Below are 72,089 nucleotides of genomic sequence, written 5' to 3'. Positions count from 1 at the left end.
TGCTGGGTGGTATACCTTGCAACCTTCGACTCCTCTGAGATCCTTCTCCTCCGAACCGCTGCCCCCTTCTGTCTTCTGCTGCTCTGCCGGGACTGAGGGCATCTACAGGAGTGAAATCCTTTGAGCCAAGACTCTATATACTGCGGGAACTGAATGGCAAATGCTGCTAAAACTGCTTGGAAATACCTGAGTCACCCCTGACCTGCCTGTGGAAACCTTTCACCTACCATCTCTGTCGTTCCTGAAGCTCTCAACCTCTTGAGGCGATGTTGGAGCAAACTTCCATCTTCTGTGGAAGAGAAACCCCCTGCTGCTGCTGCTGCCAGTTGAAGCCCAAAACTTATGTCCTCCTTTGATGATGGATGTCATTCTTTCCCAGAGAGTTCATGGGCAAACATGTATGCCTTGCAGATGCAAGATGGACTGCTAAGATATCTACTATGCAAACCATGTGCAACCCTATATGCTGTGCAAGAATGCAGATGGATGGGTTACTAATGCATACCTAAGGGAAAATCCCTAAGGGTGGCCTGCAAGATTTTGAGAACTGGGTTTAACTGTGCGGAAGCGATTAACATGATGTCTGACTGAATGACTGATGGAATGAACATGATCTAAGGCTGGTTACCCTGTAACGCTCTGATACCAATGTGGCATGTGAGGCTTCAACTGTAGTAAATGAAGCACTGGTTTGGGAGCCCCGAGAACTCCACTCTCTAATCAATCCATCCCCCCCTATCCTAGGTAGCTGAATGACCTTATGAAGGGAGGAGATGTCAGACACCAACACTCTGACCAAAGGTAGCCCAACTGCTCTGGCCACCACTGAAGCTGTTGTGGGGCCAGTCTCTAGTACCGAGCCCACCAATCAGGGATTTAATATTCACGTGATCACAAGATTTTTTATGATAATAACACATGTGAACAAGTTATTCACATGTTCTCATGTTACCGTTCACAAAATAACAGGTCACTTGCCATTTGGGAACCCCTTAAAAGCTTGGCTACACATGGGAATAAGCTATTCACATGTTCTCATGTTACCATCTTCACATAATAGCAGGTCAGTGGCCGCCTAAGAAGATTTTTTATGCCCGCCGACAAAGATAATTTTTTTAGGCCCTTGTGAAAGCTTTGTGAATTTAACATGTGATCACAAGATTTTTTGTGTTATTAACATATGTTATTAACATGTTCACATGTTTTTGTTTACGTCAGTGAAATCCCTGCCACCAATGCTCCTAGCCTAGAGAGGAGTGGAAGATACTCCCGGCAGAGTCCAGGGAAGCAAACTGTAACATGGAAAAGGCACTCTCCCTGCTCAGCCGCTGCTGCTGCGTCAAAGCCATGCTGCCAAGGTCTGAAAAAAGCCCGAGCACCCCTGATGTCAAGGGGACTCATGGCCACGCTTTGGGCGGTCTCAAACTCAATCTGGTAGTAATGACCACGGCCCAGATGCTGTACGTCTAGGATCTTGCCCACATCTGCAAGAAGGCGGGCCTGGAGAAGATCTCGGATCTCCCCTCTGCTGGGGCGAGTGCCAACTATACGGCAGATGGTGGAATGTGCCTGAAGGCGTTCCACCTCTGCGAGACGAGGCTCGCTTCCTCTTCCGGCGAAAGAGAAAGCCTGATGGGGGTGTCCTCAGGGGCGGGCGAGGGGGCTGCAGATGAGTCCCTCTGAGGCAGGGAAGGAGGAACCTCCATCAGAGTTTGAAGCTGTGTCGAAGGTAGAGCGGAGACGGAGAACCTGCACGAACCGAACTGCACATGAGGGTGGGGGAAGGCAAAAAGTAAAAAGGAAAAAAAAATAAAAAATCCCTGGGTGGGGGCGGAGAAAAACAGAGAGAAGATAAGGGGGGGGCAGAGGCGGCAAAGACGGATCCCAAGGGGGGGGGTGAAAGCAGCACGAAAAGGGCGAGAGAGGGGGAACGAGAGCTGGCGAAGGGGGGGAGCGAGGCGCTGAAGAGGAGGGGGTAGGCGCAATGGCGGAGAGCTACGGGAGGGGGGGCGATGGCGAAACGCAGTGGAGGGGGGGTGCTTCAGCGCAAGCAAGCCAGGCGAAGGGGGGGCAGGGTAAACCTGAGGGCAGGCGAAGGGGGGAAAACGCAATGGCGGGCAGGGAGGTGGGAGTGCAGACAGAAGCGCGAGCAGGGGGAGCGCAGAGCTTCAGCGAGCGATTCTCTTTCTGTTGATGATGATCCTTGTGACAGAGACAGATGTGATACCCAGATGCACTCTTGGTTTGCCTGTTTTGCGATTCTTTTTCCTCCGAGTGGTCCTTTTTCTATTGGAATGTAGGGTCTTGTCCACTAGATTTGCCTTTGCATCCCTTGTTCGAGATGTCTCATCAGTCTGCATTTCGGCATTTCGTGTCTGTGATATAGTCGTGACTCTAAGTGGCACGACATCCTCATTCTCTAATGAAGGTGGCGATGGAATTATCTCTACAAAGTTGAGTGAGACCTTTGGTTGAGAGGTGCCTTCCTCATGTGGTTTCATCAAAAACAATCCTTTGGAAAGTGTTCTACACAACACCCTAGACAATATCTTTCAATTGGTGGAAACTGTGGTGCTATTGTATTGGATCGAGCTGGTTGCCTTTGGCGATGTGGACAATCACGAGCCCAATGGGCTTCTCTGCACTCATAACAGGGGCCCATTAGTTTGGCTTCTACTTTCCTTTGCTGCCATTGACCTGAGGGGGGCCTGGAGTCCTAGGTTGGCAGCCGCCTAGCAACATCAAAGAATTTTGTTCCCCCGGAGCCTCCAGTGCTTGGCTTGGATATGCGGGACTTTCAAAGAGATTTTCCTTGGATGAATATGATGCATATTCCTCCTCCACAAATCTTGGGTTTACCAAGTCTCTACATATTTGAATTGTCGTAGTCAACAAACCTCACAGGAGCTGTCCGCCGAGGAGCAGGATGTTGAACTCCAAGTAGAGGTCGTGCTTGCTCTTGTGCCATCGGTGTCTTATGTTCAAAATTAGTATACTGTTGATGCATTTGTGGATCCACTACACCCCTTTGCTGCTCACGCTCTTGTCTCATTCTTGCAATGTGATTACATTCCTGTGTGGTGTGGGTATAATTCCAAGCACAGGCTTGGCACCACTTCTTTGTGGGTTGGTTTGTGACTAGAGGAGAAAAGGCATTACATTCTTTGGTTTTATGGTTACCGCCACATGCTCCACAAAGATGAGGACCTGTAGGTAGTACACTCCTCATTCTCTTTTGCTGTTGTTGTGGATGCATGGGTGGGCGTTAGGGTTGTCCCAATCTCCTTAGTACTAGGTTAGCTATCTGGTCTGGATTTACTATTTCGCTAGACCCTGAACTTTGGTCATCACCCACTGATCTGTAGGTTACACCTCAGGGCCAGTACCATCTTGGAATTTGAAGTTATCTGTGAAATCCATAGCATCATGGCAACACTCATTGAAATTTGTATGCTTCTTTGCATAGAGATGTGTATGCAATGTTGAATTTTTGAGTCCTTTTAAGAAGAGAGAAATTAAGAAGAGAGAAATTAGGAAGAGCAAAATTAATCGACTCTGGGTGGGCTTCTCATCTTCTAGGCAACGATTAATGTACTGCTTCATCCTATTTACACAATCTCTAACACTCTCAGTCTCACCTTGCTTGAAAGAGTAGATGTTTGCTATACTGTGTCATGCTGAATCTCCATCAAGGAAAAAGCAACAATGAATCTCTCTTCCAAAACTCGTAAAGAAGATTTGTCTGAAGCCTCTAGTGGCTGAAACCAAGCAAGAGCCTTTCCCTCAAGAGTGAGCCCAAATCCTTCAATTTGCGTATGCTTGTCAGTCACTTGCTCAGCTCAAACTGCTTGCCTAAATGCTGCTACATGGTCATATGGATCTCCCAACCCTTCTTACTTCTTTACCAGTTTCTGAAGAGTTGATGGCCTTACTCGTCTTGAATACTCATCAGCAGGCCTACGGCCTCTCACTCTCAGTGGTTCCTCTCTTTAGTTAGGTGGTTCATATGCATCCCAAATTGGTGTGGGTCCTGTATTACCTGCCTCACCAACCCCCTCCAAAGATCTTGTTACCTCCATTTTAGGAGGTGCATTTATGGGAGGCCGAGTTGGTTCCCCTACCCTTTGATTGTCATAGTGAGAGAAACGTTGCTATGGTGTGATCTGTGGTCGCACTTTTGGTGTAGGATAATATCTTGGTGCTAGAGTTGGGGTACTTGCAATGGTCCACTTTGATGTTGAGGGTCCCTCTCTAGTGAACTCTCGTAGGTGAGGAGCAACAGTTTCTCCAAGAAAGGCTGTCTCTCCTGGTTTAGCTGTATTAGTTGAGAACACTTCCATGAATAATGGTTGTCCTCTCCACGTGAGCTCACGAATCTCCTTCCAATCTAAGGTTCGGTATTCATTGGCCATTTATCAATGATTTGGTTCTTGTATCCTACAAGCTTCTCGACTACCACCACAAGTGCTAGAGGAAGATCTAGCTCTGGCAATCTAGTTGTGGCATAATATCCTTCTAAAGAGTCCTTATAGACCTCTTGAAGTGGGTCATCTTGAAAGACCTTTGTTACTGAAATTTGTCGTACAAACTCCCATTGGTTCTCAGTCCCCTGATCCATTTTGCTCTTGCCTTTCCTGTCCCTTTCCAAATTTAGATCTACAAAAAGTAAATCATCTATGGATGGCTTTGAGGACTGGGCATTGGATGGTCCAGGCATGTCCGGCTCAATGAGCCAATCATCTCTAGACTCCCTTGCTCTGGAAGGCTTCGATAAGTCTAGGAACTCACTCTTAGAGAGTCCTCCTAATTTGTCTACATTCTCTGGATGATAGGTGACTTCGTATAGCGAACACCATCTCCGCCCATGTACATGTTACCCTAGTCATTGACTAGAGGTGCTCTATCAAGCTTTGAGAAAAAGTTTGCAATCTTAACGAGATACTGTTATTGTGGATCCCTAAAGATCTCAGCTCCTTGAGCATTCATGTAGACATATTGAAGTCTCACATTGAGTGGTAACCCCATGATGTCGGCTTCAAATGGATTAAAAGATCTTGTGGGTGTCCTATTTGGGGCTAAGGGATGACTATTTGACGGCCCTAGATTGTCCATAGACAATGAGCTAGTTGTCCTGGAAAGGGTATCAGATTAGGATTCAGAAAAGGTTTCAGCAATATCTGCCAAGTTTCCTACCGATTCGGTCCCACTTTCTTGCGTAGGTACTCTAGAAGGTGCCCTAGACCCTATGGCAGTGTCTATATGACGTCCCGATCGCAAGTGCATAAGGTCAAATTTTAAGGTTGTTTTTTTTTTAATTTTTTAATTTTTAATTTTCCAAAAAAATCCAAAAATTTTCAGGTTGGCTCAAACTTTGCCAGAACCCATTTTGAACCCCCCCAAAAAATAAGCGTATTTTTTAGGATCAAAAATTGCCTAAAATTTACCAGTTTTCCATATTGAACTCACTATGGGAAAATGGTTCCGGGACCAAAATTTTGACAATGGGTGTTTTCTAACTTCTCTCGAAAAGTTAGAAAACCTCCCAATTTTTTGTGGCAGAAAATGAAAAATTTTCCACTCTTTTTTTTGGTACCCCTTTATCCGGTGCGGTGGCGGTCTTTATGGTGAGGGTGTGTAGGTCTCTTCGCGCGGTGCGCTGTTCACGCACAGCCACCTTCTTTTATTATTATTTCTTTCTTTCTTTTTTGAAGTACGTGTGCAGTGAACTCAATGCGTGTGCAGCTGTGAGATTTGCAGCACCGAATTCTCAATGCGTGTGCAGGGAACTAAATGCATGTGCAGCTATGAGATTTGCAGCGAATTCGAAATGTTCAATCTTCATGTGTGTATACAGATTTCAGTTTCTCTACAGGTACAGGTTTAACAGAGAACTAAAATGCACAAAATTAAAGATGCTGAAAACTAATCTAAGCTAAGAACAGAAAATAAAACGAACATGCAAAAAATTGGAACTGTAAAAATTAACCTCAGACAGTAAAAATCATCCTCAAACAGAATGACAGAAATGTAAATTAGGCCTCTCTCTTTTGCACACAAATTGAAATTGACAGGTTTAGCGCTTACCTCCAATCCTTCTCGTGTGTTGAATCCTTGTCCTTACCTCAAGGGAGAGGCGTAGCTAGCCAATCGCACTCAAATTGCAAGACAATAAAGAGAATTTAACAACAGATTAGTCTTAAATAAGTACTAAAATTACTCCCAAAGTCGATTGGAACCGATTGGAGCTTAACAAGGAGTGGTAGTGTGTGTATGGTGCTCAACTACTATAGGCACTCGTTCCTCGACAGCGGCGCCATTGTAGAGCGGTTCTCTCTACCGTGCAATATAGTGCTCATAGAGTACTACCGATCAACAAATGTGTTGAGAAATACAATGTCAATCCAAGGACTCGACCCGATTAGTGCATGAAGGCTTATCCCTTGCGGGAGAGCTCAAATACACAAATCACCACTTGACGATTCAACCATTCAACACCTCAATCAATCTCTTAAACCCACTACACTAATCAAGAGAACAAGCAATGCATGGTAATATCTTAATCCCATTCAAACATTGATTAAATCTCAGCTTTCCCTAATGCCAGCAAATCTATAAGCATGCATCTACTAACCCACAAGCTTAAGCAAGCATAGAATGTAATATTCACAAACCCACAAGCTCATAGAGAGAGTCTATCCATGAATAACTCATTGCCAATGAAGTGGGCAAGAGCTTGCATCAATGGAGACTTCACACACACACACTACAAGCATGCAGCATACACAAGAGAAAGAAAGAAGCATTCAACTAATCATAGATTAATCTACTTCAATGATGCTAAAACAGATTAAAGAGAAAGAAGTGGAGCTATACTCATAGGAGCTTGATGCTCATTAGAGTACAATAGAGAGAGTTAGAGAGTTGCCATAGCTTGAGAGCTCAAGAGCTTCACTCAATAGCTTATGAGAAAATGGCCCAAAAACGTACTCTTTCTTTAGCTAACATCTCTTGCTTAATACACTTAGAACTCTCATTTAGAACCCACATTCGCCCAAAACGATTTACATTGCACTTCAGCACAAAAATATGGAAAAATTATGTGCGTCTTTATGTTCCCATGGCTACAATCCTGCTCTCTCGCATTAATTGCTTTCGGCCTCCTTCCATAATCCGTGTTCCCCGTGGAACAACCATCTTCTTGATCCAATGCACATCTTCAAGAATGTCGCCTCTAACATTTGGGAGCACTTGAGAGGAACACGTGACTCCTTGCTTTTTATAAGAGAGGATCTACAAAGCATAGAGAGGATGCAAAGAGCTTGGCCACAAGAGGGACCAAATGGGAAGACAATTCTATCTCGAGCACCTTCGATATTGACAAAGAAGGAGGAGAAGTTGGTGAAAGATGCCATCACTACATTCCGTACTCCAAAGGGGTGCATGAGGAGTTTAAAAGGTACCTTCACAAAGACAAACAAGAGAGGTGTTGAGCAATTATATGGCTTGAAGTCCCACGATTGGCACAAGGTGCTTCAAGTAAGTGAAACATTGAAGTTGTTTGTATTTAAGTTGTTTAATCATGATGTATCTAATGATGGTGTATAAATGTGTATAGTTCATTCTTCCTACAAGCATTTCCAATTGTGCATCCTACGAAGTGCGAGAGACGATTTATAAGATGGGGGAGCTTGTAAGGTTTTTACCCCAAACCCTCATAGCCAATTTTCTACACGCGTTTTCCTCAAAATGATTTGTTTATTGTTTCACATTGTAGATATGTGAGCTCAAAGGAAATCGATCCATGTACACTTGACTATGCAAGGGTCATGGGGCGGTGGAGGTGGTTTGTTTGGTGGAGGAGACATTCCCACGCGATCAATTCTCACAAGCCAACTATATCTTATGGTTCATTTAATTGATCAGAATTCTATATGTGGCACTGTGCATGCTCGATGGATGTTCTTTCTTGAGCGTTTTATGAAGACCTTGAAGGATTTTGTAAGGCAAAATGCAAAGCCAGAAGGTAGTATGGCTGAGGGTTGGTTGGTACAAGAATCACTTGTTTATATCTTAGAATACCTAGCGGAAGTGGATCCCTCTCTCCCTCACCTATGGAGCAATGAAGAAGACTTGAGGATGACCTCTCGTGTTCCTCAAGGAAAGGGAAAGACCAAAGTCATGGATACAGAGATGCATAGTAAACTTAATACCTTTTGTGTGCTTAATAGTGATGTGATGAGAAGATGGGTGGCAAAGTATGAGGATGAAAAGGCAAGAAGACAAAGTGAAAGGTCGGCATTCCGTAAGCACCATGGACATAAGTGTGCCATATCCTGAGCACCTACGATCACTTCCCAAGGATCTTGATGTAGATTGGCTACATGAGGAGATGGAGAGAGTGGCGCAAGACGAAAACATGTGTATCACATTGGAGGAGTACGAGTATGCCCAAGGATGCTTCAAAAAGGTAAACAAACTTGTGTTCTCAATCATATTTTAGTATGTTAAACTTGTAAAAATTAATTTTGAGGTATTAATAAAATTTTTTTGTCTTGATTATATAGTGCATAATGTTTACTGCTTTGTGGTCGGAGGGTAAACATTTTCACACACAAAGGATTGATGAGAAGAGGAACACCTGAGATTGTGGGGTAATTGCAAGCTTTGAGGGAGCCAATGGAGCCATGGATGATTATTGTGGAGTGATCCAAAATATCATTAAGCTTGACTTTTGAAGCTTCTTTGTATATATTTTGGATGTCAAGTGGTTTAAGGATGTGGTGGAAAGAGGTCCTAATGCAACAATCAATGTCATGCAAGTGGCTTTGTGACCATTGACTCTACAAATTTTTGGTAAGGAAAGGATGGGACTCTAGTGCTACCACAACATTGTGAATAGGTACATATAATTATTGGTAATTACAATATATGCATTTACAGATAGTAGAGATGTAATTTTTTTGTATGATATACCTTTGTGCTTGAATAGGTTGTGTATCAACCAATATTGACAATAAGAGATGGTGGCGTATAATCCCAATATCACCATGTTCAAGATCCATTTATAGTACATTCACCCACATTGAACATATGGAGTAGCATGTCAACTCAACTATGGAGGGAGATAGCTTCGAAAACATTGATGATGATCGTGCCATTGGAGATGATGATCGTGATATTGGAGATGATGATATTGCCTCTCATAGTGATGATTCTAAAAGTGGGAGGGATCTCTTTGTAGATTTGGATATAGGCATCGACATTGAGATAGATACTTTAGGAAGGGTTAACCTCATTGAAGATAAGGTTGAATTCTAGTTCTTTCATTGTACTTTTATTATGGCTATATTGGTCTTCCTTTTGGTATAGATTCATGCCTTTTTGAGATTACATGTATAGATTTATTATGATATGTTGCTTTTCGTGGCATTACTTAATCATGCACCTTTGGACTGCTTTTCATGGAGGTTCAAGATTTTTTTAAAAGCTTCACTTTGATGAAAAGATGTGGGGATCGAATCATTGTCCTTTGGATTGTTTTTCATGGCATTACTTGATATACCTAAGACTTTGCATGTATCCATCCCTTTCACCACATTACTCGATTTATACCTATTTCTTTTCTCTTTCCTTAGCATATTTTTCCTTTCAAATATGCTTTCTAGAGATTCATTTTATATAAATGCACCAAAAAATCATGCATATTATCAAGATCTTGTGCACATAGTTCAACAAATGATATTTTGGGGGATTGAAGATTATGTTTTTCTTTGCAAGGTCCACAATTGTAATTGTATAGGAAATTGTTGTATACTGCATCTATAAGCACGTCTGTAATTGCGTCTATGTTCGCGTCTATAAGCACGTCTAATTTCAAAGGAATTAGACGTGCTTATAGACACGAGCATAGATGTAAATGTAACTTACACGTCTATAAGAGCATCTAGTTTCAAAGAAGTAGATGCCCTTATTATAGACACGAGCATAAACGCTAGTAAAGATGCCCCCGTAACTTGCACATCAATGCAATGCATCTATGCTTGCTTTATGTTGTAGTGGTTCATGACTAAGAAACCCTATGTATCACCTGAGTTCAAGGGACATTTAACAAACACCTTACCTGTGAATTTTTTATGAATAAAACGCCCCCCGTTTTCTTTATAAACTTACAGGTTTTTTTTTAATGGATAAAAAAAACCTTTTTGTAAATGTATTTCTATAAATTTACCTTAAAATTCCCTTCATTTGAACACATGTGCTATACTTACATAGTTTTAGGTGAACCCCCCCAAGGAAGTAATATAGCTAGGATATTTGGTTCAAGAGACAAACTTCCAAGTAATGATGTAGGTCATAAACTTTTGGCTTAATAGCTAGAATCTCTAGGAATCGTTCTAAAGAGTCTAGGGGTTTTACCTCTTGAGCCATAACTCTTATAAAGTGGTCAAGAGAGCTAAGACCACTAGGCAATGTATTGCACCTACAGGTTAAGAGTCAAATATTCTAGGGAATGATGTATGTTGGAAAGTTTCAACTCAAGAATGCAAACTTGTAGGGAGAGGATAGGAGATTGGATTCTTCACTAAAAACTTAAAAAATTAGTCAAAAAATCAAAGACCTCTAGGAAATAATACAAGGAAGTGTAGGCTGAAGAGCCAAATCTTCTAGGAAATATTGCAATTTGGTAACTTTGGCTCAAGAGGTAAACGTTTCAGGGGTAAGATTAGAGAAGTTTCAAATATTGGCTCTTGAACCAAAACTCTTGGAAATCAGTCCCAAGGGGCAAGGTGTCTAACAAATAAATCACGTGGTAAGCTTGGATGTCATGGGACCCTTTAATCTTCTTGAAGAGAATAATCAAAAACTCATATATTATATCAAATATTAAAACAACTACTTGAATTAAATTGAAAATTAAAGCACATAACAAAACATAAGGCAAGGGAAAGAAAAACATCACCATCAACACAAGGCTGGGTACAATCTCCCCCCCCCCAACGTGAGTGGCTTCTTCTCACGTGGGTATTTGTGATATATTCCAAAAGTAGGCTTTTAGCCAAAAATAAAGTACACATCCATATTTGGACTTTGCCATTTAATTAGCCTTTGTCCTTAATTAGCCTTTGTCCTTAAGCCTTCCAAGGTTTGCACAATTTTTCTAATACAATAATCTAACTTGTGCACATATGCACATTACAAAATAAATCAACTAGTGCTCACACGCACATTGTACAATAAATTGATACGTGCGCACACACATATCACAATGATGCCAAAATCAATCGCCATTATACGGCCACAAAATATTATGAATATAATAATGAGATCTATCCACACGCCCCACGACTCAATCCACCATCCGTGCGACACCTAAATCGGTACCCTCACACTGTGCAACACCTAAATCGGTACCCTTGCACACCTCATCACCTAAACTCATAAACATAAGCCATATCACTAGTAACAATCAATTGACATCGCATCAATCAATCCTAACGTATTCATGAGAAACAGGCATCATAAAAAATATATATAAATCAAATATTAAATGACCATGACTATCATTCGTCAAATAACATGGATCATAACATTGGAATCAATAGCCAAAACCTCTACACAATGATGTATGATGTTGGAGAAATTTCTCTCAAAGGTAAAAACTTTAAGGCAATGATGTAGCCTAAATTGTTTTGACTGAATAGCCAAAATGTTTATACAATGGCATGAAGAGGCTTTTAAAAAAAAATTTATTGATACAAAACCCTTAAAATCCACAAGACCTATAGACAACAATGTAGCCATAAAAACTTCAAAGCAATGATGAAGGCTAGAAACTTTTACCTCGGAAGCCTTTCATTCTAGGCAATTGCTTAAAAAGGCTAGAGTTTTTGAGTCTTGAGGCAAGAAGAGTTTATGCCACATGCTGTCACTTTTTGGCACAATGTCAGAATAGGAAGTTTCTGTTGAGGACTCTTTAGAATGGGCACAAGGAGACACTTGTAATCTTAAGCAGAAGATTTGGCAAAGTTTTAAAAGATGAAAGGCATAAAAATTTTGACTAAAGAGAAAAATGTAAAGCATAAGACAATATTATGCATTGGTTATATCATTTCAAGCTAATCGTGTTATCACATAGAATAAGATATGTCAAATATGCATATATAATCTCTATTATCATGACAATTTTTCTACATCAATCCAATACTTTAATTTAGCTTCTTCTTTTAAATCTACCATTATGAGTATATAGTTTACTTAAAAAACTATTTTTAAAATACTATTAAAGTCCTCTTCAAGTGCATGCTTTGTTTAAATTTATGTATAAGATGCTAGCAACACTTTGCCTTTAAGAACTTGATTAGAAGGAATCAATAATACTTAATTATATTTTTATTTTTTGAATTCAACTCCTCAAGGTGGAACAAATGTTTAGAATTGTGTTTTTCAACACCACATACCTTGAGAGATTCTATCTTCTTGTTTTATTTCAAGTTATCTTTGTAAATATATATTACTTTATCTTCAGTTTGATTTTTGACATCAACATCAAAACATTTTGAATTCTAGAGTACATGTACTGATACGTTGCTTCACACACAACGAAAGTTTTTATTTTTAAAACTAAGAATATGTAAAAGTATTTGCTAAACTCAACATAAAATTTTTAAATATTTTAATCCAAATTTAATATTAAACCAAAAAGAGGCCGTCATTTTGGTATTTTGGCCAAATATTTGTATGTTGGGAAATGGGATTTTCCCAATTGTCTAATATGGTGCTTTCCGCCAACCAAAATCATGATTTGTTTCGAATCTTAGAGAAAGAAATGCATAAAGAAGATGCAAAGAGTATGCACAAAAGAGGAGTAGCCTAAAATTGAGTTCAGGGATTTCATTAACGTCTTCACAATTTCGTGATCACGTTAACAAAACCTATTGTTAACATATTAAAACTTGTGATCACATTGTATATTCACATGACCTGAGAAATGACCTGCCGGAACCCACTATTCCAGTAACACCTCCGGGCTTCTACCATTCCCGGCGCGCCCGCCGGGGTATGAGGTTTTCCCGGCGGGCCCGCCGGGAAAAACAAAAAACACCGGCGGGGTATTATTCTGTATATAAACACTGCCCGACACCCATCGTACAACTTTTGGGAAGATAGTCCTTGTTTTGGGGGCGTGATATCTCTCCTCAAAGTACTTGTAGAGCTCTCGAGTTGCTAGAAGTGTCCTCTTGGGAAGAACGTCCTTATTTTAGGGGCTGTCGTCTTTCCTTGTAGGCACTCCTAAGGCTATTGGGCCACTCGTCCTTAGTTCTTTGAACTGGGGGCAGGGTGTGGTTCGTAGCTAATACTTGCGGAGATTTAGGGACAAATTTGGAGTCATTCAGCTTTGCATTTGAGCCACGTACGTAATCTACCTCATTCTGCTTTATGAATGGTTTGATGGAGCCAAGAGTCCTGCTTAGGGGCTTGTATTGGTTCTTGATACTTGATATAGTTTAGAGTAGACAAGGGTCTATTGTCCTATACTAGAGTATTGGGCAAGCATAGATCTTTGATTTTTTTTGTGAATGTTAGAGAAGGTCTATTGTCCTATACTAGAGTATTGGGCAAGCATAGATCTTTGATTGTGTAAAGTATCCTTAATTGGGTACAAAAGGCATCCTTCATTGGGGGTGCAATGTGCATGATAGTTTCGAAGTAGTTTTGTAGTAAGACCTTGCAAGATAGTTTGAAATAGTTTTGTGTTATGTGATGATCTTTTGTATTTGTCAAGATAGTTTCGAAGTACTTTGTCTGCAGATGTATGTTTTGTTATACGTGAGTGATTTGTTGTTTTTTCATTTGTGTATTCATTGTTATATGCTTGGTTGAATAGGTTATTTGTTGAGATGGAGGACAATGTTGGATCCAGTGATACCTTCAATAGAGTCCAAATTTCAAATAGCAGGAAAAAAAAGGCACCTGGGATAGAGTGGCAATATGCAATTAACGTTGGTGATCGATTCATAGATTGGGAGTGTAAGCTATGCCATGCAGTAAAATCAGGTGGGGCGCCTCGACTAAGAGAACACTTTTTAGGCGGACCGAAGAAAAAGTCATGTACCCACCCCTCTGCACCTATAGTGGCCAAACGCATAAGAGAAGAAATTCAAAAGAAAGATTCAAGAAAACATGACACTCCTACCGTTAATGTATCAAGGCAGCAAGAACACTGTTGTTCTAATCATCAAACTCCCGCTACATCGCCTACTTGTACCCCGAACGGCAATATGCAGCCAGAAAGTAATCTACCCAGTGCATCTTCTTGCAAGCAAAACTTTGACGTAGGAAATATACCCATGCGTCAAACTTCATTGCAAGAAAGCCTACGTCAAGGTCGACTCGATGATGCACAACTCGTCCTTGCTGAAGCGATTTACTTTTCTGGGAGTGCTATGATGATGGTGGACAGTGAGCATTGGAAGAGAGCATGGAAGAAAATTGGTGAGTTTGGACCAGGGTTTTCACCGCCTACGTACCATGCTATGTGAAATGATCTATTAGAGAAATGTTATGCGCAGGTAAAAGAACGTGTACAAAGAATAATTCTTAGCAATATAGAGCTTTCTGGATGTAGTATAGTAAGTGATGATGGATGGTCTAATGTGCAAAGAAAACCATTAATTAATGTAATGGTTATTTCACCTAGAGGTGAGACTTTCATCCGTGCCGTGGATTCAGCTGGTTCAATCAAAACTGGGGCTTACATTGCTCAAGTCATTAGCTCTGTGATAGAGGAAGTGGGTGCCAAAAATGTAGTCCAAGTCGTCATGGACAATGCAAAAAATTGTAAAAATGCATCCAGAATCCTACAGCGACAATATCCACATATTTTTCCGGTAGGCTGTAATACTCATAGTTTGAATCTTGTATTAAAAGATTGGTATAAATCTGATGATACCAAATGGTTTGCCTCAATCGTTGACACTGCTCGCCAGCTTGTGAAATTCATGCTCAAGAGACAGAGAGTTTTGGATATGTTTCGACCTCGCATGTCAGTTATGTTAAAGCTTCTAGCGGAGACTAGGTTTTGCACTCACTTTTACACTTTTGAGTCTCTTCTTAGAAATAAAGATGCAGTTTGTGAAACATTTACATGCATGGCATTTCATGACTGGGAGAACACTCAACTTGAAAAAGTGAAAGAGAAAATCAAAGTCTTGAAGACAGCGCTTACGAGAAGAAGTTGGTGGAACAGTGTGATGGATGCATACCATGTAATGATGCCTGTTATGTATGCTGTACGAAGCCTTGATCAAAGAGCGCCTAATCTCGGAAAAGCATGGATGCAATGGTGGACTGTCCAGCGGAGTTTGGAGTGTCCTGAGAAATTAGAGCATTCAGTGGTGGAAAAGCAATGGCGTGTACCATTCTCTAGTAGACAAAGAAAAGTTTTGTTGAAGTACTTTCATGCTAGATGGATTGGAGCGCATTCACCACTGCACAGTGCTGCTTACATGTTAGATCCTGAATATTGGAATATGGATTTGATGTCCAACGTTGAGGTGGTGCAAGATTTTTATAAAGTGGTAAACACTTTCTATAATAATGATGATGATCGTGTACAGTGCATAAAGGAGATGACCTCATTTCGGTAGAAAGAGGGTTTATTTTCCAACTCCCTTGTTCAACAAATGGCTAAAGAGCAACCTGCATGGAAGTGGTGGATGATGAATGGTGGTGAGCATTATGCTTTATTGCGCAACCTTGCGATGAAGGTTCTAAGTCAGTGCTCTTCAAACTCAGGCTCAGAAAGAAACTGGAGCATGTATAAATATATTCATAGTACTATTCGCAATCGACTTCTTGCAGATCGAGCAGATAAACTTGTTTACATGTACTGCAATGAAAAGATCTTGCGAGACATCGAAAGCGAAGAGTATCAAGAAGATATGCCCAGATGGATGTACAATTGTGAAGATGTAGTAGACGAGAACTTTGATGTTGGACGTACGTTGTGCACCACCCTTGAGATAGAAGACAATTTAGACATTGACTTAGATGAGCTTAATTTAGCAGACGAGAGAGTAAACGGTGAAAGAATTTTGGAGCAAGATACTGACATAGAGGAAGAAGTCACTTCATTAATTTAATAAAAAGTACTTGTACAAATGATCATATTTGGAGAAATTATCAATACAAAAGTAGAATTTGTTTTTCTTAGCTCTCATCTTGAAATAAATTGCGAATTGCACTAGGAGTTGCATCTAAAGGTCCTGGTGGTTTATATTCGCTAGCCATACCGAACACTGTATAAATACCTTGATTTATTGGGACATTGCACAATGCACATGTGGAAGTATTTTGCATTTGTCTCACTAAACATATTAAGTGGTAGTAGTGTCCACATGGTAGTATATACTGGCCGCTCCACCCATCGAATACTTTGTAACATACAGGACATTGGGGGGTGGAGGAACTTGTAGCCTCAGCAGAAACTCCCACAAGATCAGGATGTATCAAAAAATGAGAGATGTGGTTTCCTTGGCGCACAGGAGCAATACGTGAAGAGATGCTCTGCACGTCTTGGCTGATCTTTGTTAGCTGCTCTTGAATTCCTCTATTGGCCGGGGGAGGAGTTGACGCTTGAGTTAATCGGTCAGCTTCTTTCTCCTTCTCTGCTAGCTGTGCCCCTAAGCTTTCTTTGACCTGGTTTAACTCCAGTCCGGCGCCCTCCACCATAAGAGCAAGTTCTTCTCTTGTGAATGTAACTGTCTCTTCACGTATGTCGTGGGTGTTGACAGTGGCCTCTCTGGAGGCGAAGTCCACTGGAGTTTCCAGTATAAAGTGAGCATATAGCATTTTAGCAAAATACAGTGGAGCATCGGCATTATGGAGAGGACGGCCGTACACCTCCAAGAAAATGCGCTCGGCATTAGTTTTGATATCATTGTGAGTGCAACGAGAAATCTTCCATCTTCCCTTCTTTATCTCGCCATCTGGACATGGCCATATTGCCTTTATCATCTCTGTGGTTACCCGTTTGTTTATGTCTTTCCATTGGGCATAAGTTGGATTTGTCCATTTCGATAATCTGCACGCTGTTCTTGTAGCTTCGCGGGCTGTCAGGCCATGTGCAAGGGCCTTCATTCTCTCGTATGCCTTCTTGGCTAACTCCTGATGCTCGTTCGCTTGCGCCTGCTCCATATCTGCATGAACGTAAACGACTTTAGGATTTTAATGAACTGTAAAGATCAACGTAAGATAAATTGACCATTGCTCTCAAAATCTTGAAGTCAAACACAACGAGAGGAGATATGTATTGCAAAGACTCGATGAGAAATATCCACTTGACTCCAAAAACACTTCAAACAATGCTCGCACATCAAATTTTGAAGAGAAAACATAAACTTAAACACCAGAAGAGGAGAGAGATATTGCAAAGACTCAATGAAGAGAGAAACAAAATTTTGAAACATTGGACACATCAAATTTTGAAACATTGGACACATCAAATTTTGAAGAGAAACAAGATTTTGAAACATTGGACACATCAAATTCTCAAATTCCTGAAACTTCATCTCTTGATACTGTATCATTACAAAGTCGGGGTGAATGCCACCGATAGCTCTACAAGAGGACGTTGTGCCCTCGTAGGGTCAGTATTTAGTGACCTAAAAAATTCAACTACTTGCAAAATTGATTTTCGCTCATCACGATTAGGCAGAAACATCCAATTTTTGACTCTATGAATAATAGTATCCATGGTAACTTTGTCATGGGAACTATTATCCATCCACAACTCTTGCACTTTCTTCCAAAAGTCATATAAAGTTTGTAATAAATATCCCAAGGCAAAAACATCAGATGCAGGAGTGTATGCATCTGCCAAAAATGGATCATAAAGCTCTGGGGCAATCCACGGCCGTTTATTTCGCTCTCTGTCTGCGTAGGAGACTGCCTGTGCCACCTTCTCCGGGTTCTTGTCTGCTTCAAAAACAAAATTGAGAGACACCCGTTTTTTGGGCGCTCTCAGCAGCAACCCCCAATCGATAAGACCTATGCGTGGCTTTAGCTCTTTTGTATAATCCAACACTACATTAAAAGGATGTAGGTCGGTATGTACAATACCTGCCATATGTGCTGCCGCTACACCTTCCACCAGGGCATGCATAATATGTGGCATATTTATTACTACCTCTTTTATTTTTGAAAGTTCTAGATGACCTAAAGGGATATTATCAGGCGGGGGTTGTCTCCATCCTCGATCCAAACGAAAAATGGCTCTGGTGAACTCACTGAATCTAAAGGGAACCTTCAGAAGAGTATCACCAAGAGCGCCGCCATTATAGTACGGGAAAATTGTGATCCAAGGAGCCTCTTTTGTAAAGGCAATGCATCGGACAATCGATGGATGTAGCACTTGCATACCCTGCTCTTCCTGGAAGCTCTCGAACTTCGCGCTGCCTTCTCCTTTGTAGTGCTTTCCGCAAAAAGTGATGTGCTCCGGTAAAAATGATATACCTTTAATTGCATACTCTTTTACTGTTCCAAACACACCGGATCCAATTGTTCGTCCTTCGTGAAGAGCTTCGTGCGGGATGCCAATAAGATGTGTGCACATAGAATTGTAGATGGTACGATTAATGACACCTGTACCACTTGCATCTGCCTGACTGGACGTTGCAGCGACGTCCTGGGCAATTCACACTCTTTTGGGGAGGGACTCTGCATCCAACGCCTTCATGCGCTTGCTCTTGGCCCTTTGCTCGCTCCATACAACGTCCCATAACTGTAGACGTTGCATGTTGGCTTCAGGCAGGGCAGCATCTCTTAGATCACTGCACGCTACTCGCATGCTCCCCAAAATGGTTCGTGTTATGTGCTGATGGTTGAAATCTGCTATCTTCTGTCTATCTAGCAGCTCAGCGTTGCCTCCGCTTCGAAGCCGACGCTGTGCATTTTCCCATATTTGGTCTATGAGATCTCGCATGAGTATCTCAGACTCATTGATCTTCTTGATGACATCATCAGTACATTGTGATACTGTGATGACCGCTTCAACGCGAATTGCTCGCAGAACAATTTTGCGCTCTTCGGGAGAAAGCATGTTGATCGTCTTCGTAAATCTAGCAAATAACACTAAACATAAAAAAACAAAATATCAAACATTACTGAAATAAACATCAAGCAGACGTGAGAGAACAGCAACAAGTATATCAATATCGTCAATGTTCATACAAAAACGGAATACCAAATAATTTTAATGAACTCAATATCATCCAATACATCATCAAACGTGAGAAAACAGCAATAAGTGTATCATTACTTATCAATGATCAAACAAAAACAGAATATATCAAACATTACTGAACTCAACATCATGCAATACATTATCGAACGTGAGACAACCGCAACAAGCGCATTATTACTTACGAAGTGTATACATTATCGAATGAGAGAGAGAGAGAGAGGGGGAGGAAGAGAGAGAGGTGTGACAGATAGAGAGAGGAAACATTAAATGATATTTTTTATAGTTTGTGAGTTCCTAGAGAGAGAAAAATAATGTTTTGTAATCCTAAAGCACTCCTCATCTACATACCTATCGTGATAGAGAGAGATGTGAAGTGTATCATGAGAGAGAGAGAGAAAGAGTTGTGAAGTGTATCATTGCGAGAGAGAGAGAGAGAATTGTGAAGTGTATCATGAGAGAGAGAGAGAGAGGAGAGGAAGAGAGAGTTGTGACAGATAGAGAGAAGAAACATTAAATCACATTTTTAATGTTTTTGGGAGTTCCTAAAGAGAAAAATAATGTATTGTTTTAATTTTTAAGTAAATAGAGGGAGAAAAAAGAAATTATTAAGAATTATGTATATTTTAAGAGAAATAAAAAAAATCATTATCTACACATCTATCGTGTTGTGAAGTGAATCATGAGAGAGATAGAGAAAGAGTTGTGAAGTGTATCATGAGAGAGAGGGGGGTAAGAAGAGAGAGATTCATATTTTTCGAGTTACGAATCACGATATTATAAAATAAAACGGTTAGACAATATGATGTAAACTTTGATCCATGAAATACTAATGCCGCATTAGCAACCAAGTATCGCATGGATCAAACACAATAAAAACAATACAAGTCAAATCAAACAAATTTACGACATTTATTCGACCTCGTTAACGATCATATGCCGAAATACGCAAGAAAATTTACGACACTTTTTCGACCGCGTTAACGATCAAATGCCGCAATATGCAAAAAAACATTTTATGCACTAGCGGACGACACCAACTTGCCGTGTTAACGACAAAATGCCGCCCGATTCTATGGGAATACCAATAGGATACGAACATACACTGGCCGCGTTACCGACCATATGTCCGCATTTGACAAAGGGAAGGGAAGGGAAGGTGACATCGCCATAACGATACTATGCTTGCCGCGTTACCGACTAGTACCGCTACGGCGTGCCATACTTACCATAGGACACAGACTAGCCGCGTTACCGACTAAGTGCCCCAGGGTAAGCACCATTCCGAAGAATGGCCTTACACACACACACCAGTCGTGTGGCGGGCCACCCAAATCCTGCCGCGCATTGCGACAATGGGCGGCTGCCCGCACGAACTCACCCACACACACATCCCTCGTGTGGCGGACCACCCACATCTTGCCGCGCATTGCGACAGTGGGCGGCTACCCGCATGAACACACCCACATACACAAACACACACACACACACACAAGTTTTTTATTACCTGTGTATGCTGTCAGCAATGAAATCCCAAAGGGCCCCCCGGGCCCATATATATAGAAAAATGTACCCCGCCGGGATATGTGACGACCCCGCCGGGACCCTCCGGGCAAAGAAAAAGCCCGGCGGGCCCGCCGGGGTATATCAAAAGCCCGGCGGGATTTTTCCCGGTTACCAGGTCGCTTGCCACCGGCTTTTTTGTGAACATGTTAACATGTGAACATGTTAATAACATGTTCACACATGTTATTAACAAAAAAAAATTGTGATCACGTGAATATAAAATCCCTGATTGAGTTCAACCTAGATCATTATATCCCAGATCAATGTGTCGTTTAGTCACTACATTTAATAGTAGATATGAGTGCTACAAAGGTGGATTTGTGTTTGTGATTGAAGCTATGAATGTAATATGCACTTGGAAAACTTCATGAAGGTTCATGCCTTTGAGTCTCATGCCCACAAGGCTCATGCTTGTAAAGGTTCAAGCCTGTGAGGCTCATGCTTGTGAGGTTCACGCCTGTGAGGCTCATGCTTGGGAAGGTTTATGCGTATGAGGCTCACATTGGTAAAAGTTCACACCTGTCACATCAGGTAATGCTGCTGACGCTTGATACATGTGCGGCTCATACTAGTGCAGGTTGAGGCACGTGAGGGTCACACTTGTGAAGGTTCACACGCATGAGGCTAAACCTCAAGAGCCACATAGCAGTGAGACAGGGCTGAAAGGTGAATGCACCACCCCACTTAGAAAGAGAGAAGAGATAATTCACAACATTAAAATCTTAGGGAATTCACTCGGATGGGGAGAATGTGAAGATCGTCATCTTGAGAGTAGTTCCCTCTTTTCTGTGAGCCTCTTAGAATGACACCTTCTGAAGCAAGTTGTGCATCTCTTCTCTTTGGCATATCCATACCTCTCTCTAGCTATTGTGCTACAATTTCACCATGCTCCTTACTTTGGCTATGCCTTGCCTTGATGTGTAGGCTTGACTCTTCTTTGCCTTCACACCTGGCTTTTGTTTGCCCTACTCTGCCGCACTGCTAAGGCCAACCCTCTCCTTGTTGTGCACAAGTCGGGCACTAACCTTGCTCTGCCCTTTTCTTAGCCTTCACAACCCATCCTTGGCTTCGTAGGACTTCCTTGTGCTTGGCCATGTGCTAGCTCAGATTCCCTCCTTCTTCTTGCCTATGCTGCACACCGTGAAGCCTAGATGCCTTGCTTCACTCTGTGTGGGGTTAAAGCATGGTTAGGTGGTATCACTTTTTTATGTTCAAGTAGAAAAAAGATGATGATTTTAGGGTTCCTATTACGATTTCAAATTCAAAAATAAGGTCTTGCAAAGTACTTTTATGGATAATAATCTTAAAAAGTAATACTAGTATTTTCTAAATTTACCTAAAAGTCTCCAAAACAAAATAAAAAGTACTGTCAAAGACACTACTTTTTGTACCACATATCCATGCTTTCACCTTGTGCCTTGCGCTGCCTCATAGCCCCTCCTTATTCTTTCCTATTCTTCATGCCGTGAAGCCAACTGCATTACTTTACTCCAAGTGCCTTGCACGCTAGCGCACAACCCCTCCTTCTTCTTGCCTATGCTTCATGTTGTGAAGCCAACTGCCTTGCTTCACTCCATGTGCCTTTTGCACTAGCTCACAACCCTCCGTCTTCTTGCCCATGATTCATGTGGTAACTCCCAACCACTTTGCTTCTCTCCTCGCTTTTGGCATCTCCCCTCTGCTCCATGTTGTGAAGCCTTTCACTATGATTTTGTCTTGGTTGTTGAGCACCTCTCTTTCACTATGCTATCAGACGTTGTCATACAAAACAAAACTTCTTACGTGCCCTTAATTTTGAATATGCTAGGCATAGAAAATCCGATTCAGAAAACTACAAACTTTGCACAAAAGGATTGATAAGGAAAAGAATAAGAAATACTGACTGCACTATTATGCCATGATAGAATGTTTTAGTATTGAAAATTGAAGATGCAGGTGCCCCAAATGAAAACATACTCCAAGTTGCTAATCTAGGCTCTAATATTGTTAGTTTTTGCAAATCAATAGCAAGTACTACATGTGAAGGCTAGAAAGCTCTATAAAATTCAAGCAATTTATGCATGTTAGAAATGTGAAAAACACTTATCCATGAGGTGATGTTATAACACATCATTTCACATGTGACATACAATGGAGGGTTCTTACATAGGCTCACAAAGAAAAGCAATCTACTTAAGGTATCCAATCCCGAGGCCCATCCATCGATGATTAATCATAGGATATATTCTTTAGAGTTTTGTACAAACACATAAGTATGAGTGGAAAAATGTATTGTATCTTCTAATTAGAAGAGGTTTTCCTCAATAGTATCTTCTAAGAGGCAGCTCAAGGGCACTCCTCTCTCTCTCTCTCTCTCTCTCTCTCTCTCTCTCTCTCTCTCTCAACCTCTAAGACATTGTCTCATCAAAGACATCAATTACACAAACACACATGGAATGAATCAAGTGAACACACCTGCAATCGACGGACAGGTAACAAACAAGAAGTTTAACTAAGTAGCTTTATTAGTATAGCAAACCATCCTTGGCCAAAAGGCCGACGAGGACGGGCTATTTCTTTATAGCAACAAGAGCCACATTATTGATAACGTATAGCCATCTACTTGAATGCCCACATTCCTGAGCCTCTTCCTTTACCGGCGCAAGGCCAACGACGACAGGTTCGGTGTTGGCATGCATCTTCATCACAAGGGTCTATTGTTTGTCATGTGGGAGTTCACAATCTTGACAAAACTTTAAACAAAACAACGAGTCTTATGTGCCCTTAATTTTGAATAAGCTAGGCCTAGAGAATACTGAGAAAACTACAAACTTTGCACAAAAGGATTGATAAGGAAAAGAATAAGCACTAATGACTATGCACTATTATGCCATGATAGAATGTTTTAGGATATAAAATTGCATATGCGAGTGCCCCAAATGAAAAACATACTCCAAGTTGCTAATCTAGGCATTAATTTTGTTTAGTTTTTGCGAATCGATAGCAACCACTACATGTCAATGCTATAAAGCTCTATAAAATTTAAGCCATTTATACATGTTAACAATGTGAAAAATACCCGTCCATGAGGTGACGCTATAACACATCATTTCACGTGTGACATACAATGGAGGGTTCTTACATAGGCTCACAAAAAAAACTAATCTACTTAAGGTATCCAATCCCGAAGCCCATCGACATATGATTAATCATAGGATATGTTCTTTAGAGTTTTGTCCAACGCAGATAAGTATGAGTGGGAAAATGTCTTGTTAGAAGAGGTTTTCCTCAATAGTATCTTCTAAGAGACTCATAGGTGCTCTTCTCTCTCTCTCTCCCTTTCAAGTCTCAACGTCTAACACCTTCTCCCATAAAAAACATCAATCACTTGGACACACGTGCAATGAATAATACGAACACATGTGTAATGCAATGACCGACACGTGACAAAGAGGCAAGAAGTCCAATTAAGTAGCTTTATTAGTATAGGAAGCCATCTTTATTTATTAGTGGAGATTGGCTATTTCATTATAGCAGCAAGGGCCGCATTATTGATGACGTATAGCCATCTACTTGAACGCCCACGTTCCTGAGCCGCTGCCATTGCCGGCAAGGCCGACGACGGGCTCGGCGTCGGCGCGCTTGTCGTAGAATGCACCAGTGCAGAAGCCCAGCACCAGGTGGTCGCTATCCGCATGGAAGGTGAAGCCCTGCGTGCAAGCGGCGATGTCGCCCTCGCAGAAGAGCGCGCCCTGGAACGGGCCCTGGATCCGGTAATGCTGGCAGTGCCTAGGAACTTGTAGAGGCCACTCGTGTCGAATTGGAATTGCAGGGTGTTGGTGGAGGCGTCATAGGTAGCGCTGCCCGTGACGTAGTAGGACTGCTGCTGATTAGCTCCACCTGACGCGCCGAGCGCCTGGAAGGAGGTCAAAGCAGCCTAGATCTCATGCGGCTGCAGCGTCATCGGCATGCCCTCCAAGGGCACACGCATGACCTCCGCGCCTACACGATGCTGCTGAGCCATAGCTGATCTAATGATAAGACTAGGCCTTACTATTACGAGTGCTAATTGCAGGTGGACTACGAGCGATGATGCAGACTGAGGGTAGCCACCTCCTCTTAATAAGAATGATGCAGTGCAGCCCACTAGACGACGTTGTCGTCCATACTTTGAGCTGGCGGTATAAAGGACCACTCGAGCACTACCTGGGGTCCATCAGATGCATACAGAATGGCCTGCACATACGCATAGTCCTCGTGTAAACACCCTCGAATCAGTTGTGACATGTTAATGGTCAGAGAGGGAGAGGGAGGGACGCAAGGAATAAAGTTAGGCCTATGTTATGCTCTTCCACTAGTGCATGCGCGCAACTTCCAGATTCTGGCCACCTAACACAAACGAACTTCCAGATTCTGGCCACCTAAGACAAACGAACTGGGGTTCTATCAGCAAATACAATCCGAGCAGTCAAATTAAGCCATTCTCCACATGGAATCCTTTATCGAGGGCAATCCTGATTGAGGGAATGGGTGATGCCAGAGGCAAGGTTTTCATAAGGGACCAGTCCGTTGTGTTGAAAGCCAACAAAGGTGATATTTATGTGGGAGTATTGATGATAGATGTAGCAACGAAAGGTGGGGTAAGGGTGTCAAAATTTGGTGTTGTGCATGTCTTATGATGTTTGCAAGAAGTTACTTGTGCATGTCTTATCATGGTCATTGTGTTCACACTTAATTTCAAGTACTGTACTCCATTAGTGTACAACTACATGTGTGTAGCATAGCAGTTATGTGTGGGTTTAACAATAGAAGCCCTCAGTATGTAAAGTGTTATGTAGGGTATGTCTAGTGTGCGCGGTAACATTATAAGCAAGAAGGCTATTGTGAAGAATGCTTAATACTAGTCTTGTAGAGAAAAAATACATTTTTGTAGCTTTGAGAGACTTTTGAAGATACTTTTTTTCTTCTCACCTATAATCTATAAATAAAATGGTTTTAGGGAAATATGCCATTGACATTATCTATGCTTATATTGCCATCTCTTGGGGTCATTTGGCTAAAAACATCTCAAATAATTTTTTAATAAATCAACTAGAAAACACCCGAAACAATTTTTAAGCATGTCAAAAATGCTATGAAGAATCCAGCCATATGTATGGAATATACTTGTATAATTGTTTAGTTATGTTTACATAAAAACTGGCAAGTTTTTCAACCCCACAAGTTGCGTTACATGATGTTGTTTTTGGTGATTTTACCATTTTTTTGAAAAGTAAATTTTCTCTTTTGGAAATTTTTTAAAGCAAAAAAAAAACTTAATTTTTTCTATATATCTAAAAATAAAACCCAAGAAGTTTTGTCAGGTTTTACGATCATGTAAGCAATTAGTTATGTGTAACAATTGCATAACTTTAGTGGGAGGCTAGAAAGATTTAGCTCGAGTCAAACATTCTAAGTAATTATGTACATTAGGAAATTTTTAGCCCAAGAGAAAAAACTTCTAAGCACTGATGCAGGTTGGAAATTTCTAGATCAAGAGCCAAAACTTCTAGGAGCTAGCAAATAGAAGTTGGAAATTTAGTCTCTTGAAACAATACTCTTCACTTAAAAGAACCAAGACTCTTAGGCTTTAGATCAAGAGCTAGAATTTCTATTGAATGATATATGAGATTTGAAAGATATTGCTATCGATCCACAACTAGGCAATAATGTAGGCTAGAAAGTTTTGGCTCAAGAGCCAAAAACTCTAGAAAGTGATGTAGGAGGTTGGAAATATTTAGCTTAGGAGCCAAAATTTTAAGGAAATGATGCAGGTTGAAAAGTCTTTACTCAAGAGGCAAATTTTATAGGAGTTGGAATAGAAAAATGGAAGCTTTGGCTCTTGAGTCAAAACTCATGGGAACCACATAAAGGATCCAAGACTATCGAGCAATAATGCATGTGCTAAGTCTTGGACATTCAAAAGATTTGACTTAAGCGACAAAACTTCTAGCCAATGATTTAGGCTATAAAAAATTTTACTCGAGAGACAAAACTTCTAGGAAGTGATGTAGGTTGGAAAGTTTTAGCTCAAGAGGCAAGGAATTTATGAGTTGGAATATAGAAGCTAAATGTTTTGGCTCTTGAGCCAAAAATGCCCATGGGCCCGTATGTACATGTGGAAATCAAGCTCTATAGTTCATGACAAACCATCCCTTCCCAAAGATTTTGTCCTCAAAATTCAGTGAAATCCCTGCCACCAATGCTCCTAGCCTAGAGAGGAGCGGAAGATACTCCCGGCAGAGTCCAGGAAAGCAAATTGTAACATGGAAAAGGTGCTCTCCCTGCTCAGCCGCCGCTGCTGGGTCAAAGCCATGCTGCCAAGGTCTGAAAAAACCCTGAGCACCCCTGATGTCAAGGGGACTCATGGCCAGGACCTTGGCCATGCTCTGGGCAGTCTCGAACTCAATCTGGTAATGACCATGGCCAGGACCTTGGCCACGCTCTGGGCGGTCTCGAACTCGATCTGGTAATGACCACGACCCAGAAGCTGTACGTCCAGGATCTTGCCCACATCTGCAAGAAGGCAGGCCTGGAGAAGATCTCGGATCTCCCCTCTGCTGGGGCGAGTGTCGACTATACGACAGATGGTGGAATGTGCCTGAAGGCATTCTACCTCTGCGGCGAGGCTCGCTTCCTCTTCCGGCGAAAGAGAAAGCCAAATGGTCCTCAGGGGCGAGCGAGGGGGCTGCGGATGAGTCCCTCTGAGGCGGGGCAGGAGGAACCTCCATCAGAGTCTGAAGCTGTGTCAAAGGCGGAGCGGAGACGGAGAACCTGCACGAACCGAACTGCACACGAGGATGGGGAAAGGCAAAAAGTAAAAAGGGAAAAAAAAATCCCTGGAGGCGGAGAAAAACAGAGAGAAGATGAGGGGGGGAGAGGCGGCGAAGACGGATCCCAAGGGGGGGGGGCGGAAGCAGCACAAAAAGGGCGAGAGAGGGGGAACGAGAGCTGGCGAAGGGGGGGGCGAGGCGCTGAAGAGGAGGGGGGGGTGGGCACAATGGCGGAGAGCTACGGGAGGGGGGGCGACGGCGAAAAGCAGTGGAGGGGGGGCGCTTCAGCACAGGCAATCCAGGCGAAGGGGGGGCGGCGTAAACCTGAGGGCAGGCAAAGGGGGGAAAACGCAATGGCAAGCAGGGAGGTGGGAGTGCAGACAGAAGCGCGAGCAGGGGGGAGCGTAGAGCTTCAGTGAGCGATTCTTTTTCTGTTGATGATGATCCTTGTGACAGAGACAGATGATCCTTCTTTTTTTGTTGATGATGATCCTTGTGACAGAGAGATGTGATACCCAGATGCACTCTTAGTTTACCTGTTGTGATTCTTTTTCCTCCGAGTGGTCCTTTTTCTATTGGAATGTAGGGTCTTGTCCACTAGATTTGCCTTTGCATCCCTAGTTCGAGGTGTCTCATCAGTCTGCATTTCGGCATTTCGTGTCTGTGATATAGTCGTGACTCTAAGTGGCACGACATCCTCATTCTCTGATGAAGGTGGCGATGGAACCGCCTCTACAAAGTTGAGTGAGACCTTTGGTTGAGAGGTGCCTTCCTCATGTGGTTTCAATAAACAATCCTTTGGAAAGTGTTCTACACAACACCCTAGACAATATCTTTCAATTGGTGGAAACTGTGGTACTGTTGTATTGGATCGAGCTGGTTGCCTTTGGCGATGTGGACAATCACGAGCCCAATGGGCTTCTCCTCACTCATAACAGGGGCCCATTAGTTTGGCTTCTACTTTCCTTTGCTGCCATTGACCTGAGGGGCCTAGAGTCCTAGGTTGGTAGCCGCCTAGCAACATCAAAGAATTTTGTTCCCCCGGTTGAGCCTCTAGTGCTTGGCTTGGATATGCGGGACTTTCAAAGAGATTTTCCTTGGATGAATATGATGCATATTCCTTCTCCATATATCTTGGGTTTACCAAGTCTCTACACATATTTGAATTGTCATAGTCAACAAACCTCACAGGAGCTGTCCCAGGAGCAGGATGTTGAACTCCAAGTACATGTTGTGCTTGCTCTTGTGCCATCGGTGTCTTACGTTCAAAATTAGTATACTGTTGATGCATTTGTGGAGCCACTGCACCCCTTTGCTGCTCACGCTCTTGTCTCATTCTTGCAATGCGATTACATTCCTATGTGGTGTGGGTATAATTCCAAGCACAGGCTTGGCACCACTTCTTTGTGGGTTGGTTTGTGACTAGAGGAGAAAAGGTATTACATTCTTTGGTTTTATGGTTACCGCCACATGCTCCACAAAGATGAGGACCTGTAGGTAGTACACTCCTCATTCGCTTCTGCTGTTGTTGTGGATGCATGGGTGGGCGTTAGGGTTGTCCCAATCTCCTTAGTACTGGGTTAGCTATCTGTTCTGGATTTACTATTTTGCTAGACCCTGAACTTTGGTCATCACCCCACTGATCTCTAGGTTGCACCTCAGGGCCAGTACCATCTTGGAATTTGAAGTTATCTGTGAAATCCATAGTATCATGGCAACACTCATTGAAATTTGTATGCTTCTTTGCATAGAGTGCAGTGTTGAATTTTTGAGTCCTTTTAAGAAGAGAGAAATTAATCGACTCTGGGTGGGCTTCTCATCTTCTGGGCAACGATTAATGTACTGCTTCATCCTATTTACATAGTCTCTAACACTCTCAGTCTCACCTTGCTTGAAAGAGTAGATGTTTGCTATACTGTGTCATGCTGAATCTAATCCGTGTTCCCATGGAACAACCATCTTCTTGATCCAATGCACATCTTCAAGAATGTCGCCTCTAACATTTGGGAGCATTTGAGAGGAACACGTGGCTCCTTGCTTGGAATGAAGGGATGTAATGCATGAAAATATGAGTAATCACCATGTAAACATGATGCCTAAGTGTGTTTAGTCTCTCACACCAAGAGAATGGAAATAGCCTTCCACAAGCCAAGAAGCCATGAGCTCCAAGAAACATGAGTTTCCATTTCTAAAAATGATCATCAAAAGTTACAACCATGGTCCAAGTCCCCTCTTTTATACATGGACTTGTCCCATTATTAACCCTATTGAATAAAGTTCCTACTTTATTACAAACCATCCCTTCCCAAAGATTTTGTCCTCAAAATCAATAACATGTACAATCTCAAAGTATGAGACTCTAATGTAATCGATGGGAAGTGGTTAAGAGTTCTCAAGTACATCCAAAGCACATATACAATGAAAATTTGGATGCGTACAAGTCCACAAAGCTTCAAGCCCAAAGTGTATGAGTGGGACTGTTATGACAGCCCTTCTAGTCGATGAAGACCCTTGAAAATCCTTCATTTAGACTCCATATATTGGGCTGAAAATGATATGTACACTCAGCCATATGTAGCCCACATCATAATCCTTCATTAGGATACGCCATGAAGCTTGTTGGAGTAGAAAAAATAGGCCCGATAGTAGACCTTCCCAAAGCTGTCCAGAAATTACAGCATGTATACTTCTCCTCATATTACCCAATTTGCTCAAGTAAACCATACCACTTGGTCACGAAAAGTCATCCACAAGTAAGCCATGTTGTTGGACATACTCCAATGATTGCCAAGTAGCCTCATCCATGGGTAATTGCTTCCATTTGACAAGGTATTCATCAATATTCCGATTCCTCAACTCTCTTGTCCTCTTACCAATAACCCTCTCCGGCTCATAAATGATCTCACCTTCTTCATTCATGGGTGGAAGCTCTTCCATCTCTTGAGGCAAAGATCCCATAAACCTCTTAAGGTTAGATACATGAAACACATTATGGATCCTTGTCGAAGAAGGCAAATCCAACTTGTAGGCCAAATCACCAACCCTCTTGATAATCGAGTATGGTCCATAATACCTATGAGCCAATTTTGAGTTGGTTACACCTTTGAGAGTGTTATGCCGACTCTTGGGAAGCTTCAATAGTACATAATCACCCTCTTCAAACTCCACATCCCTTCTATGAACATCCGCCTTAGCCTTCATGACATCTTGAGCCTTCTTCATATTGTCCTTGCAAAGTTGAAGAAGCTGTCTCATTCTTTCCAACTCTTCTTTTGCCAATGGATTGACCACTTTGTCTTCACGGAAGGCTATCGATGGCACATGTACTTGATATCCATAGAGAGCCTCAAATGGTGACATGCCAATACTCAAATGCTTGCTCGAATTATGGCAAAATTCAGCAAGATAAAGCCACTCATCCCAAGATGTTTGCATGTCATGACAATAGTGCCTCAAGTACACCTCAAGCCATTTGTTTGTGCACTCCGTTTGCCCATCCGTTTGAGGGTGATAGGCTGTAGATGGAGTGATTTGAGTACCCAAGCTCTCATATAATGACCTCCAAAAAGTCCCCATGAACTTGGTATCTCGATCACAAACTATGTTGAGTGGCAAGCCATGTATCTTGAATACATGTTCCAAAAATTGCTTGGCAATATGAGATGCTCCATAAGTGGTCTTTGAAGCAATGAAATGGGCTGATTTTGTAAGCCTATCAATCACCACAAATATTTGATCCCATCCATGCTTTGTCTTTGGTAGACCTGTGATGAAGTCCATAGAAATGTGAGTCCATTTACCATCCGGAATAGGTAATGGATGAAGTAAACCACTTGGGAGTTGATGGCTATCCTTATTCTTTTGACAAGAAGCACATTCCATCACAAACTTCCTTCACATCTCCCCATATGCCTTTCCAATAAAAACTCTTGCTCACTTTATCATAGGTTTTGAGTACACCAAGATGGCCCGAAAGTGGTGAAGAATGCATCTCATGAAGCACCTTTGGTATGTAGAATGAGTGAGGAACCAAATACACCTTACCCTTGTACCACAAGAGACCATTGTGAAGCTTGTAATGAGGAAACTCTCCACCATCACCTTGCTGTAATTTGGTATAAATATGGGCAGCACCTTCATTGATGAGGTATTCCTCTTGAATCCCCTTGATCCATTCACTATATACCTCCATGATTGAAGTTGTAGCGCATGCCCACATTCTAGACAATGCATCCGCCACTACATTGTCCTTCCCGGGTGTGTAGGATATCTCAAAATCATATCCTTGAAGTGTGGCCAGCCATCTCTTTTGCTTTGGAGAAAGATTTGGTTGGGAGAGGAAAAATTTCAGCACCCTATGATCACTTCTCACCTTGAAATGAGCACCATAAAGATAGTGATGCCACTTCTTGATGGCATGAAGTATGGCTAGCATCTCTTGCTCATAAACATGAAGCCCCATCTCCTTTTCGGTAAGCTTCCTACTTTCAAATGCAATGACTCCATGCTCTTGATACAAAACTGCCCCAATTCCTCTACCACTTGCATCCGCCCTCACATAAAATTTCTTTGCAAAATCCGGACATACAAGTATAGGGGCTGAAGTGAGCAACTCCTTGAGCTCATTGAAGCTCTTGTTGGCAATGGAATCCCAAAAGAAAGCCTCCCTCTTGAGCAAGTCGGTAAGAGGTGCCGCAATGGATGCATAATGTTGCATGAATCTTCTATAGAAAGAAGATAATCCCAAAAATCCTCTCAATTGAGTTGTATTGCTTGGTGTTGGCCACTCTTTGACACATGCCACTTTCTTAGGATCAGCCCTTATGCCATTCTCACCCACCAAGTGTCCAAGATATTCCACTTCATTGACCATGAATGTGCATTTGCTCTCCTTTGCATAAAGCTTGTGCTTCCTCAACACTTCAAACACTTGCTTCACATGACATAGATGTTCCCCTTTGCTCTTGCTATAGATCAAGATGTCATCGAAGAACACTAGCACAAACTTGAAAAGAAGGGGAGCCAATATCCGATTCATCAATGCTTGAAAAGTGGCCGGAGCATTTGTAAGACCAAAGGGCATCACCATGAAGTGAAACAATCCCCTTTCCGTCCTAAATGCTGTCTTCTCTTCATCACCTTCCTTCATCCTTATTTGATGATATCCCGATCTCAAATCAATCTTGGTGAAGAACTTTGCCCCTTTGAGCTCATCAAGAAGATCATCAATGCGAGGTATGGGATACCTATTCTTGATTGTGACCTTGTTCAAGTCACGATAATCAATGCACATGCGAAAGGATCCATCCTTCTTCTTCACCAAGAGAACGGGAGATGCAAATGGAGATTGTGAAGGTTGAATAAGACCCATAGCAAGCAAATCTTGCACTTGCTTAGCCACTTCCTCTCTTTCTACCTTAGACAAACGGTAAGGAGGCTTGTTGACAACCTTTGCATTTGGTTCAAGTACTATGGCATGGTCAATCTCCCTCTTAGGTGGTAGACTCTTTGGCACTTGCAAAATATCTTCATACTCCTTAAGAAGAGTTGCCATTTCCTTGTCTATGTGCTGTCCACTGCCTTCCATCCCCTCTTGGGTAACATGTAACACATAGATAGTGCCAAAAGCCTTAATCTCTTTCTTGAGTCGCCTTGGAGTGATCAAAGAGAGCTTCTTAGGTGCATTTGCAGCAAGTACCACTTGTTGCCCATGATGTAGAAAGCTCATGAAACCTTGTTGAAGGTTCATGTGAATGTCACCAAGTGAAGCCAACCAATCACACCCCATGATAATGTCGATGGGACCCATATCCAAAACCACCAAATCACCTTCCCAAGTGTATGAAGAGGATAAAACCACTTTTGTAGAAGGGCAAACCAAGCTAGTCTTCTCACTTTCCCCATTTGCCACTTGCACTTGGAACGTTGTAGGTGTCTTCTTTGTGTTGAGTTTGAGAGAGTTGATGAAGCTATGAGTGCTCCCGGAATCCACAAGAATATGTGCAACCCTCCCATTGATGGTCCCCACCAACCTTAGTGTGCTTGGGTTCTTGCAACCCGCCAACAACTCTTGCGAGATAGAGCATATGCAAGCTGAAATTTCTGCATTTGTAGGCATGTCTCCATCCACAAGGCTTTCCTTAACTCTACCTCCCGGATCAAACGGAAACTCACCATCCTCCGTGATGAAAGAATGGTCTTCAAGTGACTCCTCATGTGCTTCTTCATTGCAATCCTTCCATTCTTCAATGTCATGAGAGTCATCCTTGTTCTCTTCCTCATCCATGAGGATCATAGTGGCCACAATCTTCTTTGATTTGCACACATGCCCGGGTGACCACCTCTCTTTGCACTTGAAACATAGCCCTTTGCTTCTCAACTCCTCAATCTTTGGATCATCCATTCTTTGAGTCTTCTTGAAGGGTTGAAAGGGCTTCTTCTTCATGAAGTCACTACTCCTTTTGGCATCAAATTGATGTACCCCATTCTTTGGCTGTCCACCCCCAAATGATGTAGGAGTTCTTGGATTAGAGGATGGTAATGTAGAGGTAGGACCTTTCCCAAAATTGTAAGAAGTAGTGGTTGGTTTGAGTGTGTCTTTGGTAAAGGTCATGGGCTGAGATCTCTTGTACTTTGGCTCATAGAGTTCGGCTAACCTCATAGCTTCTTTGAGAGAGCTAGGCCTTTGAGCCGACACATCCGCCTTGATGAAGTGTTCAAGCCCATGCACAAACTTTTTCATCTTCATGTCTTCACTCAAGCCTTCCACGTACATTGAAAGCTTCAAAAATTTCTTGATATAATCTCTCACCATCATCCCCTTTTGAGAAAGTTCATACCATTCTTCATGGTAACGGTCAAGCACTAGGGGTGAAATGAAGGCCAAGTTCATCTCCCGCTTCAATCCTTCCCAAGTTGATGGCGTGTTCCCTTGTTTGACCAAGTGCCTCCACCATTGATGTGCATAATCTTCAAGGTGTAAGGAAGCAAATTGTACCATATCACGCTCACTTTTTGGGTAAAGTTGGAAATAAGTGTCAAGCTTAGTAGCCCACTCCTCCAACTCTTGCGGAGATGATCCATCACCTTTGAACTTTGATAGTGAGACTTTGTCTTTGACATCCTTAGAAGCTGTGTAGGATGGGTTGTCATGTTGGGTAGAGGGTTTGAACCTTTGCATCTTCATATACGATTCCATGAATTGCGCAAAGTCTTTGTAGTCCCTCTTGATGTCATTTGGTAACTCCATCCACTTCTCATGAGCATCCCTTTGTCTTTGGGCAAAGGACAATTGGTTCCAATCGAGTACCACCTCTTCATCAATCATGTGCATATTGGAATTAGATGGACCCGAGTGAAAAGAAGAATGAAACATGTCCTTGACAAGGGGCCTCCGTGCATCCGCCATGAATCCAAAAGTAGCATTCTTGGTGGCATGCTCATGCATTACTTTGGGAGAAACCTCTTGTGCCATAGGTAGCTTGCCTTCCCTACGGCCTTCAAAAGCTGTCCCATATTGCTTGCCTGCATGTGAAACACCATGACCACTATCAAATGAAGGTTGGCTCATTGGCCGAGCCACCCTCTCTTCCAAGACTTCCATCCTTGTGGCCATAGTATCAAGTCTATCATTGACCTCCACCCTTGTAGCCATCGTGTCCATCTTCGCATTCATTTGCATCAGCATTTGCATGATCGAATCGATGGGAATGGTATGTGACGCTTGTGGGGTGGACTTGTGGGCACTTCCAACATTCACTTCTTCATGCACTTCCCTTGAAGTATGCCCACAAGTATCTCCCGAAGCATCTAAGATTCCTTGCTCCATAATTGCTTCTTCTCCCTCTACCTCGTCGGGAGTCAAGGTGTTATGCTTTGGTCGCCCTCTTGTCCTCGTTCCCATGGAAAGTATCGGTTTCAAAGATTTGGCTCTAACTTGAGGTAGGGATGTCCGATTGAAGTGGTCTAGAGCTTGTTGGAGAGCTAATGAGGTGTACTAGACCACTATACAAAGACCCTTAAGAGGTGAGAAGTGCTACTATTCTCTGTTTTAGGGTTTACAGGGTTATAGGCTGAAATAGTATTTTGAGCATAACTTGAGCTAGAAATATCCGAATGCAAAACTTCTTAGTTCAAATCGAAGCCCTCGATGAGTACTACGAGCCTATGTGATTAGATCTTGAAGACCTTAAAACCCCTATGACTGAATTAGGGTTTACTGTTTCTGCAAAAACCCTAATTTCTACCCCAAAGAGATATCGAAACGGAAAGGTTAAGGGCTCATTGGGTAGCTCTAAGGAAGCACTAAGAGCTCATATGATCACCTTTAATTCAGTCCAAAAGGTTTGGGACTGAATTAGGGTTTTGTAAATCTGCAATTTTCTTGCCCAAGTGACCCTTTTGTGCCCCCAATGATCCTTGCTTGTTCCCACACCTTTGTTAGCACCTTTTGCACTTTCTTTGCATCCCAAGGTCTGCAATTAATGTTTCACCAACCTCAATTGCCATGCATAGCCAAGATTTTGGAAAGATTTCGCCATAGTCTCCTTTGTAAATGGAGCCAAATCTCAACTGAAAATGCAATTTCTGAAATCAAAATACAATGCTCTTTGCATCCCACAATGCCATGAAAGCTCTTATGCAATCTTTGTCCATCAAGGCATTAGCAACATCCACACAATATGATGCAATAGGGGGGCCCCATTGCCCAAATGCATCCATAAAGTCGATGTGAGGATTGTTGAGGACGCGCGTTGAAGCTTGCCGATCTCCCGGCCAAGCCCTTCTCACCCCTTCACCAAGTTTTCCTCCAAGGTGAAGGTTGAGGCCATGTCTTCACCACCATGTACCTAATCCTCCACCGTATCGCTTTCCCAAAGCAATCACGACACGGTAGATTCAAAACATGCTCCCCTTGGCCTCTCCACCCAACGCCAAGGTACCCTCACACATTGCTAGATTCACTAGGAAATGAAAGTGAATGCAATGGTGAGTGTATGTGTTTGGAATTTACAAATGGGATGAAGGTAAAATCACTTACATGTGTGTGGCATGACTCATGCCATTTACAATATTCTCATGAATCATTATGCATGAATTCATGCTCATTCTCATAACTCCATTCATCAAAACAATCCAACATCAACCATCAAATCACAATGCCCTCACCATGGCATTTGGCATTTGCATAAGCATTTGTAAGACCAAAGTCAAGGCATATGTAATTGCATTCCTAGTGTCCATATGGCATCAAAATGAGCATGTTTCCATGGCATGGTATGAGCTTGTCAAATGGCAATCCATAGCATGGATATGGCATATGATTGGTGTATATGATATGTGAATGATGCTTCAATTCCAACCAATGCTACATAGATTTGCCATTAAATGCTTCATTTCTGAAATTTAGGGTTTCTCAATGTAATGAACCCCAATCAACTCCCAAAGCCCCAATGAATGCTTCAAAATTGCTAGAAATTGATGAAGGCACTCACCAATGGCATCACTTAAGCTTCAATGACTAAAATTTGTTGAAGGAGGCTTCATATTGATGAAAAACGTGGCCACTTTAGCACTGATTTGCAGCCATGTAGAAGGTAACCAATGCTCATGAAAATGGCATGAAAAGTCTACCAAAACATGAGGGAAAGCTTGCATATGATCCATGGTAGGCATAGCAAGCAAAGAAGCTCCATCTCTACCATGAAAACGGCGCCGTTTCGCCGTCAGGCTGCGCTGGAAATCGCCGTTTTCTCTCCACAATTTGATGAACAAAACTCACATAATGTCTTCATACCTTGCCTCTGATTGATTCCCCCAACTTTGCTTGCCATTTGGTGAAGGTTTGGTTGAGGAAAACCATGGCTAGGGTTGCAGGAAACTCCACAGAAGCAAAAACGTTTTTGGATTAAGTTTCCTAATCACAATTAACCATTTCCCCCAAATTTGGTCCAAACTTTTCAAAAAATTTGGTCCATACCCCCAGATTTGGTCCAGAAAGGGCAAAAATGGCCAAAATCACTCAAAATCTCAGCAATCTACATGAAATGCTCACCATTTTCATGAGATTAAGCAAGATTAGAGAAGATTTGTCAAGAATCACTCAAGGATTACAAGAAAATGAGAAAAGAAAATTAAAAGAAACTCAAATTTTCAAGCAAATTTTCCCAACAACCCATGCATGCCCATGATCAAAATCAAGAGCTCTGATACCAATTGGAATGAAGGGATGTAATGCATGAAAATATGAGTAATCACCATGTAAACATGATGCCTAAGTGTGTTTAGTCTCTCACACCAAGAGAATGGAAATAGCCTTCCACAAGCCAAGAAGCCATGAGCTCCAAGAAACATGAGTTTCCATTTCTAAAAATGATCATCAAAAGTTACAACCATGGTCCAAGTCCCCTCTTTTATACATGGACTTGTCCCATTATTAACCCTATTGAATAAAGTTCCTACTTTATTACATTGCTTTTTATAAGAGAGGATCTACAAAGCATAGAGAGGATGCAAAGAGCTTGGCCACAAGAGGGACCAAATGGGAAGACAATTCTATCTCGAGCACCTTGGATATTGACAAAGAAGGAGGAGAAGTTGGTGAAAGATGCCATCACCACATTCCGTACTCCAACGGGGTGCATGAGGGGTTTAAAAGGTGCCTTCACAAAGACAAACAAGAGAGATGTTGAGCAATTATATGGCTTGAAGTCCCACGATTGGCACAAGGTGCTTCAAGTAAGTGAAACATTGAAGTTGTTTGCATTTAAGTTGTTTAATCATGATGTATCTAATGATGGTGTATAAATGTGTATAGTTCATTCTTCCTACAAGCATTTCCAATTGTGCATCCTACGAAGTGCGAGAGACAATTTATAAGATGGGGGAGCTTGTAAGGTTTTTACCCCAAACCCTCATAGCCATTTTTCTACACGCGTTTTCCTCAAAATGATTTGTTTATTGTTTCACATTGTAGATATGTGAGCTCAAAGGAAATCGATCCATGTACACTTGACTATGCAAGGGTCATGGGGCGGTGGAGGTGGTTTGTTTGGTGGAGGAGACATTCCCACGCGATCAATTCTCACAAGCCAACTATATCTTATGGTTCATTTAATAGATCAGAATTCCATATGTGGCACTGTGCATGCTCGATGGATGTTCTTTCTTGAGCATTTTATTAAGACCTTGAAGGATTTTGTAAGGCAAAATGCAAAGCCAGAAGGTAGTATGGCTAAGGGTTGGTTGGTACAAGAATCACTTGTTTATATCTTAGAATACCTAGCGGAAGTGGATCCCTCTCTCCCTCGCCTATGGAGCAATGAAGAAGACTTGAGGATGACCTCTCATGTTCCTCAAGGAAAGGGAAAGACCAAAGTCATGGATACAGAGATGCATAGTAAACGTAATACCTTTTGTGTGCTTAATAGTGATGTGATGAGAAGATGGGTGGCAAAGTATGAGGATGAAAAGGCAAGAAGACAAAGTGAAAGGTTGACATTCCGTAAGCACCATGGACATAAGTGTGCCATATCCTGAGCACCTACGATCACTTCCCAAGGATCTTGATGTAGATTGGCTACATGAGGAGATGGAGAGAGTGGCGCAAGACGAAAACATGCATATCACATTGGAGGAGTAGGAGTATGCCCAAGGATGCTTCAAAAAGGGAAACAAACTTGTGTTCTCAATCATATTTTAGTATGTTAAACTTGCAAAAATTAATTTTGAGATATTAATAATTTTTTTTGTCTTGGTATAGTGCATAATGTTTAATGCTTTGTGGTCGGAGGGTAAACATTTTTGCACACAAAGGATTGATGAGAAGACGAACACCTGAGATTGTGGGGTAATTGCAAGCTTTGAGGGAGCCAATGGAGCCATGGATGATTATTGTGGAGTGATCCAAAATATCATTAAGCTTGACTTTTGAAGCTTCTTTGTATATATTTTGGATGTCAAGTGGTTTAAGGATGTGGTGGAAAGAGGTCCTAATGCAACAATCAATGTCATGCAAGTGGCTTTGTGACCATTGACTCTACAAATTTTTGGTAAGGAAAGGATGGGACTCTAGTGCTACCACAACATTGTGAATAGGTACATATAATTATTGGTAATTACAATATATGCATTTACAGATAGTAGAGATGTTATTTTTTTGTATGATATACCTTTGTGCTTGAATAGGTTGTGTATTAACCAATATTTACAATAAGAGATGGTGGCGTATAATCCCAATATCACCATGTTCAAGATCCATTTATAGTACATTCACCCACATTGAACATATGGAGTAGCATGTCAACTCAACTATGGAGGGAGATAGCTTCGAAAACATTGATGATGATCGTGCCATTGGAGATGATGATCGTGATATTGGAGATGATGATATTGCCTCTCATAGTGATGATTCTAAAAGTGGGAGGGATCTCTTTGTAGATTTGGATATAGGCATCGACATTGAGATAGATACTTTAGAAAGGGTTGACCTCATTGAAGATGAGGTTGAACTCTAGTTCTTTCATTGTACTTTTATTAGGGCTATATTGGCCTTCCTTTTGGTATAGATTCATGCCTTTCTGAGATTGCATGTATAGATTTATTATGATATGTTGCTTTTCGTGGCATTACTTAATCATTCACCTTTGGACTGCTTTTCATGGAGGTTCAAGATTTTTTTTAAAAGCTTCACTTTGATGAAAAGATGTGGGGATTGAATCATTGTCCTTTGGATTGTTTTTCATGGCATTACCTGCTATACCTAAGACTTTGCATGTATCCATCCCTTTCACCACATTACTCGATTTATACCTATTTCTTTTCTCTTTTCTTAGCATATTTTTCCTTTCAAATATGCTTTTTAGAGATTCATTTGTATATAAATGCACCAAAAAATCATGCATATTATCAAGATCTTGTGCACATAGTTCAACAAATGATATTTTGGGGGATTGAAGATTATGTTTTTCTTTGCAAGGTCCACAATTGTAATTGTATAGGAAATTGTTGTGTACTGCATCTATAAGCACGTCTGTAATTGTGTCTATGCTCGCGTCTATAAGCACGTCTAATTTCAAAGGAATTAGACGCGCTTATAGACACGAGCATAGATGCAAATGTAACTTACACGTCTATAAGAGCATCTAGTTTCAAAGAAGTAGATGCCCTTATTATAGACACGAGCATAACCGCTAGTAAAGATGCACCCATAACTTGCACATCAATGCAATGCGTCTATGCTTGCTTTATGTTGTAGTGGTTCATGACTAAGAAACCCTATGTATCACCTGCGTTCAAGGGACATTTAACAAACACCTAACCTGTGAATTTTTCATGAATAAAAGGCCCCCCGTTTTCTTTATAAACTTACAGGTTTTTTTTAAATGGATAAAAAAACCCTTTTGTAAATGTATTTCTATAAATTTAGCTTAAAACTCCCTTCATTTGAACACATGTGCTATACTTACATAGTTTTAGGTGAACCCCCCCCAAGGAAGTAATATAGCTAGGATATTTGGTTCAAGAGAGAAACTTCCAAGTAATGATGTAGGTCATAAACTTTTGGCTTAATAGCTAGAATCTCTAGGAATCGTTCTAAAGAGTCTAGGGGTTTTACCTCTTGAGCCATAACTCTTATAAAGTGGTCAAGAGAGCTAAGACCACTAGGCAATGTAATGCACCTACAGGTTAAGAGTCAAATATTCTAGGGAATGATGTATGTTGGAAAGTTTCAACTCAAGAATGCAAACTTGTAGGGAGAGGATAGAAGATTGGATTCTTCACTAAAAACTCTTAAAAAATTAGTCAAAAAATCAAAGACCTCTAGAAAATAATACAACAAGGAAGTGTAGGCTGAAGAGCCAAATCTTCTAGGAAATATTGCAATATCGTAACTTTGGCTCAAGAGGTAAACGTTTCAGGGGTAAGATTAGAGAAGTTTCAAATTTTGGCTCTTGAACCAAAACTCTTGGAAATCAGTCCCAAGGGGCAAGGCGTCTAGCAAATAAATCACGTGGTAAGCTTGGATGTTAGGGGATCCTTTAATCTTCTTGAAGAGAATAATCAAAAACTCATATATTATATCAAATATTAAAATAACTACTTGAATGAAATTGAAAATTAAAGCACATAACAAAACATAAGGCAAGAGAAAGAAAAACATCACCATCAACACAAGCTAGGTGCAATCTCCCCCCCCCCCAACGTGAGTGGCTTCTTCTCGCATGGGTATTTGTGATATATTCCAAAAGTAGGCTTTTAGCCAAAAATAAAGTACACATCCATATTTGGACTTTGCCATTTAATTAGCCTTTGTCCTCAATTAGCCATTGTCCTTAAGCCTTCCAAGGTTTACACAATTTTTCTAATACAATAATCTAACTTGTGCACATATGCACATTACAAAATAAATCAACTAGTGCTCACACGCACACTGTACAATAAATTGATACGTGCGCACACACATATCACAATGATGTCAAAATCAATCGCCATTATACGGCCACAAAATATTGTGAATATAATAATAAGATGTGTCCACACGCCCCACGACTCAATCCACCATCCGTGCGACACCTAAATCGGTACCCTCACACTGTGCAACACCTAAATCAGTACTCTTGCACACCTCATCACCTAAACTCATAAACATAAGCCATGTCAGTAGTAACAATCAATTGGCATCGCATCAATCAATCCTAACGTGTTCATGAGAAATAGGCATCATAAAAAATATATATAAATCAAATATTAAATGACCATGACTATCATTCATCAAACAACATGGATCATAACATTGGAATCAATAGCCAAAACCTCTACATAATGATGTATGATGTTGGAGAAATTTCTCTCAAAGGTAAAAACTTTAAGGCAATGATGTAGCCTAAATTGTTTTGACTGAATAGCCAAAATGTTTATACAATGGCATGAAGAGGCTTTTAAAAAAAATTATTGATACAAAACCCTTAAAATCCACAAGACCTATAGACAACAATGTAGCCATAAACACTTCAAAGCAATGATGAAGGCTAGAAACTTTTACCTCGAAAGCCTATCATTCTAGGCAATTGCTTAAAAAGGCTAGAGTTTTTGAGTCTTGAGGCAAGAAGAGTTTATGCCACATGCTGTCACTTTTTGGCACAATGTGAGAATAGGAAGTTTCTGTTGAGGACTCTTTAGAATGGGCACAAGGAGACACTTGTAATCTTAAGCACAAGATTTGGCAAAGTTTTCAAAGATGAAAGGCAGAAAAATTTTGACTAAAGAGGAAAATGTAAAGCATAAGACAATATTATGCATTGGTTATATCATTTCAAGCTAATCGTGTTATCATATAGAATAAGATATGTCGAATATGCATATATAATCTCTATTATCATGACAATTTTTCTACATCAATCCAATACTTTAATTTAGCTTCTTCTTTTAAATCTACCATTATGAGTATATAGTTTACTTTAAAAACTATTTTTAAAATACTATTAAAGTCCTCTTCAAGTGCATGCTTTGTTTAAATTTATGTATAAGATGCTAGCAACACTTTGCCTTTAAGAACTTGATTAGAAGGAATCAAGAATACTTAATTATATCTTTATTTTTTTGAATTCAACTCCTCAAGGTGGAACAAATGTTTAGAATTATGTTTTTCAACACCACATACCTTGAGAGATTCTATCTTCTTGTTTTATTTCAAGTTATCTTTGTAAATATATATTACTTTATCTTCAGTTCGATTTTTGACATCAACATCAAAACATTTTGAATTCTAGAGTACATGTACTGATATGTTGCTTCACACACAACGAAAGTTTTTATTTTTAAAACTAAGAATATGTAAAAGTATTTGCTAAACTCAACATAAAATTTTTAAATATTTTAATCCAAATTTAATATTAAACCAAAAAAGAGGCCATCATTTTGGTATTTTGGCCAAATATTTGTATGGTGGGAAATGGGATTTTCCCAATTGTCTAATATGGTGCTTTTCACCAACCAAAATCATGCTTTTTTTAGAATCTTAGAGAAAGAAATGCATAAAGAAGATGCAAAGAGTATGCACAAAAGAGGAGTAGCCTAAAATTGAGTTCAACCTAGATCATTATATCCCAGATCAATGTGTAGTTTAGTCACTACATTTAATAGTAGATATGAGTGCTACAAAGGTGGATTTGTGTTTGTGATTGAAGCTATGAATGTAATATGCACTTGGAAAACTTCATGAAGGTTCATGCCTTTGAGTCTCATGCCCATAAGGCTCATGCTTGTGAAGGTTCAAGCCTATGAGGCTCATGCTTGTGAGGTTCACGCCTGTGAGGCTCATGCTTGGGAAGGTTTATGCGTATGAGGCTCACATTGGTAAAACTTCACACCTGTCACATCAGGTGCATGCTGCTGATGCTTGATACATGTGCGGCTCATACTAGTGCACATTGAGGCACGTGAGGGTCACACTTGTGAAGGTTCACACGCATGAGGCTAAACCTCAAGAGCCACATAGTGAGATAGGGCTGAAAGGTGAATTCACCACCCCACTTAGCAATGCATAACACGTAGAAATATGAGAGGGGATCAATCCAATGAGTCATTGTGGCTCTAAAAGTATGAGGAAAGTCCTCAAGGGAGACAGTAAGGAGACTGGGAGATATGAGGCTCACACAAAATTGAAAGTCCAAGGACAGAAAACTCATACCTCAAAGGTAATGTAAAGGAGGCCGAAGGCATAAGCCTTATGCTCGCAAATCGATAGATGCACTATGAGATGCTAGCTGTTATGTCAGTGTTAAGTAAATGAGAAAATTGAATGCAGAAACGTAAAACCACTAAATATTCCTTCACGTCAATGTAATAAGACAAAGTGCCAACAACAACCAGAAGAAACTAATGCATATCTACAACAATCAACTACCAACCTTTCACTCTAATCTATTAAAACTCTTTTCAAGTTGGCTAGGTGAGTGTCATCTACTCCCACCACCAATTCTAGTAGAAGGTTAATAAAACTGATATATCTCCCCACTAACTAGCCTCAATATTTTTATTGAGCATGGTGTAGCAGACAACTCTCAACCCAACCACCCACAAATTGTAGCGAGTGAGTGGGTAAATCTCATCTACTCCCACTCAAAATTCTTACTTAGATCTGCATCACTATTTTCCCTAGATGCTCACAAGATATAACACATCAATAGTACACCACACCTCAAAAAGCACTTAGCAAAAAAACTATAGTGGATCACAATTAATAGATGGGGTGGTGATTAAGGAATTTAGGGATTCTTTTCAAGTTGGTTTGCTCCAATCACTTGTGCATGTGCCCCAAAATTAGACTTAGTAAGAAATTGATTTGTGTTTATGGCCCTTAATGCTGATGAGCTTTCATGAGGAGAGAGAAAGAGAGAAGAGATAATTCACAACATTAAAATCTTAGGGAATTCACTCGCATGGGGAGAATGTGAAGATTGTCATCTTGAGAGTAGTGCCCTCCTGTGCCTTGCGCTGCCTCATAGCCCCTCCTTATTCTTTCCTATTCTTCATGCCGTGAAGCCAACTGCATTACTTTACTCCAAGTGCCTTGCACGCTAGCGCACAGCCCCTCCTTCTTCTTGCCTATGCTTCATGTTGTGAAGCCAACTGCCTTGCTTCACTCCATGTGCCTTTTGCACTAGCTCACAACCCTCCGGCTTCTTGCCCATGATTCATGTGGTAACTCCCAACCACTTGGCTACTCTCCTCGCTTTTGGCATCTCCCCTCTGCTCCATGTTGTGAAGCCTTTCACTATGATTTTGTCTTGGTTGTTGAGCACCTCTCTTTCACTATGCTATCAGACGTTGTCATACAAAACAAAACTTCTTACGTGCCCTTAATTTTGAATATGCTAGGCATAGAAAATCCGATTAAGAAAACTACAAACTTTACACAAAAGGATTGATAAGGAAAAGAATAAGAAATAATGACTGCACTATTATGCAATGATAGAATGTTTTAGTATTGAAAATTGAAGATGCAGGTGCCCCAAATGAAAACATACTCCAAGTTGCTAATCTAGGCTCTAATATTGTTAGTTTTTGCAAATCAATAGCAAGTACTACATGTGAAGGCTAGAAAGCTCTATAAAATTCAAGCAATTTATGCATGTTAGAAATGTGAAAAACACTTATCCATGAGGTGATGTTATAACACATCATTTCACATGTGACATACAATGGAGGGTTCTTACATAGGCTCACAAAGAAAAGCAATCTACTTAAGGTATCCAATCCCGAGGCCCATCCATCGATGATTAATCATAGGATATATTGTTTAGAGTTTTGTACAAACACATAAGTATGAGTGGAAAAATGTATTGTATCTTCTATTTAGAAGAGGTTTTCCTCAATAGTATCTTCTAAGAGGCAGCTCAAGGGCACTCCTCTCTCTCTCTCTCTCTCTCTCTCTCTCTCTCTCTCTCTCAACCTCTAAGACAATGTCTCATCAAAGACATCAATTACACAAACACACATGGAATGAATCAAGTGAACACACGTGCAATCGACGGACAGGTAACAAACAGGAAGTTTAACTAAGTAGCTTTATTAGTATAGCAAACCATCCTTGGCCAAAAGGCCAACGAGGACGGGCTATTTCTTTATAGCAACAAGAGCCACATTATTGATAACGTATAGCCATCTACTTGAATGCCCACATTCCTGAGCCTCTTCCTTTACCGGCGCAAGGCCAACAACGATGGGTTCGGTGTTGGCATGCATCTTCATCACAAGGGTCTATTGTTTGTCATGTGGGAGTTCACAATCTTGACAAAACTTTAAACAAAACAACGAGTCTTATGTGCCCTTAATTTTGAATAAGCTAGGCCTAGAGAATACTGAGAAAACTACAAACTTTGCACAAAAGGATTGATAAGGAAAAGAATAAGCACTAATGACTATGCACTATTATGCCATGATAGAATGTTTTAGGATATAAAATTGCATATGCGAGTGCCCCAAATGAAAAACATACTCCAAGTTGCTAATCTAGGCATTAATTTTGTTTAGTTTTTGCGAATCGATAGCAACCACTACATGTCAAGGCTATAAAGCTCTATAAAATTTAAGCCATTTATACATGTTAACAATGTGAAAAACACCCGTCCATGAGGTGACGCTATAACACATCATTTCACGTGTGACATACAATGAAGGGTTCTAACATAGGCTCACAAAAAAAAGTAATCTACTTAAGGTATCCAATCCCGAAGCCCATCCACATATGATTAATTATAGGATATGTTCTTTAGAGTTCTGTCCAACGCAGATAAGTATGAGTGGGAAAATGTCTTGTTAGAAGAGGTTTTCCTCAATAGTATCTTCTAAGAGACTCATAGGTGCTCTTCTCTCTCTCTCCCTTTCTCAAGTCTCAACGTCTAACACCTTCTCTCATCAATCACGTGGACACACGTGCAATGAATAATACGAACACATGTGTAATGCAATGACCGACACGTGACAAAGAGGCAAGAAGTCCAATTAAGTAGCTTTATTAGTATAGGAAGCCATCTTTATTTATTAGTGGAGATTGGCTATTTCATTATAGCAGCAAGGGCCGCATTATTGATGACGTATAGCCATCTACTTGAACGCCCACGTTCCTGAGCCGCTGCCATTGCCGGCAAGGCCGACGACGGGCTCGGCGTCGGCGCGCTTGTCGTAGGCTGCACCAGTGCAGAAGCCCAGCACCAGGTGGTCGCTATCCGCATGGAAGGTGAAGCCCTGCGTGCAAGCGGTGATGTCGCCCTCGCAGAAGAGCGTGCCCTGGAACGGGCCGCTCGCTCCGGATCCGGTAATGCTGGCAGTGCCTAGGAACTTGTAGAGGCCACTCGTGTCGAATTGGAATTGCAGGGTGTTGGTGGAGGCGTCATAGGTAGCGCTGCCCGTGACGTAGTAAGACTGCTGCTGATTAGCTCCACCTGACGCGCCGAGCGCCTGGAAGGAGGTCAAAGCAGCCTGGATCTCATGCGGCTGCAGCGTCATCGGCATGCCCTCTAAGGGCACACGCATGACCTCCGCGCCTACACGATGCTGCTGAGCCATAGCTGATCTAATGATAAGACTAGGCCTTACTATTACGAGTGCTAATTGCAGGTGGACTACGAGCGATGACGCAGACTGAGGGTAGCCACCTCCTCTTTATACGAATGATGCAGCTGGCGGTATAAAGGACCACTCGAGCACTACCTGGGGTCCATCAGATGCATACAGAATGGCCTGCACATACGCATAGTCCTCGTGTAAACACCCTCGAATCAGTTGTGACATGTTAATGGTCAGAGAGGGAGAGGGAGGGACGCAAGGAATAAAGTTAGGCCTATGTTATGCTCTTCCACTAGTGCATGCGCGCAACTTCCAGATTCTGGCCACCTAACACAAACGAACTTCCAGATTCTGGCCACCTAAGACAAACGAACTGGGGTTCTATCAGCAAATACAATCCGAGCAGTCAAATTAAGCCAGCAACTGATTGAGGGAATGGGTGATGCACATGGAATCCTTTATCGAGGGCAATCCTGATTGAGGGAATGGGTGATGCCAGAGGCAAGGTTTTCATAAGGGACCAGTCCGTTGTGTTGAAAGCCAACAAAGGTGATATTTATGTGGGAGTATTGATGATAGATGTAGCAACGAAAGGTGGGGTAAGGGTGTCAAAATTTGGTGTTGTGCATGTCTTATGATGTTTGCAAGAAGTTACTTGTGCATGTCTTATCATGGTCATTGTGTTCACACTTAATTTCAAGTACTGTACTCCATTTGTGTACAACTACATGTGTGTAGCATAGCAGTTATGTGTGGGTTTAACAATAGAAGCCCTCAGTATGTAAAGTGTTATGTAGGGTATGTCTAGTGTGCGCGGTAACATTATAAGCAAGAAGGCTATTGTGAAAAATGCTTAATACTAGTCTTGTAGAGAAAAATTACATTTTTGTAGCTTTGAGAGACTTTTGAAGATACTTTTTTTCTTCTCACCTATAATCTATAAATAAAATGGTTTTAGGGAAATATGCCATTGACATTATCTATGCTTATATTGCCATCTCTTGGGGTCATTTGGCTAAAAACATCTCAAATAATTTTTTAATAAATCAACTAGAAAACACCTGAAACAATTTTTAAGCATGTCAAAAATGCTATGAAGAATCCAGCCATATGTATGGAATATACTTGTATAATTGTTTAGTTATGTTTACAAAAAAACTGGCAAGTTTTTCAACCCCACAAGTTGCGTTACATGATGTTGTTTTTGGTGATTTTACCTTTTTTTTGAAAAGTAAATTTTCTCTTTTGGAAAATTTTTCAAGCAAAAAAAAACTTAATTTTTTCTATATATCTAAAAATAAAACCCAAGAAGTTTTGTCAAGTTTTACGATCATGTAAGCAAGTTATGTGTAACAATTGCATAACTTTAGTGGGAGGCTAGAAAGATTTAGCTCGAGTCAAACATTCTAAGTAATTATGTACATTAGGAAATTTTTAGCCCAAGAGAAAAAACTTCTAAGCACTGATGCAGGTTGGAAAGTTCTAGATCAAGAGCCAAAACTTCTAGGAGCTAGCAAATAGAAGTTGGAAATTTAGTCTCTTGAAACAATACTCTTCACTTAAAAGAACCAAGACTCTTAGGCTTTAGATCAAGAGCTAGAATTTCTATTGAATGATGTATGAGATTTGAAAGATATTGCTATCGATCCACAACTACTAGGCAATGATGTAGGCTAGAAAGTTTTGGCTCAAGAGCCAAAAATTCTAGAAAGTGATGTAGGAGGTTGGAAATATTTAGCTTAGGTGCCAAAATTTTAAGGAAATGATGCAGGTTGAAAAGTCTTTACTAAAGAGGCAAATTTTATAGGAGTTGGAATAGAAAAATGGAAGCTTTGGCTCTTGAGTCAAAACTCATGGGAACCACATAAAGGATCCAAGACTATCGAGCAATAATGCATGTGCTAAGTCTTGGACATTCAAAAGATTTGACTTAAGAGACAAAACTTCTAGCCAATGATTTAGGCTATAAAAAATTTTACTCGAGAGACAAAACTTCTAGGAAGTGATGTAGGTTGGAAAGTTTTAGCTCAAGAGGCAAGGAATTTATGAGTTGGAATATAGAAGCTAAATGTTTTGGCTCTTGAGCCAAAACTCTTAGAAACAAGTAACAAGAGCCAAGACTTCTAAGGAACAATGCATGTGCTAAGTTTTGGCTTAAGAGCCAAAACTTTTAGTCAAGGATGTAGTAGGTCGAAAATATTTAGCTTAAGAGCCAAAACTCTTAGGCCATGATGAAGGATAAAAACTTTTGTCTTCATAGCTAATACCTCTAGGGGTTGGCATAAAGAGAACTGAATATCTTATAAATGGCTCAAGAGCCAAAGCATTTAGGCAATGTTGTAGGTTGGTAATTTTTGGCTTAAAAGTGAAAACCTCTAGAGGTTTTAATAAAGAGGATAGGACTTTTGGCTGTTTAAGCAAAGCTAAGGCCTCTAGTAGGCAATGACATCACTAGGAAGTTCTAGCTAAAGAACTAGAATTTATAGGGAATCATGTAGGTTGGGAAGTTTCATATCAAGAGGTAAAACATTTAGGGGTTTTCTTAAAGGGCATAGAAGTTTCAACTGCTAATAAGCACAAAGTCTTGGAAGTAAGCCAGAGAGCCAAGTCCTCTAGGATATAATGTAGATCAAAAGTTTAGGCTTAAGAGCCAAAATTTATAGGCAATGATGTAGGTTTGAAAGGTTTGGATGAAGAGACAAATATTTTAGGGTTTGGTTGAAAAGGATAGAGATCTCGGTAGTAAGCCAAATCTCTTTGATACTAGTCAAAGTAGCCAAGACCTCTAGATAATAATGTAATTATGAGAGGTTGATTGAAAGAGGCTATCAATTTTGGCTCTTAATCCAAAATTCTTGGAAAGTAGTCAAAACAACCCATAATTGTGAGCACTAATCTCGCGGGGTTCACTACTAAGAAACCCCACGTATCGTGTGCATTAAAGGGGTATTTAGAAAACCCCTTACCTAATGAACTTTTCATGAATAAAATGACCCCCGTTTTCTTTACAGACTTACGTTTTTTTTTTCAAAATGGAATTAAAAAAAAACCTTTTGTAAATGTTTTTCTATAAATCTACCTTAAATTTTTGAATTTAAAATTCCCTTCATTTGAGCTCATGTGCTATACTTACATAGTTTTTGGTGAACCCCCCGAGGCACTAATATAGCTTGGAAATTTGGTTTGAGAGGCAAAACTTCCAAGTAATGATGTAGGTTATAATGTTTAGACATAATAGCCATACTTTCTAGGAATTGTTCTAAAGAGGCTATAGGTTTTATCTCTTGAGCCATTACTCTTATAAAGTAGTCAAGATATCCAAGACAACTAGACAATGTAATGCACCTAGAGGCTAAGAGCCAAATATTGTAAGGAATAATGTATGTTGGAAAGTGTTAACTCAAGAACCCAAACTTGTAGAGGGAGAGGATAGAAGTTTTGATTCTTGACTAAAAACTCTTAGAAATTAGTCAAAAAAGTGAAGTACAACAAGGAAGTCTAGGCTGAATAGAAAAATATTCTAGGAAATGTTGCAATTTCGTAAACTTTGCTCAAGAGCCAAACGTTTCAAGGTTTGTCTTAGAGAAGTTTCAAATTTTGGCTCTTGAACCAAAACCCTTGAAAATTAGTCCCGAGGGGCAAGGCCTCTAAGAAATAAATCACGTAGTAAGTTTGGAATCAATAGCCAAAAACTCTACACAATGATGTAGGAAGTTGGAGAAATTTCTCTCAAAGGTCAAAACTTTAAGGTATTGATGTAGCCTAAATTGTTTTGGCTGAATAGCCAAAACTTTTATGTAATGGCATAAAGAGGCTACAATTTTTATTTATTGATACAAAATCCTTAGAATCCATAAGTCCTATAGGCAACAATGTAGCCATGAAAACTTCAAAGCAATGAAGAAGGCTTGAAAGTTTTGGCTCGGAAGCCTATCATTCTAGGTAGTTACTCAAAAAGGATAGAGTTTTTGGCTCTTAAGGCAAGAAGAGTTTATGTCATATGCTAGCACTTATTCGCACAATGTAAGAATATGAAGTTTTGGTTGAGGAGTCTTAAGAATGGGCACAAGTAGACACTTACAATCATAAGCACAAGATTTGGAAAAGTTTTCAAAGATATACACATAAAAAGCATAATTTTTTTGACTAAAGAGCCAAATGTAAAGCTAAAGGTAAAGCATAACACAATATTATGCATTGGTTATATAGTTTCAAGCTAATCATGTTAGCACATAGAATAAGATATGTCGAATGAGCAAATGTAATGTCTATTATCATGATGATGTTTCTACATCAATCCATTACTTTAATTTAGCTTCTAGTTTTAAATCTACCATTATGAGTATACAATTTATGTAAAAACTACTTTTAAAACACTATTACAGTCCTCTTCAAGTGCGCGCTTTGTTTAAATTTATGTATTAGATGCTAGCAACACTTTGCCTATAAGAACTTGATTACAAGGAATCAAGATTAGTTAATTATATCTTTATTTTTTTGAATTCAACTCCTCAAGGTGGAACAAATGTTTAGAATGCTGTTTCTCAACACCAGATACGCTGAGAGATACTATCTTTTTGGTTCGGTTCAACCCCAGATACGTTCGGTTTCTCACATCAACATCAAAAAATTATCCCTAACTTCAAGGATACTTTGATAGTATTGTTTAAGCTCTCTTCCATTCACATGTCAAGTAAGCTCTTATAGAAGTCCTCTTAAAGAAATTCAGGTTTCTTATGATAGCCTTTGAATACTTCCATCATACCCGAAGTGAAATCTCAAAATTGGTATTTCTCAACACCACCTATCTCAAAAGATAAGTTTCTCTTCCTTTTATTTGAGTTCTTGATGTTTACTCATGTCTTTAAATGTTTAATAATTAATTTAGCCAATCTAAATCTAAAATATATTAAAATATTTGGTAAATCCACATTTTCGTGTTGGGTAATCTCAAATGATTATAAAACTTTCCTCAAATATAATGATTGATGCTATAGTTTATATCATCCAATGTAAATTTGAATAAAAATTGGTCCTCCAATTTTCTATTCGGGCCAAAAATCTAATATCAAAGGACAAGTTTTTCCTAAATCCTCTTTTGCAACAACCCTTTTTAGTATATAGTGACTAACTATTGTTCAAGTTCTCATTTCTTCATATGTCAAGATTTTCCTAAATTGTCTTATGTGATAACCCTTTACCCGGACCCTCCCCTGACCTTTATGTCAAAATACTTCCATTAGCTTCAAATATACAATGACTTATTATTGTTCTTGTTCTCATTTTTTCAGATGTCAAGTTAGCTAGAAAAATATAGATTTGTTAATAAAAGCTTGGAGTACTTTTATTAGCTCCTCAAAGTGCTGACAATAAAAAATGATGTTTCACAACATGGCCTATCTCAAGAGAAAATATCCTCTCGCTCCTATTTTGAATTCTAGAGTACATGTACTGATATGTTGCTTCACACATAATGAAAGTTTTAATTTTTAAAACTCAAAATATGTAGAAGTATTTGCTAAATTCAACACAAAATTTATAAATATTTTAATCCAAATGCAACATTAAACCAAAAAAGAGGCTGTCATTTTGGTATTTAGGCTAAATATTTGTGAGGTGGGAAATGGGTTTTTAAAGCAAGAAATGCACAAAGAAGATTAAAAGAGTATGCATAAAAGAGGAGCAGCCTAAAGTTGAGTGCAACCTAGATCAATATATCCCAGATCAATGTGTAGTTTAGTCACTACATTTAACATCTGAGTGCTGCAAAGGTGGATCTGTGTTTGTGATTGAAGCACCTATGAATGTAACATGCACTTGGAAAACTTCATGAAGGTTCAATGCATGACAAGAAGAAAAATATGAGGGGATCAATTCAACGATTAATTGTGGATCTAAAAGCATGAGGAACACACCTTGAGGGAAACACTAAGGAGACTGGGAGATATGAGGGTCACACAAAACCGAAAGTCCAAGAACAGAGAACTCATACCTCGGAGGTAACATAAAAAAGGGCGGGGGCATGGGCCTCACACCCGCAAATTGATAGATCCACTATCAGATGATGCTAGTTGTTACTGATACAAGAATTACACAAACAATAAAAGCAAGATGGAAGAACAACATAAGCACTGAAGAAGGAGTTACAAGAAAGCACGACGAGAAGCAAATGCTAAAGCTTAGTTCACATCAACCTTACTAAAAGTGCCTAGCTTAGCAAAGGAAAACAACCAAACTAATTAAGCCATTTATATATGTTAGAATTGTGATAAACACTCGTCCATGAGGTGATGCTATAATACATCATTTCACATGTGACATTGAAGGGTTCTTAAGTAGGCTCACAAAGAAAATCAATGTACTTAAGGTATCCAATCTTGAGGCCCATCCACTGATGATTAATTATAGGATATTCTCTTTAAAGTTTTGTCCATGCAGATAAGTCACTACAAGACCATGCTGCCATACACGCATTTCATACACGCGATAAATTACGGACGCGTGTATGGTCGCGCATGTATTTGAATAGAATCGAGCGCGTGTATTTTAACATCTAAATTCGCGTGTATATTGGCATCTATCAGCACGTGTATAAGCACGTGTATATACACGCAATAATACATGCATCAATACACACTTGGTAAAGAAAAACTAAATTCCTTTACAAAATTAAAAACTATTTTCTTTAAACCATCTCATAGTACATTACAATATATATCATTACACAATCCCACTATATGCATTTACAACAATGAAATATATTCAAAAATAAATCATGAGATGATAATTAAAAGACAACACATACAATAGAAATGTCATCAATTTAGAACGATATAGTGACGGATTGGTTAGGGTTCGATCTCATCTTCAATAAGATCCATCCTTGCCAAACGATCAACATCAATATCCATTTGATCAATTTGTAAGGCTACAATTAAATTTATTTCACTATCGATATTCTGTCCATTGATAATGGTATCGATGTCTTGATCATCCTCATCAACATCACCATCATCCTCAATGGTAGGGTCATTCTCATGATCATGAGAAATGGCACGCTCATCCTCATTATCATGATCATCTCTTATTTCTTGATCATCGATCAAAATATCTTCATTGGCATGTTCGACATCATCTTCATTGCGGCTTGTTACATCCTCCATATGCTCCATATGAGTGAATGTATTATACATCACTTTGGAACGTGGTGCAATAGGGATGACGTACCACCATTTAATGTCATGCACCATTGGTAGATAGATAACCTACTCAAATACACATACTGCAGTAATTAATTAGCATATCAAAAGTCAAGGGGTACTCGAGCTTAGATATATATGTACATGAAACACATTAGTAAAAAAATGCATGCCTGCTCACATGGTTGTGGCAATACGAGCCTATCTTTCTTTGTTTGCCAAAACTTTGTAGAGTCAATAGTTACATAGCCACTTGCATGGCGTTTTATCGTTGCATTAGGCCCTTTTTCCACCACGTTCATTTGCCATTTGACATCCAAAACATACACAAAGAAGCGACGAAAGTCAAGCCTAAATATGTCTTGGATTGTGCCACAATAATCATCCATTTTTCCATTAGCTCCCTCAAAGCTACTAATGATACCTCAATCTTGTGTATTCCTCTTTTCATCAATTCTTTGTGTTCGAAAGTGCTTGCCTTCACACCATATAGCATTGAACATAGTGCACTGGACCAAAATAGAAGCAATATTTGTGTAAGCAATGTGAATAAATATTAAAAGCAAATCACTTACAACTAATGCAAAACATTAGTTCTATGTACCTTTAACATGCATCCTCATGCATACTCCCATTCTTCCGCCGTGATATGCAGCCCCTCGTCGCTCTCTGCTCTCTCCATTTCCTCATGCAACCAATCAACATGGATATCATTCGAAAGTGTTGCTAGATGCTTAGAGTACGCCTTACGAGAGCCATGTTGCCTCCGAAAGAGAGCTCTTTTTGCTTGCCTTTTTGTCTTTGCATCCTCATATCTTGTAACCCATCTGCTCATCACATCACTATTAAGGACGCAAGTGAAATTGAGATCATCAATCAATGTTCTGTCAATTACTTTACTTTGTCCTTTTCCTTGAGGCACAATAGAGGTCATCCTCAAGTCCTCTTCATTGCTCCATAGTGGCAAAGAGCTGTCCACCTGACCAAGAAATTCTGAAATATATACAAGAGACTCTTGTATCAACCAACCCTCGGCCATGCTTCCTTCAGGCCTTGCACTTTGCCTCACAAAGTCTTTTAAGGTCTTCATGAAGCGCTCTAGGAAGAACATCCAATGTGCATGCACAGTGCCACATAAAACGATCTCGTCCACTAAATGCACAATGAGATGTAGTTGACTTGTGAGAATGGTTCGCGGAAAAGTCTCCTCTACCAAACAAACCACCTCCAGTGCCATAACACGCGCATCATCCAACGTGGCTGGATCAATTGCTTTGGAACTAACATATCTGAAAAATAAATAAATAGTACGTTATACCTCATGCACGTTCATTTTGCAAGGTATAATGAAGGGTGATCTGACATGGGTTTTACATACCTCACAAGCTCGCCCATCTTATAAATACATTTTTTCAAACTCTTATTTGCACAATGGTCGATGCTAGTAGGCAGTATGAACTGCGCACATAAGAGCACATGTATGTATGGTTTATGGCATTACAAAGTTTAATTTCAATGTACAAGACTTGGAAAACACTTACTTGGAGCATCTTGTGCCAATCGTGGGACTTCAACCCATATAGTTGCTCAACACCTCTTTTCTTAGTGGTTGTAAAGGCTCCCTTCAATGATCTCATGCATCCAGTGGGAGTACGCAAAGTGGTGATGGCCTGCTTTACCTGCTTCTCCTCTTTCTCTGATATAATCCATGGTGCAGGCGGAAGACGAACATGCCCACCCTCCTCTCGTGGCCAAGCTTGACGCATACGTCCGGTGACCCGCAAGTCCTCACGTACGCTAACATTGTCTCGTTTACCAATAACATGTTCCCAAATACCAGATCCCACATTCTTGAAGATGTGCATGGGATCAAGAAGATGGTTGATCTTAAGATGGGTCCAATATGGTAGCCGAAAAAAATGGAGTACCTACACAAGGGATTGCTCTATGTGACCTTTAATCCAATTAGAGACTACACAAAACAAGATTGAAAAACATTACTATACCTGTTCATGCCATCTGGAGGAAGAATATTTGTAGACTCCCAAATACACTTCCAATCTTTTACACGAAGTGTTTGTGGAGGAATGTTACTCTTACTAGCAACATATTTAGGATGATCTAAGGGGAGAAATCGATGATGATTATCGAATATGGTCTTACACAAACCGTCAGCATACTCATGTACTAACGAAGGGCCACAAACAGGACATGCATGTTTACCCGATGTTTTCAAACCTATTAAAATATAAATAAAAGTTAGAATAATAAAGTCAATATTTATAATTAATATAGCCAATAGTATTAGAGTAGGGAGGTAATTAGAATTCTTACCAAAACAATTGCTGTATTGTGGAAAGTCATGCATTGTCCACATCAACACTGCTTTTAAGTCGAAGTGTCGAGAGGAGGGAGGCCTACTAATGTCCACCACCACAACACCTCTCCATAGTTCCTCCAACTCATCAATCAACGGTTTGAGATAAACATCCATATGCTTGACTTTATGTTTCCCTGGAATTAGAAGGGATAACATAAGATGTCCCTTCTTGATTGCCATTGATTGTGGAAGGTTGTAATTCACCAACACAACTGGCCACATGCTATATGCGGTGCTTTTGAAACCAAATGGATTCACTCCATCCATACCTAGGCCAAATCTCAAGTTTCTGGGCTCTGTTTTAAAGCTGGGCCACTCATCTTCAATATGCTTCCAAGCAGGAGTGTGTGCGGGAATTCTCCACATGCCATCATGTGATCGATGTGAGGAATGCCATGACATGAGCTCTACTATTGATTTGCACTTGAACATGTGTTTGATGCGAGGAATTAGAGGAAAGTGTCGCAAGACTTTAGGAGGTACATCAAAACTCTTCACATCTGTTCTATACCTTGCTTCACCACAAGTGGGACAATGTCGAGCCTCCTTATGCGTCCCACGAAAGAGAATGCAATCATTAATGCATGCATGTATGTGATCATAATCCAATCCTCCAAGAGATGTCACATAGCGCCTCGCTATGTCTCTTGAGGTGGGTAGTCTATTTCCCTTTGGAAGCATGTTTGATAATAGCTTGCATCCAATATCATCAATTAGTCCTAAATCCTAAACCTTAAACCACTAATTCAAATTTGCAAGTTAGAATGCTTACTTCAATAATGCGTCAAGACTTGCATTGCTCCATCCATAAACTGTTTGTATATTGAGTAGTTCAAGTGAAGTGTGTAAAATAGAGAATGTGCACCCTTCAAAAACCGGTGTCAATGAAGCCTTGTAAAGATGCTCTTGTTTCATATCATCGTCGTTCATACCTTTGGGATCATCCTTAAAAAGATTCTGCACCATATCATCAAACACTTTCTCTTCCACAACTTCGTGGGGTGCAGGGCTATTGTCATCCCTTTCCCACTCATCTGTGACAATAGATCCCGAAGCTCCAGCATCATCTCGTCGACGCTTTGCGTGCTCTCGCCGCGCATAGGGCACCATGTTAGGGTGTGGTACTGCATCCTGCTTCAATTAGAGTTTATATATTACAACTCCATTAATTTAATTTGGATACCATGAGTCATTTAATTACCATCAATTTACATCTACTCACCTCTAAACCTGTTTGATTCCATTCTCCATACATGGAGATGCGATTCAAGGTAATTCGACGTGCTCGTACAATGCATCCTTCACATCGATTACACATACATTTGATCCGTTGTCCCAACCACACATCGCGATTACGATGACGCATTGTCTCATCTTCCCCAGAACTGCTTGAGGAGGTTGATGACATCCTATGTACAAACCAGAAAACACAAAATCATAATATGTTTTTAATGAAAGTATAAAAATTGCGTGTATTAACGTGGCTATTTCCTAAAAATTGCGTGTATTAACGCAGCTATTTCCTAAAAATCACGTGTATTGACGCGGGTACTTCCTGAAAATCGCGTGTATAAACGTGGCTAGATCCTTAAAATCGTGTGTATAAACGCGGCTAATTTATCATACACGCAGAAATATACGCGTTTCTACACGCGACGACCTATTTAAACTAAAAATAACCTACCTTTCCCAAATAAACATTTTGAACTAACATATCTGCTCTCTTTCATTTTCGCCTCTTCCAACAGACACTAATAACGCAAGGAGGGAGCAGAGAAGGAGCACACACGGGTGAAGAAAACCGACCAAGAAAGAAGACTCACTTTTTCAGAGGTGAGTCAGTTTGTCCTTTGCCTTGTCTCCTTTCTCAGATTTGTCCTCAGATTTGTTTATACTATTTTCTTTTTGCTTTTTGGGTTTGTCTCCATCCTTTTGCTTCTCTGGTTGCGATTTTGGGTGAATGATTCTGACAAGGGCAACAGTGGGCCTTTTATAAGGACACATTGTCGGAGGTCGATCGCTTTCAAAAAAAATTTTGCGTAGATCGTGTGTATATATGCGTGTATCCTGTTTGCACAGACTTTTCACGCGGATATACACGCATTTCTAGATGGGTGTATACATGCGTTTTTGGACGGGTGTATACACGCATTTCTGGACGCGTGTATACACGAGACTGTGTTTCCTGTTTCTATGGTTTGCAGGCTGATATGTGACTTGGATGATGATGATATTTGTGCAAGTCAAGAGACATCCCATGATGTACATGACGATTATTTTTGCAGATTCTTTATGGATATTCCAGGTTCTTCATCCGATCCATTTGCATACAGCAATTGGCTGATGGAGATGCTAAATCATTTTGGGCACCATCCTGGTCTAGTTGAGCTTACAAAGTACATGTATGCCCATCCCCCTCCTTCCATGCCTGGTGTCTATACCCCTACCGGCCGTGAGTATCCAGGGCACTCCACTGCCGTCTATGCCTACGAGTCCGACGAGACGGCATGCAGCTTCTCCTCTTCCATGCTCATCGAGGAGACATACCTCATCCCAGACACACTCACGCACACCCTCCCAAGCACCGTCACATCAGGGCTCACAGCCACCATCACGTACTCCCTCAGAGCCACCGTCACGTCAGGGCTCACAGCCACTGTCATGTAGACAATCCCCCAGTCGTGACTCCACCTGCCGCAGCAATAGGAAGAGTAAGAGTGGAGGATGCGGCAGGTGCTTTGGTGGTGGGGGAGGTAGTAGGGCACGCGGTGAGAGAGGAGATAGAGGGAGAAGAGTTAGAGGAGATAGTTCGGAAGAGGAGGAGATGAGAGAGGTGGAGAGAGTAATCTGCTGTGATGTGATGGATAGGGACGGGATAGTGATGGATGCGAGGGGGAAAGAGGTAATGGAGTTCATGCGTGGGGTAGTATCAAACTTGTATAGAAATTGTTTTATTAAATTTAAAGATCAAAATAGCCGATTAGTTGGGGAGGTGATAGAGGCTGTACATAGTCGGTACCCCAATCTCCCACATGCTACATTCTCGGATGTATGGGGAAGGACGCGAATAAGGAAGATCTTAAGTAATAAAAGATCTCACCTTAAAAAACTCGCGTACGATGATGGGCTAAATGTAGCTGCGGGTGGCTATCCTGCCGAGAAACCTGCCACCCCACTGCGCACAAATGCGAGTGGAAGGAGGCAAAGAAACGAGCAGAGGGTGGCGTGAAGAGGAGGCAGCATGTGGAGGCATGACGGATCTAGATTGAGACCATTGGATCTTCGCATTTCGGATCTGGCGGCATCGAGTCATGGGAGGCAGAGTTCGTAAGTATCTTGCCACTTTATTTGATTGTTTACTTAATTCATTGATTCTATGATTGTTTTAATCTTACAAATTGTGTTGATTATGATACAACGATGCGTTACGGGGAGGAAACCCACAACCCACCACGATACTGCGTATGCTCGCCGGCATAGCAGACGTGACACGTGGGCCATCTTCAGAGCCGAGGGACGTATTACAAACGTGCAGTTTGAGATGGCCATGAGACCATACGGCCGACAGGTACTTGAAAACTCTAAACGAATGATTTTGGTTTATTGAATTACATATATATATACTTATATACTATATATTACTTGAATAGGCACAAGCTACTGATGATCCACCCGCCGCCACTGCAGAGGGTGGACGTGAGTACTACTCATCGGACATTCCGACCGATGTGAGCTCATCTGAGCATGGAGGGAGCACCGAGTCATCATCTGGGTCTGAGTAGTACTCAGACTTATAATAACACATTCCATATTGAGGATGTGGTTGTATATATTTTTTTGTAAACTGAAGCCATGGGCTACTTCGACATATGGACTCCCTTGTATATATGTGTGAAATTTTGATAGTAATATTGAATCGTGAATCGATAATATTGCATTCATGTCTGTCTTGAATCGTGTATTGACAATGTATGCATTCATGTCGTTCTTGTCTTAATCTTCCTCGTGGATATGTTCTTCGTGATGGTCCACTGCACCAAAAAAAAATAATCTAGAGAGTGTTATTGGGTGTTGGAATGCTGGAACAGCATTCAGGTACCAAATAGCACTCTTTGGATTTTTTTTTTGCTCTCTGTTCGCGTGTATAAACGCGTCAGAACTGCAAAAAGTCGCGTGTATATACGCGAATAATCTGTAAAACACGCGTGTATAAACGTGTCAAATCTGAGAAATACGTGTGTATAAGCGCATCTAAAGTCACAAAATGCATGTATAGACGCTTGTATCAGCGCGTTTAAATGTAGCTCAACTGACAGAACGCATGTATACGCCTGTGTATCAGCGCGTCTGAACACGCGCTTTTACACGCATGTCTCTGGCCGTGATGATACACGCGCTGATACACGTGCCCGCTACTTTTTTTCACAAGTCATTTTTAGCGGCTAGGAGCACGTGTATGAGCCCGATCCCTTGTAGTGAGTATGAGTGAAAAAATGTGTTGTAGAAGAGGTTTTCCTCAATAGTATCTTCTAAAGAGACTCATAGGTGCTCCTTCCCTCGCTCTCTTTCTCAAGTCTCAACTTGTAAAACCATGTCTCATAAAAAACATCAATCAAGAAGACACGAGTACAATGAATCATGCGAACATATGTGCAATGATAGACACGTGGTGACAAATAGTCCAATTAAGTAGCTTTATTAGTACATCAAGCCATCTTTATTTATTATTGGAGATTGGCTTTTTTGTTATAGCAGCAAGAACCACCACATTATTAATAATGTATAACCATCTACTTGAATGCCCATTTTCCTGAGCCTGTGCCATTATCGGCAAGCTTGATGATGATAGGCTTGGCATTGATGTTGTTGGACTATATATAGTGCACCCTAACTTGACCTTGATCTCACCTATACATACCTATGCACTATTAATAATATACACTACTTTTAGAGCAATGTCTCGTGTACCTCTCATTCTCTCTTGCTCTTTATTATATCTGTCAACATGGTATGAGAGCGAGTTACCCTTTTAACAATGTAGAAGATTGGTTTGAACAACTTTGGATGTTTTTGTTTTGCACTAAATTATGGATTTTGTTGGTTTGTTTCAGCAAAAAACTATGGTTATTTGTGTAAGTATCTATGATTTTTCATGAAACATCACTTTTGTCCTTGTTGTGTATTAGGATTTTGACCCCCTAGGCTTATCGACAAATTTTGAGGGCCTTTTGGTCCACATTTGAAGATTTGGCTGACAAACACGATAATATATGGTATTTGTTACAGGCTTGAAATCATAGAGCCACTCGGGCACTCGATTTTGAATGAAAGTTATGATTGTTGTTGTGTTATGCAGTTTTTGGGTGTTCTGCATGCATCATCATGCAGAAGTTTCCTCAGCTTTTTCACTTATTATTTTTTATTTGGATCTCTATTTTTGGTGATCCTTATACATATACGCTTTGGGTACTTTTTCCTATTTTTGACATATTATTCTTTACATCTGAAAAAGAATTAACACTGTTATTGCATCGTTTTTCTTCTTCACACTCTGTCCATGGCGAATATTTCTCTTATTAATGGTTATACTTCTAGTCAACACTCTATTCCTATTTTTCAAGGCCATGGTTTTCTTGGTTGGAAGGCAAAGATGACTTTGAATCTTGAAGGTGACGATCTTTTTGATATTGTATATGGAAATTCTCCACGTCCTTAGCGACCTATTGATGTTACTAGTTCACTTACTAATGGGAAGTTATTTAGTGATTGGCAAATACTTTCATCCGAATGGACAAAGAAATATAAGGTTGCTCGATGGTATATTTTGTCCCTATGTTGGATGTATTTAATCTTCCCACTTTCAATGATATTTGGAAATATCTTATTTCTACTTTTGAGAAGAAATCTTTCATAAAAATTCTATATCTTCATAATATGCTGGACAGGTTGGATTACAAAGTTTCTACTTTTACAAAGAAATCTACTTTTGAGAAGAAATCTATCATCAAAATTCTATATCTTCATAATATGCTGGATAGGTTGGATTACAAAGTTTCTACTTCTATGACTTCTCATATTGAATCATTCAAAGAAATTGTTAATCAACTTGCTGCTCCTAGTGCTTCTACTCCACAGGACCTCAACTTGTTTCCTAGTTTCTTCACACTATCAAAGATGAAAAAAATGATAATATTTTCATGATTATTTCTTACAAAGATGGTATTGATTTTGATATTGCTTGCATATCAAAGATGGTATTGATTTTGATATTGCTTGCATATCTCTTATTGAATATTCACAGCGTCATGAATAACGCACAGAGCCCTCTGCAGATGCTCTTCTTACATGTCACTTAGATTATTTTGAGGATGATCTTCTTATCTCCAAAAGCACCCCTTTTCACGGTTCTCTCGTGGTGGAAATCGCTTTTCTCATGGGGGAAGCTGTAGTCGACAATATGGTTCTAGTAGCAAGTATTGCAATTATTGTCACAAAAATGGACATTATGAATATGATTGTTTTTCCAAACTATATGATGACGAAAATTGGTTCTCTCAATCTTATAAGAGATCAACCACAAGTTCACCTATGGCATGTATATGGTGGTTGTACAAATCATCCCACTTCTTAATGTCTAAAGAAAAAGTATAATGATGAACGTAATCAAGCTTATGCTATTGATAAATCTCATGATGATATTGATCATGAGAAGATGAATTGTGTTAACCATCATATTTCATCAGATAAAGTGCTTCTTGTTCGTGATGGTGCTACATTTATAGTGGTTTTTGGTGCCACTAGTAACATGACATATCAAACTCAATAGCTTCATAATTATCATGCTTTACCAATCAAGAAGATGGTTTATCTTGCTGATGAGAATACATGTCAATTTATGGGTATTGGTGATCTTTATGGTTAGGAGCACACTCCTCTACTTGAATTTTGCGAGGTGTTTTACATGTTCCTGATCTTCAATGCAATCTTTTATCAGTTGCTCGTCTTGTGGATCTTGTTTTTTTTTTTGGTTTTGACCATACTCAATGTCGGGTTGAGAAGGACGGACATACCTTAGAAAGTGTGCCTCATCAAGGTAATCTATTTGAGCTTTGATTAATAGATGATGTAGCTAATGTTGTGACTTCACTAGTCAATCGTGATAGCAAACTCTGGCATTCTTCACTTGCCCATGCTGACTTCTCAAAAATTATTGATTTATATCATTTTTAATTAATGTGTGGTCTTCAACTAAAGCCTCGCTCAACTCTTAGTGTCTATGAACATGTCTATGAACATTGCGCTTTGGGCAAACATCACCGAAAACCTTTTATTTCTTCCACTTCTCATCACTCTCAAGATCTAATAGAGCTTATTCATATTGACGTTTGTGGTCCATTCCCTCCATCCTACTTCAAATTCCTCTATTCTCTTATATTTATTGATGATTTTTCTTGATTTACACACATTTTTCTTGTACGACATAAATCAAAAGTTTTTTGGTGTATTTTAGCGATACCGCAAACATGTTGAATTTCAAACTAGTCGGGATATCAAAACTATACGAAGTGAAAATGGTGGAGAATACATATTGATTTTGAAGAATATTGTGTTTAAATGAATCATGAACTTAATATTACCTATTCTCCTTAGCAAAATGGAGTTGCTGAGCGCGAAAATCGGACCATTATCAATGCCATGAGGTGTCTTCTTATTCAAGTCGGTTTATTAAAGATGTTTTGGGTAGTCACATTTCTTACAAAAATTTATATTCAAAATTAATTACCTACAAATTGTCCTTTTGGTAATATTCCCATTGCAAGTTGGATAGGTACAACACCCTCGGTCTCTCATTTATGTGTCTTTGGTTGCATCGCCTATATTCATGTTCCTAAAGAGACACGAACAAAGATTGATCCTCCTACTAAGAAGGTCTTTTTAATTGGGTATCTTGATAATTCCAAAGGCTATAAGTTTTATGATCCTCTCTCCAATAAGGTCACTTTAAGCCGCCGTGATGTAATTTTTTTATCAACATACTATGGGTGGTGAATGGTCCATTGATGCATTTGATGATTAACAAACCATTCTAACTTCGTTTCCTTTTCTGGCAAATGAATCTCATATTATTGATTCTCAAGTTGATGTCTCTATTCCACTCTCTTCACTGGATTGTGACAAAAATAGCCCTGACATTGATATATGCATTGATCTTCCTATTAAAGATGAACACGGTTCTCATACTCGTTGACTATGATGACATTAAATTTGATGCCATGCCCATTATTGAAGACCGTATTACCTACATGCAAACTATTTCTTCTCCACAAAAGGATCAGTGGTGGCAAGATGCTATGCAAGATGAGTATGATTATCTCATCTCAAAAGGTACTTGGATTCTAACTAATCTTCCTCATGGAATGAACACCTAGTGTAAGTGGGTGTACTAGACAAAAGTTAAGGCTAATGGTTCTTTTAACAAATTTAAATCTCGTCTAGTTGCCAAAGGACACTCTCAAGTAGCAGGTGTTCCCTATCATGATACATTCTCACCTATTGTTCACATGACAAGTACGTGTTCTTTTGGAATTTGCCACTCAATTTGATTTAGAAATTCATCAAATGGATGTTAAAATAACTTTTCTCAATGGTGAATTGAAAGAAGAGATATATATGGAACAACAACTTGGTTTTGTTATACCAGGAAAGGAACATCTGCTATGCATCTTCATCGAGCTCTCTATGATTTGAAACAAGCTTCTCATGCATGGTACTCAAAAATTTATACCTTTCTTTAATCACATGGATTTGCTTCATGTTCTTCTGATCCAAATTTTTACTTGGAACAAAAATACCACTTATTTATTATTATTACTTTATATGTAGATGATACCATCTTGGTTGCCAAAGATTTATCCTTCCTTCTACATACTAAGAAGCTTTTATCCTCAACATTTGAAATGGTGGATCTTGTTGAAATTCATTCTTGTCTTGGCATTCAAATCCAACAAGCTTGCGAGAAAGGTATTTTGCTTCTTCGACATACAAAATTAATTACTGACGCTCTTGCAAAATTTTGATTGGTTGATGCACATTTGGTATGTACTCCTATTGTTATGCATTCTTCTAAGAACATGCCTTCAAAATGTGATCATCCTTTGATGGATGATTTCCCATATGCAAACCTGGTTGGTTGCCTACAATTGATTGGTCTGAATACACACCCTAATGTTCTCTTCACTAAAAATCTTCTTGGTCAATATATTGCTCAACTTTGTCATGGAAATTAGATTGATGTAAAGCATGATTTGAGGTATTTAAAGAGCACTAAAGATCATGACGTCCTCTATTGTCGATAGGCATCTTCATCTCACTCTTAACCTTTATGCCTAGTTGGTTATTGTGATGATGATTAGGCAAGTTCTAATTCTTGAATGAGATCTACAAGTGGAAATTACTTTTTGGTCAATGGATGCTTGGTTTCTTGGACGAGAAAGAAACAACGTTGTGTTGCGATTTCAACTACAGAAGCTGAATATGTAACGACATCATTAGCATCTCATGAGTTGATATGGTTACGTCAGTTACTTTTAGACATTGGGTATCCTCCACATTCTAGCACTCCTCTTTATTGGATAATCAAAGTGCTATCAGTCCTTACAAAGGATTATGTTCAGCATAGAAAAATCAAACACATTCCTGCTCATTATCACTATGTTCACCAATGAAGTGATGAGTAAGGGATCTATTATGGTTGAATATTGCCCAGCTGACCAAATGGTTGCAGATATTCTTACGAAGGGACTTGGTGAAGCTTAATTCACTTGTCTACGCAATGAACATGGAGTGACAATCGAAAATTCTTCGAAACTCATCTATGATCATCATTGTATATATTAATTCAAAAGTTAGACACATGCACCACACAGCATATTCATCCACAATTTATGGACATCGATGTATATATATATTATTGAGAACTTATCACATTCATGCACATTTAGATTATCACATTCGTATATAAATTTTCATAGATGTATGTAGCAGCTCAGGTTTTTCCCTTGTACTCCCCAAGGGTTTTTTCATCCGAAGTAGTAACTAGAGACCCTAGTTTGAGAAAGCATTTTGGACTATATATAGTTCACCCTAACTTGACCTAGAGCTCACCTATACCTATGCACTATCAATAAAATACACTACTTTGAGAGTGATGTCTCGTGTATCTCTCTTTCTCTCTTGCTCTTTATCGTATCTGTCAATAGGCGTGCTTATGGTAGGCTGCAGCATCGACTAAGCCTAATACTAGGTTGTCATTATCCGCATGGAAGGTGAAGCCCTGAATGTAAGCGATGATGTCGTCGATACAAAAGAGTGTGCCCTGGAATGGGCCGCTTGCTCTGGATCCCGTAATGTTGGGAGTGTATAGGAACTTGTAGATGCCAGTGGGGTTGAATTGGAATTGCAAGGTGTTGGTTGCAACATCATAGGTAGCTGCCGTGACGTAGTAAGAGTGCTACTACTACTGAGTAGCTCTAGTTGATGAGCCGAGTGCCTAAAAGAATGTCAAAGTAGCCTCGATCTCATGTTGTTATAGCTTCATCGGCATACCCTTCAAGGTCACATGCATGACCTCCACGCCTACGCGATGTTGCTAAGCCACCATAGTAGCTGATCTAATGATAAGACTAGGCCTTACTATTACAAGTGGTAATTGTAGGTGGGCTACGAGCGATGATGTAGAGTGAGAGTAGCCACCTCCTCTTTATAGGAATGATGTAGTGCAGCCCACTACATAACATTACCGTCCATACTTTAAGAGGGGGAATAAAGTAAGGCCTATGTTGTTGACAGAGAAGTAGAGAGAGATGAGAGACTCTAAACATAGCTCCCAAATTGTGTGGAAAGTACACTGAGGCTAGGTATATATAGGGGTTAGGTTGGGTAGGCTATATATAGATCCAACACCCCTGCTCAAACAAAGGTCTCTACCTGTGGATGAAAAAACCTTTGGGGAGTAACAAGGGAAAAACCCAAAGTCTCGATATATGCCTACCATTGTATTATTATATTTGAAGTGTTACAATGGAAATATAGCAAGTACAATGGTCACATAAAGACCCTTCAGAGCCTTTAGAGCTATGGAAATATTACAAGTACAATGGTCCATAAAGACCCTTCACAACCTATAGAGGGATGGAAATATTACAATGAGCTCGAGATGTATGGTTGAATGGCATGGAAGAATAATCCATTTTTCATCGAGAAGGAACCAACAAGGTCTATATTTAAAGACCCCCAATATTGATAAAGCTCCAAGGAGTCTTGGTGGAAATATATAAATATATAATGTAGAACTATATGGTACCTGCTAAAAATTTATATGAGTTATGCACAAAACAATGTCTTTAGAGATGGTTCGTGATGCCACTCTTTGGACAACATGAACATGTACAAAATGTTTTATGCACAATATAACATACAAGAACATGCGTGCACACACAAATACAAAGCCAACTTAAACAAGGGGCCCAAGTGTTAATAAAGTATGTGGAGCAAAACTGCCCACAAAGTCGGCTTAAACAAGGGGACCAAACAGTAATAAAGTATGCAGAGCAAAACAGCCCACGAAGTCAACTTAAACAAGGGGCCCAAGTGGTAATAAAGTATGTGGAGCAAAGTTGCCCATATAGTCGACTTAAACAAGGGACCCAAGCGCTAATAAAGTGTGTGGAGAAAACTGCCCACAAAGTCCACTTAAATAAGGGCCCAAGCAGTAGTAAAGTATGTTGAACAAAATTTTCCAGTCTGCATCAAATCACAACCAGAGATATAATAGAAATGCCACAAGTGATATAATCGCAATCCCACAGTTAATAATGAGAGCCACCCTTGTGTTATGAGACAAGCCATACATGCCACGATTATCTACAGAAAATGACTTAAATAAAAGGTCAATCATGATGACTCAAAATATCATTCCTTTCTTAATTTATAATTTTGACTTCTTAGCAACAACAAGAAAAGGTCGAATTTATCGATTTAAATCACTATAATAGATTTAAATCATAATCACAATTTATAAACATAGGGTTAGATTGCATCCCTAGAATGTCCGTCTTGAAATAAGTATAATGAGATAAAAATAGAAAAGACGTAACAACATCCATGCTACTCCAAGGGTGCCCCTACTAAAAATCCATAAGAGTCGAGGTGGAGATGACGACCACTAGAGAAAGGAATTCGGCATGTGAAAGTCTTCGTGGTGCTTTCCTATGTGATGTGACAAAAGAACATGGTGTTGGAGCTCTATATATGGCTCACTCTACCTAACTTGGTCTCACCTATATATATGTATCTTGTCCTCAATATGAATCAATGTTTGGGAGCGTACATGATGTGTCTCTTGTCTAGTCTCTTTCTTTCTACATTTCAACATGGTATCATAGCATCTATAAGGGAAGCATCTATGTCTTCTTGTTAAATTCATGATTATAATTTCATGTCTTACAAGATTGTTCTTTGATTATGTGTTGTCTACATGATTTTAAGCTTAACTTGTTGTAATTAGAGTTGTTTTTTAATCCCGTCCTTATGTGCAGGTGCGTAGATTGTATTGTGCTGGTGAATCCTATCAAAAAAGTTTGTCAAACGGAGTTGTGAGTCAAAAGTTATGACAATTCAGGCAAACTGCATCTGTAACAGCAAAACAGGTTCTTTGAATAAGCAAACAGGTTCTTTGTGTCAGCACACAAGTTTCGTCATCAAGCGTCTTTGTGACCACACAGGTTTCGTCTTTGTCAAGCATCTTTTATTATTCTGCTATTTTTAGCAAACTGGCAAATCTAGCTTTTTCGTCAAGCATCTCTTATTATTTTGCTATTTTTAGCAAAACGACCAATCTAGCTTTTTCATCAAGCGTCTATCAATAAATCTTGTGTCCCATGTCTCTCTATTTTGAGGACTCTTTTCTTATTGATGTCTCTTATCTCTTGTGATCGTCCATGTCTATGGTGTACAGATTTTGTGATTTTATCTTATATGTCTTCTTGCAGATAGATATGGCTATATGACTGTTCTCGTCAATGGGTTTCCTTATATCTTGGCACCTTATCTTCTTCAACTCGAGTTTTACGAGGGGTTTTACATGTCCCAGAACTTCAACGTAATCTTCTTTCATTTTCAAGACTTGTTGATCTTGGTTTGTTTGTTGGATTCGACCACACCAAATGCCGCATTGAGAAAGATGGACATATTATTGCAACTGCTTCTCGTAATGGTAATTTGTTTGAGCTCTCTCTTAATGATGTTGTAGCAAATGTTGTCACTGCTCCAGGTGATCATGATTGCAAGATATCGCATCATCGCTTTGTTCATGCTGATTTCTCAAAGCTTCTTGATCTTTATCATCAAGTTCTTGTACGTGGCATGGATCTTAAAGCTCATCCTCATATGGGAATCTGTGAGTTTTGTGCTCTTGGCAAACACAATCGTAAACCCTTTCCTCTCTCGAATTCAGTTCATTCTCATGATTTGTTGGATCTTGTTCATACTGACATTTGTGGACCTTTGCCACAACATCGTTACTTCATTACGTTTATTGATGATTACTCACGGTATACAGTTGTTTTCTTGCTTCGATAAAAATTTGAGGCGTTATCTGTTTTTAAGCAATTTCACAAGGCTGCCGAACTTCAAACTGGTCATCGCCTCAAGAAACTTCGCAGCAGCAATAATGGTGGAGAATATGTGTTTCGTGAGTTTGAGAGTTATTGTACGGACCATGGTATTCATCATGAACATACTATTCCATATTCACCTCAACAGAATGGTGTTGCTGAACATAAGAATCGCACTATTATCAATGCTATACGATGTATGCTGATTCATTCTGGGTTATCTCATGTTTTTTGGAGTGAGGCTCTCTTGACAGTAGTCTTTGTTCAGAATCATCTTCCTACTACTGCTCCTTCTAGTAAGATACCCATCACAGCATGGACAGGTGAAATTCCTTATGTATCTCAGTTTCGAACCTTTGGATGTATTGCTTATATTCATGTTCCTAAAGAAACACGAGCAAAGCTTGATGCTCCTAGGCTTAAAGTTATTTTTATTGGCTATTCTGACACTTCCAAAGGCTACAAATTCTATGACCCGTCCTCCAAGAAAGTGCTTGTGAATCGTGATGCTATTTTCAATGAACAGCTTATGGGCGGTACATGGTCCATGGATGATTCTGATGATACTAAATCTTTGCTTCAAGCTTTTCCATTCTTGTGTGATGATGAATCTTCTTCTATAGAGCAACTTTCCTCTTCACAACCATCTTAAGAGCAACTTTCCTCTTCACACAACCATTGATTCCGAATGCTATCATTGATAATGTTGACATTTTTATCGATCTATCTATTGATTTTGAGCATGGGTCTTGTCATGTTTATGATGAAGATTTTGATGCTAATGTTTTCTCTACTTTTGAAGATCCTACCACGTACAGTGATGCTATATGTTCTCAACAAAAGGATCAATGGCAAGAGGCTATGGAAGCAGAGTACGATTCTCTTATCTCTAAAGGTACATGGATACTCACTAAGCTGCCTCCTGGCCGTACTGCCATTAAGTGTAAGTGGGTATATAAGACAAAATTTAAAGCAGATGGATCCTTTGACAAATTCAAGGCACGTTTATTTGCCAAAGGTTATTCTCAAGTTGTTGGCGTTGATTATCATGAAACCTTTTCACCAGTTGTTCGCATTACTAGTATTCGGGTTTTATTGGCATTTGCTGTTCAATTTGACTTAGAAATTTATCAAATGGACGTGCGCACAGCTTTCTTCAATGGAGATTTG

Source organism: Cibotium barometz, chromosome 33 (genome assembly GCF_041138505.1).
Source record: "Cibotium barometz isolate CiBa-2024 chromosome 33, ASM4113850v1, whole genome shotgun sequence".
NCBI lineage: Eukaryota > Viridiplantae > Streptophyta > Polypodiopsida > Cyatheales > Cibotiaceae > Cibotium > Cibotium barometz.
The sequence above is the reverse complement of the archived record's forward strand: the minus strand, read 5'-3'. Positions refer to the sequence as shown.